At 39.9% G+C, this 59,591-nt stretch overlaps 2 protein-coding genes across 5 annotated transcripts; one reads left to right on the forward strand and one right to left on the reverse strand.

The window, feature by feature from the left end:
• Nucleotides 1–1,997: 1,997 nt before the first annotated feature.
• DNM1L (dynamin 1 like) lies at nucleotides 1,998–38,602 on the forward strand. 4 transcript variants are annotated; one of them, XM_058805771.1, is made up of 20 exons: nucleotides 1,998–2,216; nucleotides 13,293–13,440; nucleotides 18,320–18,358; nucleotides 19,532–19,578; nucleotides 20,651–20,722; nucleotides 21,528–21,614; nucleotides 22,227–22,389; nucleotides 23,700–23,820; nucleotides 24,430–24,561; nucleotides 24,829–25,035; nucleotides 25,235–25,355; nucleotides 26,199–26,354; nucleotides 26,471–26,560; nucleotides 27,431–27,523; nucleotides 29,316–29,372; nucleotides 30,596–30,673; nucleotides 32,848–33,015; nucleotides 33,650–33,759; nucleotides 34,915–35,074; nucleotides 36,144–38,602. In XM_058805771.1, the coding sequence occupies exons 1-20, from the start codon at nucleotides 2,115–2,117 to the stop codon at nucleotides 36,198–36,200; spliced, it is 2,208 nt and encodes a 735-aa protein (XP_058661754.1). In that variant the 5' UTR covers nucleotides 1,998–2,114; the 3' UTR covers nucleotides 36,201–38,602. The 4 variants fall into 4 exon arrangements, with proteins under 4 accessions (XP_058661754.1, XP_058661756.1, XP_058661755.1 ...); XM_058805773.1 differs by lacking the exon at nucleotides 30,596–30,673 and having other exon boundaries at nucleotides 36,144–38,554; XM_058805772.1 differs by lacking the exon at nucleotides 18,320–18,358 and having other exon boundaries at nucleotides 36,144–38,554.
• A 1,447-nt stretch (nucleotides 38,603–40,049) lies between these two features.
• YARS2 (tyrosyl-tRNA synthetase 2) lies at nucleotides 40,050–45,901 on the reverse strand. The gene is made up of 5 exons (XM_058805245.1): nucleotides 45,054–45,901; nucleotides 43,910–44,077; nucleotides 42,656–42,811; nucleotides 42,170–42,340; nucleotides 40,050–41,855 (listed from the first exon to the last, which is right to left on the reverse strand). The coding sequence occupies exons 1-5, from the start codon at nucleotides 45,899–45,901 to the stop codon at nucleotides 41,696–41,698; spliced, it is 1,503 nt and encodes a 500-aa protein (XP_058661228.1). The 3' UTR covers nucleotides 40,050–41,695.
• Nucleotides 45,902–59,591: the final 13,690 nt, after the last annotated feature.

Genomic DNA, 59,591 nt, shown 5'->3' on the forward strand with positions numbered 1-59,591 from the left:
GGAAGGAGAGGAGATCAGCCTTGACAGGGAACAGCTAATCTGTTAAAAAGATTATTTGCTGTGTCAGAGAAACACTTCCCTTTGTCCTGCAAGCTGGAGAGGTGGATGCCAAATGACTTTTTGGTATTAATGATCTCTGGGAGTCATCAGCGTGCTGAGAGCTAATGAGTGAAATCACTGGATAATGTTTGTGTGACAGGAAGCCCTGACCAATAATTCAGGACCTTCTTCCCAAAATTTTACACGCATTAGCTCTTTCTTTCTCTCTGTGCTGAATACACTGAATTTTGAAGTGTTCCAATTTGCTTAGCCATCTTTATGCTTTTATCACAAAAAATATTATCCCTGTGACGAACAGTGTTAAATTCCTCAGCCAAGAATGAGAAACTTTGTTGAAAAGATGTACAAATAAGAACACATATCCTTGTTCTTTCTGTTGACATTTGAGTGTTTCAAGACATGAAGACTGCAAAAGACTAATTTGTACAGAACAAGAATAAGAATTCTAATGCCATCCAAAACTTGAAGCTTTCAGAAGCCTTTTTACTCTGTTGCTTACAAGAAAGAACAAAGTCCAAATTAACTCAGTGCCAGCATATTCATAATTTATCTTTCAGAAAATCCACTCAAAGGAAAGACATTTGAAGATGAGACAGCTTATTTGTTGTGATCTCGCATCACAAGTCATGCTCTGGTTTCATTCTATCTCTTTTTATAACACAGCTGAGTATTAGATCTCACACAGTTTCCCACTTCCTAAGACACCTCAACCTAACCTATTATTACACATCTAGGTTACAGAATTTCACATGATTATCCAAGAGCCTCACAGCAAAACAAAACACATCCCCAAGAAAGCAAACAGAATAAATATAGCTGTTCCACATGTGTCTATTGCAATCCTCAATATGTGAACAGAAATGGAAGAATATTCCTTTCACTGTGCACTTCATAGGAGCAGATCTCCAGTTCTGTTCCTCCCCAGAAATGACCTCCATTATACCTTGTGAAAAAACGCCAATCACTTGTTGTTAAAAATTTAAAAGTTTAATAGTAATAAAATGGTTATAAAAATAGTAATATAATTAGAGTAATAAAAATTTAAACAATTAGGTTGGGACAATACAAGACAACAAAAACAAAGAGTTATAGACAGTCCAGGTGCCTCTTTCTGGGCAAAATAAGCCCGAAAGAGGACACAAGTTAACAGAGGATTAACCCTTAAAAGCAACAGCCCATTGCATATTCATACATCTCATACATGATGCATAAATTCAATTCAAACAAAGGATTCTGTCTGGTCAGTGTCAACTTCTTCCTCTGAATCCTGACAGTGTCTTCAGGGCTGAGCAAGGCAGGAAGAAGTTAGATTCTTCTGATAAGGGAGCAATAAATTCTTTTTCTCTGAAAGATTTAGGTGTCCTGCAGCTGCTATCTCAGTGCGAGTACCTCATTCCTCTCTTTAAAAAAATATCCCACATACATACTTTCTATTTAAAGTACAACAGTTCCATTTTAACTACAAAACAACAAATTACAAAACTACATTTACCATACTATTAAAATGTGAATACAGCACTACTAATCAGTACAACACACTACATATAGTAAATATATGCATAGAGCCATATAACATGCATTTTTCACATTAGGACGAATTTGTTCACAGAAGGAGTGATTGTGCATTGGAATGGGAGGTGCTGGAGCCACCGTCCCTGGGAGTGTTTGAGGCAGGACTGGAGGTGGCACTCAGTGCCTCGGTCTGGTTGACATGCGGGTGTTCCATCACAGGCTGGACCCAAATATCCCAGAGCTCTTTTCCAGCCTCGCTGATTCTGTGATTCTGTGTAATAAAACCCGGCAGATTTTGTGATACAAAACTGGCGCTGTCCGAGCAGGGCGCGGCCCCTCAGCCCCACGGCCTACAACTCCCATGGTGCCCTGCGGCGGCGCCGGTGCGCGCGGCGGGCGCGCAGGGGCTGCCGGGGGCCGGGCCGTGCGCGGGGGCCGGCGCCGATGGCGGCAGGCGCAGGGGGCGGCTGAGGGAGCCGCCGGTGCCCGTCGCGTCCATCGCCCGCCGACGCCTCGCCCGGCCCGTCCCTTCGCCCGCCGCTATGGAGGCGCTGATCCCCGTCATCAACAAGCTGCAGGACGTGTTCAACACGGTGGGGGCCGACATCATCCAGCTGCCGCAGATCGTGGTGGTGGGCACGCAGGTGAGGCGGGCCGGGCCCGGGGCGCGGGCGTTCCCCTCCCCGAGGGCGAGCTCGGGGTGTCCGTGGCGCTTCCGCCGCCGCCGAGCCGCGGCTGCCTCCGCCAAGGGCACGGGGGGACGCGGCGGGCGAGGGCGGGCGGGGCGCCCTCGGTGCCCGCGTTCCCCCCGCACGCCCTCGGCGGCTCCGCTGCCTCAGCCCCGGCTGCGCTGGGAGCGCCGCCCGCCCGCCGCCCTTGGGCGCCGCTCCGGAGCGCTTGGAGCGGCCCGGGAGCTCCGCGGGGCTGCGGGCGGGGCCGGTGCCCCCGAGCCACCGAGGGGATGCGGGCGGTGTCGGGGAGCCGGGGAGCGGCGGCCGCCCCGGTGCGTCAGCGTGACCGCCATCGCACCCGGTGCCTGGCTCCCTTCTTGGGCAGCGAGGCCGAGCAGAAGGGATGTGCTAGCGGGACGGCATCGTGCGGCCGTGAATGGTTGTCCTTTCCTTCTTGTGCCGTTCGGACGCTTTGTCTGAGCCGGAGACGGCGGTGGAGGTGAGAGGCGAGGCCGGCGGCTGTTGGCTGCAACAGTTGCAACACGTGCGTGTGAGCTGGTAATGCTGCTGGGCTCCCAGATAGCTCAGGGCCGCTCCTATCTCTTCAGATGGGATGCTGCTCTACAGCAGAACTTTTGGCAGCTGAAGATGCCTGACCAGAGCTGCATCGGTCACAAGGGAGTAGCAGATGAAGCTAAGATTTGAAGCTAATGGATCTCTCATTTTGTTTCTGTGAAATTTAAATGTGTGTTGAATGGGCTGTGCTCCTTGGCAGTAGCTTGCTCACCAAAGACTTCAATACCAAGCACTCTCTACTCAGGATTTTTATTGATTAGTTAAAACACCAGCTGTATGTGTAAATGCAACGGCATTTTTCTATGTAAGGTTAAAAAAGTATTTTTTCCAGTTTCACTTCATGAAGTGGCATTTTTTAAAACTACTTTTCAACAACTCTGTCCCAGTTATCTTTTCCCAGGTGTAAATACTTTCCATAAGTAAATACTGAGAGTTAAAGCAGTATTGACATGTTTGCCTTCATTAGTCTCCCCATCAGTATCAATATCTATTCAGTGCTGTATCCGTGATATTTATGAGCACCCTTGAATTAGCATGAAGTTTCCTATCATGCCAAAACAAAGTCCTCTATGGTCTCCAGAAAAATATCTGTCAAAATATCTAGCAAGCTGTATTTTGGGGTGTTTTTGTTTTAGTCAGGGTTGTTGGAAGAAAAAAATGTCTTTACTGACATCATAATTCCATAGATGGTTGTTTTATGCAATTAGTTTAGTTGAAATAAAATATTATTAGTCTGTCAATTTGGAGTTAGCTTATTGGAGACAACATTTCTAGAAATGTGGCATTAGAGCTGATATTTTTGTTGCTGGCAGCTTTTTCCCTTTTTTTCACATGTGCCTTTTAGACAGTGTTGTTTCTTTGTGAAGTGCTGTGTGGCCTTTAAGTTTGTTCACACAGCTGATGTATCTGTAGCCCACTGGCATATGCTGTCTTTGCTTTTTTGTCTTTGAATAATATTCACGATAAACAGTCTTGAATTTTTAACCTTCATTTTTCTGTAGGAGACAAATGCTGCCATTTCAGGTTTCTGTAATTCTCTGTTAATTGAGTTATGCTTTTTTGCTTTCAATTTGCCACTTGCTTTTTTAAATGACCTTTTTACATATTCAGCAAGGAGAGGAAAAATGCTTTTTGAAGTAGTTTTCTGTTTATTTTTCTGTCTCTTCTCTACCCTTTTGTTTATTTGTGCTTATGTCTTTCTCTGCTTCTCATTCTGTGCATTAAGTTAATTCTTTATTTTCTAGAGTATTTAGGACTAGAAGCTGTTTATAAGCCTAAATTCTATTTCCCATGTTCCCTTTCCCCCACCTCTGTTGTTTGGGATTCATTTCCTACCTCCCTTGTGCCCTGAGCAATTGAAATATTTTAATTTTTCCCCTTTCTAGATACATTTTGGTGCTAATTGTGAATTGTTTCTCAGTAAATTTTGCACATCTAGATGGCCTCCTGCACTTGTAGTGGTTTTCCTGCCATTCAGTCATATGAGAATTCCTTCTCATTCTCCCTATAAATATTGTGTAAGTTATTTCTGTATCCTAGTACAGGGTCATTTAAGAAAACTGGGGACTGTGCTGGTAGAACTCAGAGGACACCTTCAGACTGTCAATTTTTCTTCACTGTTTCAGGGTTTTTCTGCCATTTCCAGAGAGGTGTTCTATTTTTTCCCCAATTCACTATTCCAGTTCCATTTTTAGAACTGTATGACTGAATTGGAAAAAAAAAATAAAAAGCGTCCAGGTTAGGGATATGATATAAAAATATGAGTTCATAATGTAATACTCAGTGTTCTGGTTTATACAGATGCTTTATGCTCTATATTTTAAGGGATAGCAAGGTGGTATTGAAGATCCTCAACTAAACACATTAAAACTACAGTAAAGGAGGCAAGGGGATGAAAAGTGATTTGGTTAATTATGGCCTTTTGTGTGGATAGGTGGTATCACAAAAATTAAATGCCTACACTACCAAAGTGATCATAAGATTTAGAAGAAATTGAAGAAAACCAGCCAGACAACAAAATACCTGCCTAGAAATAGGTAAAAATGAATTGTCTTTATTTTTTGTGCCCTTAATTTCTGGAATATGTTTGGAGATTTTAGTAGTCATCAACCTAATTTTATACAAACTTTAGTGTCAGCTTTGTAGCAAAATTCTTCTAATACTGACATTATAAAACACCTTGTGGGCTTTATTTGCACTTGGTAGTTTGAAGTGGAGATATTGTAGTGAAATTGATGTAGCAAGTGATGGAATTGACAAGTGAGATTTTGGAGTGACCTTTCATATGTACATTTATGGAGTACTTTTGCTCAGTGTCATTTTGTGACTAAATGGGGAGGTGTAGTTTACAGTATTTATTAATTAATAAATCCATTCTCTTGGATTTTCCCCTGAGATTGCCTCACAGATAAGCATTGCAGTTATTCCTTTTGTTTTTACTGTTTGGTGTAAGTGTGCTTGATGCTGATGCTAAACCACTTTTTACTGCAAGTTGGAAGGTTTCTTGATGTGAGGTCACAGCTTGAGCACGTGGACATGTATAAATTTATGTTCTGGTAAGATAAATAGTTGGAAAAATGCTAATTTGGCTGTCAAGAATTTGACAGCAGTGGGAAGGTGATGTACAGCCCTGGCTAGTGGGATGAGGAGATGAATCCAGCAGATGCTATCAAAGCATCCTGTCTGAGAGAGACTGGCACCTTTGGCTGGAGCTTGAGGTGTTCTGCAGAGTTTCTGTGCCTTTCCCTGGCAGGGGAGCAGAAATCCAAACCGCTCAGCTCATTCAGTGTAGCCTCATTCAGTGTTGGCAAAAAGCCAGGTTAGGGTGAAGGAAACTCCAGTTTGTACCAAGCAAGGAGGAAAGCCCCATGCCAGGCACAGCTGTGTCTCCCTCCCTCCTCTCTTGCTGGGCTGGTTTGGTTGTTGTGGGGTTTTGTTCTTGTTGTTTTGTCCAAGGATCTTTTAAGCAATTCAAGCAGATGCAAAACCCCATTTGTATCTACATTGGAATAGAGGATATAACCAGAGCATTGCTTCCATGCTGGCTGGGGACAGTTTGTTTTTTTCTCCCACATGTTTTGCAAACTTCCTGATTTCATTTGTTTTTTTTTTTTCTTTGTTTTCACATCTGACATTTACAGTCTCTGGTTTTGGGTGTAACTGTTTTCCTTTTTTTGCCATCCTTTGCTTCTGTCAAGTCATGCCCTGACTGTTGTGTTTGTTTCAGACAGGCAGCAAAGTGAGGCTGACGTTAATTAGCTATTTGCATTTACCAGGCATAATAGAAATGTTACTGCTGATGTGATATAGTGCAAACAACATTTAGTGTTGTGCTGCTTCTATTCTCTGATGGGCTTCTTGTGCTTCTGAGCAGCTGAACTTTTTGGGTGCTGAAGGTTTCTGTGATTGGAAGGATGGCATTTCACTGTTTTTATCTGTAGACTTCATGTGAATTAAAACAAAATTATAGATCTAATAACTTGATCCTGCATTTTATGATCCTTAATATGAGAACATTATTAAACACCATGTAGAGGATATTAATTTCATTGTTTGCAAATGCCTGGTTATTTTGGAAGAGTGGAGAGTCTGCACAGAATTCACAGTTGTAGAAGGATGTGGATAAAGAAGTCTTGTGCTTCTCTTTTCTTGTTTGTGTGCTTTGTTTTGTTTTGATGCTTTACTGCAAGGGCCCTGTTCTGTTCATCTTGTGATTGGCAATTGTTTTTCTTGGAAAACTCATGTTTTAATTAGACCAGGTGAATCTTGTGTGTTGTCCAGGGGGCACAGTGCAAAGAAAACATATTTTCAGGAAGATGGAGGGGAAGCAAATTAAAACAGCACAGGCATTTGATTTTCACAATCTGGAGAGAAAATGCCTGTGTAGTTGTTGGAAAATATTTGTTTGTATAGTAGCCAGAAGGTTGACTAACTTAGAGATTTGGGGTTTGGGTTTGTTTTAATAATACTGTTGTTTAGAACTTTTAAAATTTGAATATGCAAGTTGGTTTTATTTTGATTTACTTTACCGCTAGTCATGAATATAGCAGTATCCACAGTACTGTGTGAGGTCAGGGTATCTGGCTTGCAAATGTGAATCTTGTGAAATACCTCAGTTCCATGATGGAACTGAGAGCCTGGAACTTCTTTCTACTTAGATGAGGCTTTTTTTTTTTTTCCTGAATTAATTATTGGAGGGCTTTGGGAATTGATGTGCTGAGGAAGAAAACATCTGCTAATCATTGCTGTATTTGCTGTTTGGCACTTGTCTGCAGTTAGATATGGTGTAAATGCAGGATTTCTGAAGAGTTCGGGCTGAGCTGTGCCAGTTCTGCCGTTCCTTACTGCTGGTGCATGAGCTGCTTTATGTGGAGTAGTTCCTGTGGCTTTGCATCTCTCCATGACTTACTCAGAGCTCTTTATTCAAGTAAATGGGGGATGCCCTGCAGGAACAAGAGTCTTGTAGTCTGGACAAGATCTTGCATGTATTTTGCAACAATGAGCGGTGCATTATGCTGGTTTTACTGCTTCCTCAAGTTGGGATCAGCCTCTTGTTTCTTCTGCATCTTTTAGAAGTGTTATTTTGTTTCAAACAATGTCTTAAAATAGTCCATTTGGCCTGCTTATAGCTTTAGCATTCTTTTTTGATTAGTAAATAAATTTTTAAATTTGTTAGCTGGTTAGAGCCAGCCTAGCTTGGGGCATTCCTAGTTTGAATAGGAAAATTTTGTTATCTGTTCCAGCTAAAGCAGTTCCTTTGTGGAACTGCTGTGAAACTACATGTGTACTCACCTTGTATTCCAGAATAATTTGTATTTGCAAAATAAGGAAAGAAAAAGAAATACTGTTGTTCTTTAGTTATAGCAGGCTGAACTCTTCCAAAATGGCTACTGCAAATAACTTTTTAAAGCACCAGTGTGTGGATGACATCCCAGCACAAGTGCTTTTATTAGCTTTTATTTCCCAATGATAGAGTGAAAATTTAGGAAATTCTGTGTGTACAGATTGCCAAGGGCAGGATTTACCAGCAGGAATTTTGTACTTGTATGGCAGAAACTGCAGCATTGCCACCATTCCATCCCAGATGCATTGCTTTCCTTAATAGAGAGCTCCTCAGGATTTAGTATGTCTCATTGAGAAGTTTCTCTTTCTTCACAGCTCCTTACTTGAATGTTTGTATTGTGTCACTCCCAAAGTCAGGGAATTCTGACATGACTATCTCTATTTTCTTGTGCTCTCCTATAAAAAGTCTGTGTTGTGTTGCAGGAGTTCTTTGCATTTTTTTCCCTATTGCATGAAATAGTAAAAAAACTTATCCATTTGCCCTGTTCTAAAGCAATGAGCTAAATTTTACACTCCTTTCAACTAATTTTTTGTTTGAAAGTTTTTCAATAGTTTATTGGACAAGGCTTTTTCCCCACAGATGTGGAAGACAAAGACTTTATGAAGTCTAGAGATAGACAAAGGAAGGCAGGAGATGCTTGTCAGATGACTTGAAGTTTGTTGCAGCTGATTCAAGTCCATGATCATTTTAATAGTACTTGAAATGTACAACAGTCACCAATCCAAGCATGTGACTGTAAGAAATTTGATAGTTCTTGTGCATCAGTGAGACTCCAGGTGAGCCTTGTGTTAATTTGCCTGCTTGCTTCATGGGCTTCAGAAGAGTAAGAGCAGACTTTGCTTATTTACTGAGCTAATTGGTGAGACCCTGTGAGCTAAAGGACAGTGAATCACAAGGGACCTGGCATTCCTTTAAGGACAGCCCCATGGAGCACAAAGCAATAGTCCTTCCACTTGCTTGGGAGAATGAGTGGAGGTTTAAGGAGAGCAGAATTGAGGGAACTCATGACTCAGCCTCAGCACAGCACACTCGTGCAGGAGGTGGAAACAAGGACAAGCTTGCTCAGGGATATAAAAATCCTGCCTGCATGGGCAGAGATGGTATTGAGAAAGCCACTGTTAGTGGTAAGGGCATCAAAGGCAGCACTGGATCAGGAGTTAAGGAAAAAGAGAAATAGGGAATTAAAGGCTTCCTGCTGTCTGTGACAGGTGATCCAGGGACAGTGAATATGGACAATGCTGAGGTGCTGGATCCTTTCTTTGCCCTTCTAGGGTCTTCTAGGCCTTTGTCCCTGTAGGCAGGGTTTAAAAATGGAGAATAACTCAGTGCTGCAAGAGGATTGGGTCAGGGTTCTTTTTTTGATATGGAGAAAACATCTTTGCATTCTGTTTGGTGTAAGGAACAAGACTCCTAAAATAGCAGCACTAATGAGGATTTGGAAATAGAGTAAGAAAGCCAATGAAGTAAATGGGATGGGGTGAATTTGAATGGTTGTTCAGAGTGTTGCTTCAGCATTTTCCAGATGGAGTCTCTTCCATCTGACTTGTCAACAGCCCTAAAGTGTTTTTGGAAGTAACATCTCCGGCTGTTAATGAAGCTGGACAATTATAAAATCATGCACTTGCTGTGTGTTCTCAATTCCTAAAACTGTGGTTTGTAATGCAGCAGATTGTAACCCACATTTTCTTTTAAGAATTAGTGTAATGGATGGGAGCAAATGCCTTTTGATACTTCAGTGTGCACTGTTGAACCATGCAGGGACAAGTAAAGAAGAAATGAAGGATAAGGAAGCAAAGCAACCCCATGAGGACTGTTAAAAGTAGAGGTGCTAGTATTTGGAGTGGATCACAATTCTTACAGCTCACAGCTTTTTAGTTTGGGAGGGTAAGTGCACAATTGTTTCCCAGTGACTGCCCTTCATCCTTGATTGTCATCATCATCTTCAAGTTAATCTAAACCATAGATGAACATGGAGAGGTGTTTGTAACAGGTGTTACAGAGGCAGTGAGAGTGCTGGTAAGGTTTCAGCACACTGACAGTACATAGAATGTAAAATACTGAAGTCCTGTGTGCATCATCTCTATTTCTCTTAGTAATTTGGGGGCAAATGGTTTTACCATCCACCAGACACAGGTGTTTCTCTGTGAAATTAATGGTGGATGGCAGAGCACAGTGTAATACACTCAGCCATGGTAGTTTGACACAAAGGTTAGAGGAGGGACACAAGATGTTCCTGTGTTTTCCCCCCCTCCTTTTTGTCTGAGCAGCTTCTATTAAGTTCCTCTAGATATCACAGCTAGTAGATATTTCAGGTTAGGATCAGATATTGGTGTCCAGAGGGAAAATCTGCCTGATCACCTATGAAAAGCTAGAGTTTGTTAATGCTTTTTTTGACCCATCATGAAATGAATTTGTGGATTTCAGTTCACGCTTAAAATTACGATGAGCATTTTAATGGGATGACAAAACAAGTGTGGTACTTCTGCAGACTCATGCCTTAAATTCCTTTGGTTATCAGTGTTAGTGTCTGTCTACATCTGTTGTATGAAGGACTGGCTGAAGTGACTTTGTATTCTTAGCAGACCCACATCCCTTGCTTCCCCCTCACAGGCAGAACAAGATCAGCTTTGTGTTTGCTGCTTTCTGCACCGTGTTCCCAGACAGTTCTTGGTAATGGATGCTGAGGAGTCCAGATTAAGAAGTGCGTCATTAGATAATTGTATTCCAGCAGCAGATTGCTGTAGTTGGGAGTGTAATGCAATTTGCAAGAATTTCCTGATGCAGGGAGCACTGCAATGTTTCATTTAGTGTGTTTGCAGAGGATCCAGATTGTTCCTTCCCCATCCAGAGGTAACTGGCAGTGGTGTAAGGCACAGTGGTTTGCTGCTACACAGAGATTGGTGTACCCATTTTAGCTTCCTGCATTCCCCCTCCTTTGGAAAGGCTGAAGAGCAACAGTGTGCAGCAGCTTGTCCCATGGATTTTGGTTTCCTTTCATGGAAAGGAGGTTGTTGATAAGGATTCCTGCTATTTGTTACTATCCCTTATGTGCTTGGATTATATGTTCATGAGAAGCCACTTCATCTAAGTCTGATCTCCAGCCTTGTGAGACTGAGCCATCATTTTTCCCATGCCTAAAGAAATCTTGCTCAAGAGACCACAGAATCCTCAAGATTGGAAGAGACCTTCAAGATCATCTAGTCCAACCATCAACCCAGAATAATCACCCCTAAGCCATGTCCCCAAGTGCCACATCCACACATCCAGATGCCTCTTAAAATTTGAAATATTTTTAATAAATGAAGCACTGGTCTTTGTTTTTTGTTTTGTTTTTATTTTTTTTCCAATGCAGAAGATGAGCCTCTATCATCTCTCATGTTTTTGGTTAGGCATTTCACTTGTTTTAAGTAAGTTTGTTGGGAAGTGTTTTGTTATTTGTCTCTGTGAAGTTTGTTTTTTCACAGTCTATAATATCAGTAGTTCCTCAGAAGTGGGCCAGAACAGGAACTTTGTTAGGGAGGCTTGCAGACCTAGTTCATGCTTTGGTCAGGTTGTACTCAAGTTTTTTGGTAAGAGTTCAGTGCCCAATGGTCTGTTATAAGGTGCTTGCAGGGAAGGTGCCCAAAGCTGATTTGGAGAAGGACAGTTGAAGAAAATTATTAATAACTTTCATGGGAGTCTTTTGAAGGAAAAACAAATCTTAATAAGGCTGCATTTCTGCTTGACCCTGCTCTTTTTCCAAGTATTTCTAAACCATTGATCATTGATCTCACTGCTGTCAAATGTGATTTAGGTTTACTTTGAATAATACACATAATCTGCATTGGTGTGTTATTTACCTATTGAGACAAATGATATTTTTTGATAAAACATCTTTTTTTCTGGGCCATAAAGCCTATACAATAAAGTGGTACAATAAAAGAAGGCTTCATTTGTTGCTGTTCAAACTTTATAGGGGTTTGGCCTTGTATTTTAATATTTATTTTGTCTTTTTGCATACAAGCTCTATTTCAGTAGGTTTTAAAGCTCTCATATAATATATTTGTGTCTTGTTTTACTGCACTAGTAGAAATGTACTGTCTGATAGTAACATGTTGCTTGATCTCTAATCTATTTTTCAGTTTTAGAAAAGTCACTTAATGTCACTAAATTTGTGAGATTTAAGGATATTCATCAGTTTTTTTATCATGTTATGCTAGATTACATACTCAAAATTTGCTTGAAGTCTCAGATCTGTTACTTCAGAACTGGTAGGCTGAGTGGAGGTTCTGTAGCAGTTACATAATGCACATTCCAGCTGTCAGAAGCAGCTGTTGGTTTCCTTTTTTGGTTTTGTTTTCTTATTTGTTTGTTTTTTGACAAGAGAATTGTTTGGAAGTTGCATTAAGACAGAAATATTTCCTAGATGGTGGCAATGGCTGTGAGAGCAGGTTTTCTCATGGCATCACTATGTAGACTTAGAGATGCAGAAAACTGGAAGAGTTCAATGCAGTGTTATTAAAAAGACAAAATCTTCTCAATCAGATTATTATGTTGACATGTCTGTGTCTATTTTTTATTATTAATTTTAACATGGTTTTTGTCTGGAATCACTTTTGAGACCCAGGTTTTCACAGCTGCTGTTGGACCAATTGTGAATCTTACACAAAAATCTTGCAGGAGAACCTTTTAAGTGTAGTCTCTCAAAGAATGTTTGTAATTACACAGCCTTTTAAAAGGCTGTAAAAAACAACTGTATTCTTTGAGAGCCTATATTTAAAATGTTCTAACTGTAAAAAATGTTTTAACTGTAAAAAACCAACTTTTTACCGTTTGTTGTTATGTAAATACTTAAATATATATATATAGAGAGAGAGTGCGGGATGCCATGAAACAATGTTTGTTTCTATGTTTAGGGTATAAAACAACGTCTGTACTTACCAAGCTGATACAATATATGATTTAAAAAAACCAAAACAAAACAAAAAAACCCACAAAAACCAAACCAAACCCCAAAAACCAACAAAAAAACCCCCCAAACAAACCCCCCCCATCCCACCAAACCTCAAACTGAAAGGATATAACATTGTAGCAGCCTGTGTACTCAGGTATACATAGTTAATATATGTTTGTGTAGTGGCTGCTGCTGGCATCAATACAGCCAGCCCTTGTCAATTCTAACAAATACTACCTGAAGGTTAAATTCCTCAGTTTACACAGCAGTTTTACTTCAAGATGTTAGAACATGACATAGTACTAGACATCAAATTTCTTTCTGAGCATTGTAAAGAAAAGCTTTTTTTTTTTTTCCAGAAATGTTTCTGGAGAGTTTGATAATTGTGGTAGAAAATGTTAAATAGGAGATTAATTTTTTTGAAACCTACTGTGAGTTTAGTTTGACTTTAAGAGATAAAAGCCATGGGACAAACCATGTAGGTGGAAATGTGTTGTGAGTATCCCAAGCAGGTTTAGGCAGTTCCTGGCCTGTAGCAGAGCTGTGTCCCTCAGTGCCTGTGCAGTGGCACCGCTCTGTCTGCAGGGAGTCTGTCACACGCTCCTCTGTGGCAGAGAACGAGACAGATGAAAGCAAACTAAAACATCACAGCATTTTCATGTCTCAGAAAGTAATGTAGCTGTATTCCACCTTTCAGAGCAGTGGAAAAAGTTCTGTGTTGGAAAGTCTTGTGGGGAGGGACCTGCTCCCACGAGGGACTGGAGTTGTCACCCGGAGACCCCTCATCCTGCAGCTGGTGCACGTTTCCCCAGAGGATGGCCGCAAAGGAGCTGGAGATGAAAATGGTGAGTGTGATCCAACAATGTGTTTTGCCTTTTTATTAAACTCTTTCCTGTCCTTTGCAACAAAAAATCAGTTGCTCTAATCTCAAAACTCTAGGATGCTTTTTAAAATTTGTTTGGAAGAAAACACAGCTGTTGTCACATCTGTTTTTTCCATTTAGTAAATGTCACAAAGTCAAAATCTTTTGGATATTCAAAATACCTTTAATGTTTTAAGCTTTCCTGTTCTTGGGAATTTCTTTTGACAAAAATGGCATTTCACTTGTAAAGATAATTGTCTGGAGTGTAGAGAATGTGATTTTCTTATGTGTGTTTTTCATCCCCTCCCCTTTTGCAGTTTAGGTATAAGGTATTTCATTGAGGGGGTGATGAGTATGAGAGGTTTTAGAAGGAGGGTAGGAAATAGGTAAGTTCTGGAGAAATGAAAACAAACTTGTAGTAGATGCAAACAGAATTGAACTGACAAGTTCTGTAGCTTACACATGCCACCCTACTGGCTTGCACTGAGAGACTTCAAGTGCATCACAGGGCATTTTAAATGTTCTGTGGTTTTTACTTTGAAGCTTGTCTTCTGCACTGCTTCTATTTTATCCTTCAGCAGATCAAGAAAGTGATCTCAGTTGTCCCTTGGGAGTTTCAATGCTCATTTTATACCAACTAATGCTCCTGATTAGGAGCAGCAGGGGTATATCCACCTTCTGATTTTAAGATAGATGTTAGCTTTTTTTCATGTAGACAATAACAACTGCACAGGCTTTTGTTGGCATGATAAACTTGGGACTATAAATACTAATTCTCATTGTGTTCAAATTTTTCTTAATTTGTTTCTACCAATAGTAAGTCAAGGTATCAGATGTTCTTTACAGCATTTATTTTTCTGTAACATTGATGGCCTTTGATTTCTGTAACTGTCCACAGTATTGTGGTGTTTGAAAGGTTTAAGCTCCAATCTTAATCACTGTCACAAGCAGAGAACACAGAGTTCATTACAATTAGTATGCAAACCATGTGAGAAATTTTAGGGACAATTCAGGCTGGAAATTATTTCAGGAGACCTCTAGCCCTCAAAATAGGGCCAACTCTGAAGTCCAGACCAGGTTTCTCTGGTCTTTATCTGCTTTATCTGAAAACCTTGAAGGATGGAGAATTGAATCACTGTGCAACTTTTAGAAATGGCACATTTGAGATCTTTAAATGCAATTTGACATTGCTTGTACTGTGCAGCGTATAGTTGGTATTTCTAGAACTTCTCAGAATGCTTGCATTTTGAGTTGTGGGGTAAAATATTTTCTTGCTTTTCTTTGCTACTTTACAGGTGTAAAAGGAGGCTTTGTAATTGGAGTATTCTGAGTCAGGGCAGAGCCATTTTGTTTTAGGTTGCATTTCATTTGGGAATTTGGATTTTAAATTAAAAATTAATAGGGATGTTGAGCTAAATTATTATTTATGATGCCTGGTTAGATTTTTTTGGGGAAAACAATCAATATGTAAGATGTTAATGTTATAATCTCATCTTGTTCTTCTGAGAGAGATGTGGGCTTGTTTGGTAAGAACAGGCATTTGATAAGAAGAGACATTATGATTTACCAATTGAGTTTGAAATGTCTTCTCTCCAGAATTCAGGCAAACTGTGGTTTGAATGGTGGTGTCACTGATCTGGTCTAGCTTATGTTCAGTTTGTGGTGTTACATCTGAGAAGATGGGATCAAGTAGCTTGGGAAGAAAAAAGATGACAACCTCTTATCCTGGCTGTGCTGTACAGCATTGTAATAAGTGCCATTAGAGGTCTATTTTTAGAGGGTAATTTTATCTGTAATGAGGTGGATATTGAGGTAGGGTTGAAGATGGATTTGGGATTTCCCAGAGGGAAATAGTCTTGCAGAAAAGGATTTTATCCACATGAGGGATTTCTTTACAAGATGAACATTGGACAAGAGAGATCAGTCTTGGCATGCTGCTCTCTGAATGCTGGCATTGAACTCTCTGTGCACACAGATAGTTTTGTACAACTCTCTCTTCTCTTTTGACTTCTGTTTTGTGGTTGTCACCTGTGTCCATCATAATGCTTGCTCTACTGGTATTGTATATTAACACAGCCATTTCAAAATAGCTGCTACTCTGTGGTTCTTACAAGCTTTAGTTTTATAGTTTTACCTCTGTTGGAGTGTTGGCATCCAGAAAGCTTTCCAGTTTTTAACACAAAGCACTTTTGACTGCTCTGCTGTTCACTTAGGGAGGGACAAGCAATACCCTTTGTACTGTGTGCAATAAATCAAGAAAGTCAGAAAATACCAAAGATAAATTTTCCATGAAATGGGAAGTTCTCTATTTTTTATAACAGGCTGATCTGTATATTCTACAGAGAATGTGTGTAATTTGATGGGAAGGAAATGTTCTCCTCATGCTTTTGCTGTTTATTGTTGGCCTCTAGTGATTCAGCACATATGGTGTGTTTGATGTGATGATACCACACTGTGGTGTTCTCTGATCAAATTGCAAGAGAAGCAGCACTTATCAGAGAACTGGGCCTGGTCTTGGTAATTATTAAATTGGCCTTGCAGTGAAGACCTTTAATGGTAGTTCAGAAATGGAAACTGAGAGAGAACAGTGGCCAAGTAGTAAATGCTTAAAGGTTCCTTTTTTTCATTTGTTCCAAGATAGGAAACTGAACATTGTTCAAATTCTGAGCAGACAGAATGAATACAGGGCACAGGAATAATTAATACAGATCCATTGCTTGATAAATCAACATTGTTTTGTTAGCCTTTTGCTCTCTACTTCAGATAAGACTCTTACCCCTCATGTGGCCTGCTTCACTGGGCTTGGCTTTGTAGAAGGACTAGAGAGAGGAAGAGCTTTCCCTCAAAAGTGTTTGCAGTCTAGGTGGTGTAAAGGATGGGAAAAATGGTACAACAGGTAGTATTTGGGAAGTTCTCATTGCCATGCTGCTGGAAATCCTCTATGGATTTCCATAGTGGAAGAGGTGGCCTTTTATGACTCCCAGCAGCTTCTCCCATTGGAAGTGAGTAACATTTCTATTGCTTTAGAGAGGAGGTACAAAGATTACTGACTTCAATTATTCATGTATTTACTGAGCTTCTTAAAGGAGTGTTCTAGAGTAGGACATAACAAGTACAATTTGGTGGAGGGCAGTCCTGAGAAAATTCAAGTAATGTATTTGCTTTTCTTGGGAATTAATTAAGGTTTGCAGGTCTTGCTACATGATATGGAAAACCAGAAAAATATAGACTTGCTTTATTCACAAGATGTGGTGGGGTTTTTTTGGAAAAGCAGGATCTGTTTGTTCTTAATGGCTGCTGTTTTAGTAATTTCTTACAGTGTGTAATACTGGATTTCATCATGACCAAAGTGTTGTTTTGTCACACCTTTATCTAGCATTTAATCTTTAGTGTAATCAGGTGGTTGATTATTCTGAAGGTATTGCCTGAAAAGCTTCCAAAAGTAACATAACTGAGGGAAGACTGATTTAGCAGTTAAATGAGTGATAAAAAAACATTATTTGTGAAACCAGAAAAGTGGGTTGCTAAATGTAGGCTAGCTAAAGCACTTTCTCCTTGCCTTGAGCATGGTTACCTTTAGAGAAATGCAAATCCTTCCTCCTTTCCTAAAAGCTCCTTTCCATTAAATTGGATTTATTGGGAAACTTTTCCATAGGTGTTAGCAAGTTAAAATGCAGGGTATCTTGCTGTATATTTTTCTTCCTGGCTTAAGGCCTCTCTTTACTCCCTTAGATTTAATTTTCAAGAGGAGATGAGCAATACAATACTGAACATGTTGTAGTTTCTTCCTCTATGTGCATTTTACTTTATTTCCTCTGAACAGTAAATAAAACCTGTTAAATAACCTGGAATGTAGAAACCCTTTAATTTTGCACTTACTTTGGAGGCTGGTATGTTGCCTATTTACCAACCAATACAAACAAAAACTTTTTCCTGATGATGTTTTCTCCATAGCTCTTGTGCCTTCTTGTTCTTGTGCAGAACAGTAGGGATCAAAGTTTGGTTTTAAAAAATTTTCCTTAACAGATCCAGTCCATAAAAATCATATTTCTGTTGATGATACACACACCTTTGACTGAGCAAAACATCAACTCTCCAGATAATCTTTTCAAACAGATGAGTTGATTATTGTTGTACTATCTGAATTTTCTCCCAAACCAAAAATATCTTTACCATTTTGTTGTGCTGCTTGTACTTTCAGGGTGTTGTCCAGACAGCACAGGAAAATAGAGTTTTAAATTCATCAGCCCCTCAGTAAGAAGTTGGATTTTTTTTGTAATGATGTTTCCATAACTACTTTGAAAAATTAGAAGTTGAGAAGGATAATGTATATGTTGTCTCTTCTTAAATCTGTCTCAGAACTGATGTTATTCTTTAATTGAGTCTTAAAAATATTGATGCACAGCATCAGATTTCCTTCCTATACAGTACCACTACTTCCAATGACATTATAAATGTTTCTTTACTCTTTCTGGTTCTTCCTATGAGTAAATTATGCGAAACATAATTTGCCAGAGAAGTTCAGCTCTGTGGAGCCCAGTGGTGCTGTTTTCTGTGCTCAGATAAGAAAATACATTGGGCTGTTAGAATTAAGTGTATGGCAATAATAATCATCATTAAGTCAGCTTTGTTGTATAGAATATCTGATTTATAGGCATCATTTCTGTGTGTTTAAGGTCTTATTTCTGTGCATATTGCTAATATGTTACACACTCTCATCAATACTAGAATAGCATGCACATCTGTCTGCATGCATTTGTGCTCTTTGTAATTGAATCTGGTACTGAAACTGAATAAAATGCTATATTAAATATGAATAAAAATGTTAAACACCTTTCAATGCTGTTTCTCTTTAACTGCAGACCCTGCTACATGGAAAAATTCAAGACACCTTGCTAAAGGTTGCCTTTATCCACTTGCTTTTTCTCCCTACACCCGAAGTGCATGCTTATATACACTAATCACATACATTTCATGCCACATGATTGATTGTTGGTTGATTACACTTTTCCTTTTACACTTCAGCTACTCTGGTGATTATTTTGCTGTCTTGTGATCTGATTGATTTTCAGTTTTCTGACCTTGTTGCATTAGAATGAGATAATTTTTGCTTTTCTTCTGTGCTGTTGCTGCTTCATAGAACTTCCTGCACTTTTAATTCCCAAATCCTTAAAAAAAAAACTTTGATCAACTTTCTTAAATTTCAACTTAAGTGAAAAAAATGTTTGGAAAGATTACTTGATTGTAGGTAAACCATGTGTTTGCCAAAGGGCCAGAGTTCTTGTAGACAGTTCTTGTAGAGCAGATTGCTGTGTCAGGGAGCTCAGAGGAAATAACTCCAAGAATTGGAAATGGAACTTGCCTCTAATATTTGGAAACCTAATAGTAAAAATGTGAATATCTTGCAGCGTGACTCAAATTGCTGCCTGTGCTACAAAGCAGGATTTGAACAAAACCTCCTTTGCTGTTTCTGGGACTGCTCTTGCATAGTCCCCAAGTAATTCTGGGCCTCAGTGGTGACTGACAAGAGTGAAGATGTTTGGTGCCTGACAGATTTGGGAAGAGACATGTTCTCCTAAGGCTTCTTTGTTATGCAGAATTCTTATGTATTTTCTGTTTGCTTGCTTTTAGTTCTACAGGTTTTTCTAACTTTTTCTTTCAGCTGTAATTTGATCTCACTTGCATGGTTTAGAAAAAAAGATGCTAAATGCTAGCCTTTTCTTTCCCAGGTTTTTAAGCTATTGCTAATAATTCTTTTGTTTTCTGTTACAAGCTGATATTTAGTGAACAAGACCATTTCTGAAAGATTGCAGGATAGGTGATTAGCTCAGTCATAGGTAGGAAGGTGGACCTTGTGTGAGACAAATTAGACATAGTAGTGAGGTGCAATGCTTCAGTAGACAGAATCATAAATCTGTTTATACTGAGCTATTTAACACCTAATTGTAGAAAGCTAACTAATTTTTATTTGGCTGCTTGAAAAAAAAAAATCTCATAGTTTTCAATGACCAGGCCTTGGAAAAAATGTTAGTGAAAAATCTATTTTTTCTCATGTATCCATTTTTTGTTTTCAGAGGTAGATGCTGCAGAATGGGGTAAATTTCTTCATACCAAAAACAAGGTATGTTTACTCTCTTGATGAAATAGCAGTGTCATAAATATTTTAACAGATATATACTTAATTCTGTTATTTCTTCCCTTGACTTTCCTGAAAATATGATGTTTATTGGTAGTACTATACCTGCTGTACTATATGGCAGAATATTGAGGATTTTGTGTTGCTTTTTATGAGTAGAAAACTTATGAAAACAAAAAATGTTAAAATATCTGTTATGTGAGTCGTTGATTCTGCTGACTTCTCATAGTCCTTTTTGGGTTATTTTGTTGTTTATTCTATTTTGTGCATTGCCAAAATTAGAATGGATGTCACAGGACAAGGACAAGGTGTAAGCAGAAGTCATTTCAGTCCATTGAAGAATTGGCTACTTCAGAGGTTTGTTAGAAAGCTGTGAGAAAGAAAAAAAAAGCCTCATGTGCATCAGGGTGAAGGAGCACAAACTGAGATGACCCAGCACCTCAGGAAGAGTCAAAGCTTAATTCTTGCTTGAAGACAGTCATATTTTTGTTGGCAGATAAATGATACAAGTGTTTATTATTTTAAAGTGATTTTCTCACATTCTAGGCAATGCTAGAAATTGAAGTGATGTTTATTGAGGGAATCAGTGGAAGGATAGCTCTGTGCTAACCTTTTTAGGCTGGTGGCAGGAGAAGAGTTTTTACAAGAGTGGAAAAATTTGAATATGAAACTGCCCTTTGTCCTCTTCAGGATGAGAAGGGGTTTAGGCTACATGTTGCTTATTAACTTCAAAGGATTACAACCAGACACAGAATGGATTTAAGTATTTGGAATTCTCTGTAGGTGGACACAAATTAACAACTTGTGGCTGACATTGGTCATAAGTGCTAATAACTGCCATCTCACAGAATTAGTTGACAGATTAAATACCAATTTCTGTAAATTTTAGCACTGATCATTCCTGTTTACATCAATTTAAGGACTACAAGTAATTCTTACATATTTTTAAAATATTCTGTATACTTGGGGACTTTTTCACCATCCCTTGGAGACCATTGTTTTGCATTTAAGTAAGTGAATGCTGTATTTGATTTTTAAACTTTTTTTCTCCCTTCAGATCTATACAGATTTTGACGAAATTCGTCAGGAAATAGAAAATGAAACAGAGAGGATTTCAGGAAACAATAAGGTAAATCCTGTCCTGTCCATCTGTTGTCTTGCTATTGATTTTCTTGCTGCTTAAACCTTTCTTGAAGAGTTTCAACACCCAGGAGTGAAAAGCACTGAACTGTTCTAATGAAGAACATGGGAATACTTCTTGCTATCTTGAGATTTTTTTCACTGTGTTCATGAGAACAATTACTTCAGCTCAAAGACAGAGAATTGTTGCTTTACTTCAAGATTCTGTAATAAAAGTGCAAAAAATAAACTTTCAGTTAAACTTGCTTTAGTTTTTCTACATACCTGCCTTTATGTAATTATAAAACTGGCAGCTGACAAAGACAAAAGAATTGGCTGACAGATGGTTGGCCTTTTTTCCTTGCTGTGTGTTTTAAGGTATGTGATGAAACTACAGCCTTTGTTTCAACACCTAGGAGTGAAAAGCACTAAACTGTTCTAATGAAGAACATGGAAATACTTCTTGCTATCTTGAGATTTTTTTCACTGTGTTCATGAGAACAGTTACTTCAACTGAAAGACAGAGAATTGTTGCTTTACTTCAAGATTCTGTAATAAAAGTGTAAAAAATAAACTTTCAGTTAAACTTGCTTTAGATTTTCTACATACCTGCCTTTATGTAATTATAAAACTGGCAGCTGACAGAGACAAAAGAATTGGCTGACAGATGGTTGGCCTTTTTTCCTTGCTGTGTGTTTTAAGGTATGTGGTGAAAGAAAGTCTTTGTAGTATGAAACTACAGCCTTTGGATTTTCATGTGATGAATTTAAATAATCCAGGCCAGTAATTATTACTTCTTATTAATGTATTTCTAGGGGATCAGCCCTGAACCCATTCATCTCAAGATTTTTTCAGCTAATGTTGTAAATCTGACTCTTGTGGACTTACCTGGAATGACAAAGGTAAGGTGCAGCATGCTCCTTTTCTGACTCAGTGTGTATTTTTGAACAAGGTGTGCCTGTTCACTCTTTGCCATTGTTCTGCATTGCTAGTTAAACTGCTTTCCTGGGGTTAAGTAGTGTTATGTAAATGTGACATGTCACTGTCTTCTGGGGTAAGTTTTGGGTTTCTGCTGCACTTTGCTGATGTCAGAGATAGATTTGCTTATGTTTTTCCTCTTTCTACATATAAGTGATGGTAGGTGTGTGGGCTGCATGTTCCTTTCCATAGAGGAAGTAGGAACTGCCAGTCTCAGAGCTGTACCTGCAGATAGATAAGTATTTGGCAACTTGGAAGGTCTCTACAACATTGCTTCTCCAGGAGTGGCTCTGTGTATTTTGTGTAAGAGGCTGTATAAAGTGAGGATATCCTAAGAGAAATGTTCAGATCCTTCTTGTTCAGGTTATATATGCAATAATTTTCTGAGGCATGAAGATGACAAAGATGGCTTCCTTCCCTGCCCATGCACACATCCCCACCCCACTCTGCCAGTTGTGCGCGTGGTTCTTGGACACCAAAACTCATGCAGGCACAAAGACACAATTTTAACAGTTCCATCTTGTTTTTTTCTCTAGGTGCCTGTTGGTGATCAGCCTAAAGACATTGAACTTCAAATAAGAGAGCTCATCCTGCAGTTCATCAGCAACCCCAATTCCATTATCCTGGCAGTCACAGCTGCCAACACAGACATGGCCACTTCTGAAGCCCTGAAAATAGCTCGGGAGGTGGATCCAGATGGTAAGCACCAAGGCTAGCTGGATGCTGTAATTCAACTGCTTTTTGAAACTCAATCCTAAAACAAAACTGAGGTTGTTCAAGCAAAATATAGTAAGAAAAGTAAATGTCACCACATTTCTTAGAAAATATAAGTTTAATATTTGCTTAAAGACTTCTTGCTGCAGTCTCTGTAGCTCAAGAGAATGCTGGGATGAGTCAATAACTGATAGATTTCTGGCTTGCCAGCAGGCCAAGTAACTATTCTAATAGTCATGGAGTCACTTCTATTTCCACAGCAGCAAAATAATGTTAAGAATGCTGGGGGTTTTCAGAGTTTTACTATTTCACAGTGGTCTTTTAGGGCAGCTTCATGCTTTGTTGTCCAACATTGTTTCCTTTGGTAGAGAAAATATGCCACCCCCAGCTAAGTAATTGACTGTCTAGCTGTTAGTTTAGTGACTTTTAGTAAGGGTAAGATGAATTCTGTCCCCTGTATTTATGTCACTGAGAACTCACTGATTTAATGGAATAAGAAGATTATAATTTTATATTTACCTAAGGACTTTGAAACAGATCTACTGGCTGCCTGCTTCTTGCTTTTGCAAAGTGCTGTCAGTACCATTGACTAACAAATGGCATTGTGTGATTTGAAAGAACATGGATTAATACACTTGGAAAATAAACACACAGAAAATTAGGCTAAAATTTAGTGTTGGTTTTAGTGTTGGTACCCTCAAACTTTTCTTTCCATAAAATGTAGCATTTCTTCATTGTTTTCAAACTTCAAGTCTGCTTTGACTTGTCTGCCACATAACCTTGAGGGAAAACCTCTTCTGGCAGTCAGCTCAGTTAAACTGTCCTGGTTCAAGATACCCCTTTTATTTTACTCCTGTAAAAATGATCGACAGCGTCTTTTGGATCACTTCCCAAAATTCTGAAACTTAAAGGTCTGGAGTGGCAGATCATGTTGCAGGTTCTTCAGGAGTAATGCTATATAGTAAGAACCTACAGTACTAAAGTAACTACACTCAGATGAAGGTTTCAAGACCCAAGAACTTCCTGATTTTACTGAGATGCTGGTTTAATTTTTTAGACTCAAAAAGTGTGTTATATTTTAAAGAAAAGGTTCTTGGCACATCTTTTTTTCAGACCAGGAGCTCAGGAAATATTGAGGTGCCAGACAAATCCTGTGTGTGTTAGCTTACTGGTTTAGATGGGCAGTATTTCCCTATTGAATGAATTTAGGTCACTAATTCTCCATTTGCTGAATTATGAGTTTTAGTTACTCTGATGAAATCAGAACTTCCCTGTGAGTGTTTTCCTTTTGGTAGGTCGAAGAACCCTTGCTGTTATCACAAAGCTGGATCTCATGGATGCTGGCACTGATGCTATGGATGTGCTCATGGGAAGAGTGATTCCAGTCAAACTTGGCATCATTGGAGTAGTGAATAGGTCTGTTTGGGCACATTGATGCTATTTTTAAAACTCTGTTAATATGAAGTAATGCTTCTGCTTTTTTAGCCATGAATATAGTTTTAAAAATAAGGTGATGATGTTGAAATAAACTTCTGAATAAGCAAGTGAGAAACTTGTGCTCACTTCTCAAAGCCTTTGTTCTTCCACTCAACCAACTGCTAATGCAGACAGGAGCAGAGACACTTCTAGAAGAACTGTGGTGTCACCACTTCTGCTGTTGTCCTTCAGCTTGAGAGGTGCTTCTGGTCAGCTGTTCACATTAGCCCTGATCCAGCACAGGTCCTGTGTATTTTAGTCCTAAATGCATATGACTGTAGCTCTGCTGTATTTTTTTACCTTACTTAGGTCAGATCTCATGTAGTTTTGGTAAGAGCATTGTTTAGTCTGTATATAGGTGCTACCAATACAGATTTGTTGGCTATGCTGTGTGGAGAAACAAATAAAAACCTTTAAAGTCTAAGGAAGGTGAGATATGTGTGTAAAGCAAAACCCAGTTGTTAAATGTTCTGTCCAGAAAAGCAGAAGTGTAAATTACTTTTACTTTACATCCAGTAACTAGTGTGTAACTCTGCCTTTTACCTTCAGGAGTCAGTTGGATATTAACAATAAGAAGAGTGTGGCTGATTCTATTCGTGATGAGTATGGGTTTCTCCAAAAGAAATATCCTTCCCTTGCCAATCGAAATGGAACCAAGTATCTTGCTAGAACACTGAACAGGTATTCCTTGAAGACATAAACTTATGGGTTACACATATGTGCACACCTTTCTTTTTACCCTTAGTGTCTCTTTTGGTGCTGTACAGTAATGCATTAAAGAAAACTCTGGTTGCAAACTCTGGTTCTCTCGGTTTTTGAATTTACTGTAATTTTCCCAAGTAAATGTTTTCCTTTGGTGGTTATTTTGTGTCTCTTCTGTGTTTTGATGGAGATGATAAAGCTGAAACTTTTCCTCCCTTCTAATAAGGGACTGTTTTCTATTTTCAGATTGCTGATGCATCATATCAGGGATTGCTTGCCAGAACTGAAAACCAGAATCAATGTTTTAGCTGCCCAGTACCAATCTCTACTGAACAGCTATGGGGAACCTGTCGAAGACAAAAGTGCTACTTTATTGCAGCTGATCACCAAATTTGCCACAGAATATTGTAATACTATTGAAGGAACAGCAAAATACATAGAGACTTCAGAGCTGTAAGTACAAATGTTTTCCTGGAATATTGACTGAGTGGTTTGCTTGACTCGTGATTCTTACTGGCTCTCACTGGCAGTATTACTACACTGGACCATAACATACTCAAAAAAGTTTGAATACAAGCAACTGTAAAAACAGTTTTCAGTGAGAGCTTCCTTCTTCTTATTTGCTACTTCAGTTGTTCTTTTCTTCTTTCAGATGTGGTGGAGCCAGAATCTGTTATATTTTTCATGAGACTTTTGGAAGAACTTTAGAATCTGTTGACCCTCTGGGTGGCCTTAACACAATTGACATTCTGACTGCCATTAGAAATGCCACTGTGAGTGTTCTTCTGTATTTCTGAGTGTTGTGGCTGTATGCTAGATAGGAAGCTAAGGTTTAATTCTGTATGAGAAGCACAACTTTGAGATGGTTCAGTGTTTTCCTGACAGATTTGGTTTCTTGCTAACATGGCAATTGGTGTTGCTGAGAATTGACAGAGTAAGGCCACTTTTAAATTTTGCAGTGTATAATAAAATGTTCACTCCTTCAAGCTTGACTTTGGATGTCAGACATGTCAGTCTGCTTTTGTACTGTGTCTGTTGTGTGTGGACAGACAGGCAGGTTTCTGCATGGTCTTGGAGCATGAGGTACTCCATTGCAATGATCTGTGTGTATATTCTTATCCTCCTGTAAATGTAAAATGTAAAAACAGGATTTAGTAACAGGAAATATGTCATATTTCAGGTAAAAAATGTTATATGTGTAGCTAAGCATTGGTCTGTGTGGTCATAAATGAAATTACTCCAAACACTGAAATCCACTTATCTTATTGGTATGGCATTAGATGCCCAAGACTGTCCAGTACATAATGTCAATTTCTCTCTCTGAAATTAGAAAGAAAATGTCTTTGCCTTTATAATAGATTGCATCAAAATGCGGATCCTCAAATGTGAAAAAGCATTGTTCAGATTTGTAAACGTAAAGTGACACGAGTAGGTAGAAGGTTAATACATTTTGTCTTAAAGATAGGAACTTACAGCTTTTATTTTTACATATACTTGAGATTTGTTCTGAGTGTCACTGTGACCTGATTTATTCTGGGCCTCATTAAATACTACTTCTTAGAAATGCATCATGTTTTATACACAATTTAGCAGCTTTTCCCCTCCTTTTGAACCAGGGTCCCCGTCCTGCCTTGTTTGTTCCTGAGGTTTCCTTTGAGTTGCTGGTAAAAAGGCAAATCAAACGTTTGGAAGAGCCGAGCTTGCGCTGTGTGGAGCTGGTTCATGAGGAAATGCAGAGGATTATCCAGCACTGTAGTAATTACAGTACACAGGTAAAAATGCATGCTCTACAGCTGGGATTGTAATCATGGCGTGTGTGTGTGGGTGTGTGATTACTTGCTTAAAAACTTCTGGAAGTCTCACCAGTAAAATTTGGGTTTGTTTTTAGGAATTACTGAGGTTTCCTAAATTGCACGATGCCATAGTTGAAGTAGTAACCTGTCTTTTGCGTAGGAGACTTCCTGTCACAAATGAAATGGTAAGTTTCCATCTACTGTAATTTTGCTGGTAAAAGTGCATTGATGTTTCTTGGAACCCAAGTTTTTAAAGGGATCTTAACTTATTTGTTAAATTGATAGTTATTTAATATGTACACATTTTGATGCGTACACATTTAATATGTATTCACTCTTCTATATTATAGATACATATAAAACAAAGGTATGGGGTTAGGGTTAAGCATGTAGTCCCCTATGTTTCAATTTCCCAAGAAGAATTCTACAAAATTTCAATTTAGCATCAACTAGTCTTCCTCATATAGGTTATTTCCCTCCCTTGTAACAGAAGCTGAGTTTATTGTAGAGTTTGGGATGCAGTGATAAAAATTAAATTGTAATCCATATTCTGTGTTTCAGAGGCTTATAATGCCCTTTAGCTAGGGAAAACTAAAATTTCAACTTGTACCATTAAGTAAATGCTTTAATATTAAAATCTGATTTGGACTGCCTGTTGGACAGTAAAGAGTGTTTCAGTATTTGACTCTGCATTTGATGTAAAAAGCAAAAATTGCTTTTTATACTCACTGTCCCTCACAGTGAACCATCTCCCCCTGGTTCACGTATTGTAGGTGGTTTGTGGCTGAGTGGTCTTTTGCTATGGGCAAATCAAGATAAACAATTAGTAAAACCATGCCTATTGCCCCTTTTTTATCTTCAGAGTATGGCAATGAACATGAACACAAGGCTTAGTGATTTTTCCTTTTACCAAACAGCCAACAAAGTGGGCAAAAGACAAAAAAATAACACAGTAACAGTAAAATGCTGTGCTTGCCAGCATTGTAGGTCATTGCTCTGCACTGGCATTAGGTTTACTGCCTGAATTTTTGATTTGGGAATATTTTGCATTGCAGGTTCATAATCTGGTGGCCATTGAGTTAGCTTATATCAATACCAAACATCCAGACTTTGCTGATGCCTGTGGGTTAATGAATAACAACATAGAGGTAAGAAAGTATGTTCTCTTAAAAAGTTTCTTGCCTCTTTAAGTGAAGGTGAAATTCATAAAATAACAATAAAATGTGCTTCTTTCCTTGAAGCACATTTCTGCATTTTGAGGCATGAGAAATGTGATGACTTATGAATATGGTGTATACTGTAGTGATCTGTGGATTGGTTAATTGCTATTGCATATTACATTTAGGATCACTGGTTGATACTTTACTGAAAGGATTCTGTCTGTTTTTCAGTCTGGAAAATAAGATGGGCATCTAATTGAGTATTGCCTATGAAATGAAATTTTTTAAGGCGAAATTTAAATATGCAATTGTGAAATGGTATTCATGTTGAAGTAACTGCATTTTGTCTTTTGACATGATGTATCAATAATGTTCCTCTCATTTGTGAAAATATAATACAAGTATTGTTTCTTCTGATCAGGTTGTAATTTCTGCTTGCTTTTGGTTTTGTTCTTGATTCTCTGTGTTACCACACTTCAGCCTCCCTGAGACATTCTCTCCCTCAGTCTCCTGTCAGTAACCTTGTGTTTTTCAAGTCCAAATCTGATAATACTTGTTGCTGCCATCATCCCGTGGAAGCTCAACAACCAATCTGCTCTGTTAGATTGCAAAAACACCAGATTGGTTCTTCCAATCTCATTAATAAGAGCTCATTAATATGCTTGTGTTTATCCAACACATCATTTTCATTCATCACAGAATCATGGAATGGCTTGGCTTGGAAGGTAATCTCATTCCAACCCTCCTGCCATGTGCAGGGACACATTCCTCTAGACCAGGTTGCTCAGAGCTCCTTCCAACCTGGCCTTGGACACTTCCAAGGATGGGACAGCCACAGCTTCTCTGGGCAACCTGTGCCAGTGCCTCACCACCCTCACAGTAAAAAAATTTTTTCCAGTGGAATATGTAATTTAAACCTATTCTCTTTCAGTTTGAGGCATTCCCCCTTGTCTTGTCACTACGTGCTCTTGCAGTGTTTCTTTTTTAAATGCTTACATTAAAATTTCTACTCTATGCAATTTCTTCTATAATCTATAAAATTTCTTCCTTCTATACATATATTTTGTAGGTATGCATTTGAATTTAACTTGGTAGACTGCTCTTTAATCTAGTTCAAAAACAATGTGTATGGAAACTGCTGTGAGTACAGAAATTAGGACTTTGTGAAGCTGAATATACAAAATTGTATCATCCTGTGTTACTTAAAGTAGTTCTTTCCCAATGTTTTCCTAAACAGGACATTGACATTTTTGAAGAACCAAACCATGTAATCCCAAGCCTTATTTGGTGGACAATCAATTGTTAATTTCAAGCAAATTCAGACATTTCTTTGTTCTAATTGCTTCAAATTCTATTTTGCTATGAAGCAAATTCTGCTGCCTCCTTCATTTTGGGCTTATCATGTGCTGGCCACAGAATCAAATCCTTTAGATGACTTGGAGGATTTACAGCTTAATGAGGGCTGTAGGGTATCTGTGATGAGCCAAATTGTGGAGCTTTGATACTGTTTTTTAAAGGCTCAGGCTTTGATCTTTGATTAGGGAGCGTGGTGCAAAAAAACTTAGCAAAACTTCTTATATTGAGAATTTAGTTTTGACCAGGTAATCAAAGCATCCAAATAATCAAGGGTTTCATAGACCACAGTATTAGCATGGCCCTGGATGAGATGAAATTACTCATATTTGTGTCTGAAATGGAAGTAATCTGTAAAATGTGGCTCTTGCCTGTGTGTTGATCCAGAGTAATACATAACTGAGGTCTTGCTGGATTGTTTTTAAAGGAGCAAAGGCGGAACAGGTTAACCCGGGAGCTGCCTTCTGCTGTGCCACGAGACAAGGTAGGTAAATGTTTGATTTTATTTTTTACATAAAGCTGAATGCATTCTCCTAGATCCAATCTAAGTATTGGAAATTTTCATATGCTGTTCTGGTAACAGTCTTGGGAGCTTCTAGGTATTGAGTTTTTTCTTTTCAATTTCATAAGATAAAAGTGGAATATAATTTTCTTTTATTTTTTCTTCTATAATTTTCTTAAAGATGCAATATTTGGGAGGTTTTAAATCTGGTATTTCAGAAGACTTGTCTATAAATGTAATAATACACTTATTACTTGAATTTTGTCATCTCAGGTCAGGAGTAAAATGCCTGCAGATGTTGAAGATGGACTCAGAACTTTCATGCTTAAATTTGTAGCTGAGACACACTGATTTCAAAAGATAAACAAGTGATTTAAAATGTCCAGTACCAACACAGTGACCTGTGGTTGGTTTTTGTTAAGTCACTCTTAAAACTGCAGTTTATTGCAGTCTTACTTTCTTTGGGAGCAGTTGTAGGAGTTGACATTTTCAGTTGTTCATGTATTCTGTCTCTGGAGCTTGCTTAACTTTATAAGGTTTTGGGATTAGTGCAGTGACAGGAGTGGAAGAACCAACCAAATGTCATGGAAAACAGTCTGGCTGTAGAAAAGAACAGTCTGACAACAAGCTGGAATTTTAGACAGTTATTTAATACTATGTGAATTATTAAGAATTCAAAGACAGAGACCATAGTTTAGAATCCTCGTGAGGTTGTAACAGGAGTTTCTACAGCTGATAGAAATCTGTTCACTAAGTTCATTACCTTAAAAAGTGAGACAGAGTCCCAGAGTAGATCTAATACTGTTGCCTTTAATCAGTCTAAGACAACTGATGGATGAACTGGAAATTTAAGGTAGCTGTCTAGAGATTGCTTTCAATGCTCTTTGATCCTTCATTTTGTTGATTTCATAGTTAAATCATCAGTGTAGGAGCTTAAATGAAACTGAAGGTCAGATAATCCAAAATAACCGTTTTGGAGATGCTTTTATTTTTCTTTTTTTTTTTTTTTTCTCTTTTCTTTCTTCTTTTTTTCTTCTTTTTTTTTTCTGCTTCTATTTCTGTTTTTCTTGCAAATTCAAAATATTTCTTTTCTGCATTTTGAAAGATGCTAGTAGGTAAAAGTGTTTACAATTTGCTAGGTAAATTTGGTGGTCTTCAGTTGAATTTTTTTTTTCCCCTCTCCCTGCATTTTTTACCTTCCTTAGTCTACTAAAGCTCCAGGTGCATTGGCACCTGCTTCCCAGGAGACTGTTACTGCTGCTTCTGCTGAGGCTGATGGCAAGGTCTGTCTTGATTTCTCCTCTAAGCACTGCATGCACGTTTCTGTTGTGGAGCACCCCAGGTGTAAGGAAAGCAGTTTGTCATTGGTATTGTCACCAACAGTGTGTCCTACCCAGTCTGGATGTCCTTCCCAGTGTGGATTACTTGGCACTACTGGTTTTATGTGCAGTGGCATGTCAAGACATGCCATGAGGTGGCCAAGTCGCTGCTTTCTCTTTGAACTCTTGTTTTGCAATATGTTGAGGTGCAAATATGCACCTAATTTACCTCAAACTGTCCATAGATTGTTGGGTGCAACAGTACTGTAATTAAAAGTCTTCAGCATGGCTGTTAAACTGCATGTTTTTAATGTGTTGACAGTTAAAGGAGGAGGACAGAAGATAATCTAAAATGTGAGTTTCCTGCTTCCTGCAGGGAATCTTTACAGGCTTTGTTCAAACTGAACCTCCTTTGTGTTGTGTCACATAATTGTTGAATCCCTGGTTTACTTATATTTGTGAAATGTGCTCTGCAGTGTATTTTACATGTTAGGTGTGCTGTCTCATGTGTTAAAATAACAGCTCATTATTCCTCTGAAGGCTTTTCTGCTAATTGCTCTTGCTAGGAGTCAGAAAAGATGGGCAGTCACAAGTTTGTGTATTAGGAGTACCAGGGGAACTCAGGCTTTCTGCTTTATTGCACATTCAGATGTAAATGCAAAGCTTCCATTTCTGTCCTGAGCAAAGTGGTTGAAGTCAAATCTAGTAAATAGTAGAATTTTAACTATTATTTTTATCAGTGTTTTAGAAGCTTTGATATACTGCAAAATTTAAAAAGAAACCAAGAGCCACTGTGCAGATAGTTTTGTGACTTAGGAAGTATCAGGGAGCTGCCAGATTTGGTTTGCATTTCCCATAAACCCTGTCCTCTGTGGGGTGATACATTTCACACTCTCTTGTGTGGCTTTGTTTCTGAAACTGCTTTGGAGGTAGAGCAGGCTCCACAGTAACACAGAATGAGAGTGGCATTTTTGTCATTTTGAACAGCTGTCTTGCAATCAGAAATCATGCAGTGGAGCTTTCCTTAACAACAACTTTCTCTTATTAGCAGAGTTTGATTTGGATTCCTAGTGTGTTGTACAATGCCCCTGAGCAATTTAAATAAAATTTTTGATGTGCACAGCTTAGCTGAGTTTCTTCCTATATGCTGCTGCTGATATATTCTACTTGCTATGCTTTGTTTCTCACTTTTTTTTTTAGATTTAAGATCAACCTGTGGTGTTTCATTGTAAACACAATAGATAAATTTAGCTTTTTTCCTCCTATACCTGAAGCAAGACAAGTACAAAGCCTTGAATGACCTTTTTCAAACAGGACTAGATTTCAAAGCACAGAGTAAATAGAAGAGATATTAGGCTTGTGGGAAGGTAAAATAAAATAAAAATTGCCCCTATTCAACATAAAAATAAACTTTGGGTTTTTAATACTAATTAATAGATGGTGGATACCATCCACTAATATTTCTTTTGTTCAGTGATTTCTAATGTTTGACATCTTTTTCTCAGAAGATTCATGAGTTCTTCTTTGTCTGGAACTCCCCAGAATCTCTGATCTTCTTCTCTTCTCTCTCTGAACTTTGAGAGGATGAAGATTTTTGGTTTGATTTGTTATAAAAAAGCCTTCCATAAATATGATCATAGCTGTGCTACCTCAGAACAGAAATGTGCATCTTTTTTAGGTGTTACTGTAACAAGCTTAAGTTTGTATTTAAATAAAACCCGAAGTATTTAAATTCAAGTATTGCAAGAGCTGTGGTGATCTTCAGAATATATTTTCAGAACGATCCTGATAGTATAGGATGTGTAGTCAAAGCCAAATGACTTAGAAAGACCACTCCATATTTTAGAAGTGATTTGTAGACCCTTAAAATGCTGTGGAACTTCTCCAAGTGAGACGTTTTCATACCCTTTATTAGGGACAGTATGAGTTTTAAAAGCTTTCATTTTACTGGTACCTTTTGTGAGCTGTAACCAGCGAAGGGACAATAAATGTGGGGAATGGGAAGAACAGAATGAAGGAATATACCTATGAAAATCTTACTTTTAGTGAGTTTTACCTGTAGTGATTTGATCAGATGCTTCTCTATAATGGCCAAGTTCTAATGCTGCCATGTTTTTTTCAATGTGCTGTTTGTGCAGAATCCTGCTGTAGGAGCAGATGCACCTCCGGAGTCTGGAACAGGCAACTGGAGAGGAATGCTGAAACCCTCCAAAGCAGAAGAGGTAGCAGCAGAGGAAAAATCCAAGCCAGCTGCAGCCCTACCTGCTAGTCCTCAAAAAGGACATGCTGTAAACCTATTAGATGTGGTGAGTCTTGGAAGACAAATTCCTTTTCTTTGTAGTTCAGTCTCAGGAAAGAAAACATCTCAATTCCAGCTCTTGTAACGTTGCTGCTAATATGTGGTCTCTTTGTAAATAATTCCCACTATTGCAGCAAGGAGCTCCAGCCAGTCTCTTCTGCTTTGCTCCTTGCCTGATTCCAATCTCCCTGCAACCTCCCTGCCTGCTCCAGTTTCAGGCTGAGATTGGGATAACTGGCTTCCTTTCACAAATTCCTGTGCAGGTGAACTCCTTGGCTAGATAGCTGTTGGTACAGAAACAAATCTTAGCTCAACTCAAATTCCTGCTCTTCTTGTGCTGAATTTTAGTGTTTATATTGGAGAAGAAAAACCATTAAAGACAAAACCCACTTAAGTTAAAAACAGATGGAGATATTTGGAGATGTTTAGAAAAAATGTAGTGGTTCCCTGTGACCTTTGTTTCACATATGTGGATTTTCATACGTCTCTAATTTTATTTCTGAAGAATTACAGGTTTGTTGCGAGACAGATTACATCTGTCAAACTCAGGCTAAAAGAGCAATAGTTAGAGCTCTAAGTTTTATATGCAAATGCAAATGAGCAGAGTTGGTTAAGCTGAGGGTTTTATTTTTCTCACACAGCCTGTACCTGTTGCACGCAAACTTTCTGCCCGTGAGCAACGAGATTGTGAAGTGATCGAACGACTTATTAAATCTTACTTCCTTATTGTCAGGAAGAACATTCAGGACAGGTAAACCTAAACTTCCTTGAAATATGTAAGCCTTGAAATATGAAATATGCAAGTATTGTGATATTTCAAGAATCATATATATGATCATGTTACTTTTATCATGTTCTTATGTTTGTAAGAAGAGAGAAAATAAATTCATTTTTTAGAAGGGACAGCAACAGTAAAATTTGACCCTTCACAGAATGAAGCAGTTTGAAGAAGCACTTGTTTCCTCTAATGGTTTCAAGTTCTGTGTAGTATTAAGTAAAAGGTTTAATTATTTAGGAGATGCCTCCTTTTCTGGAGGATGCTTCAATTCAGATGGAAGATTTGCAGCAAATAACTGGAATCAACTCTAGGTCCTGTGTACCCTGACAGAATTTAGCTTTGCCATCCTCTTAATTCAAATGGGAAGGTCAAATAGGAGCTAGTGTGTGTGGCTCAGTTTTCTAGCACTTAGCTATAAGGGTGGTAATGGCATGAAAAAGTTCTTTCTGCTGTGGAAAAGTCATACTTTTTCTTTAGTAAGGAATTCTATACAACTTATTTTGCTTATGTCTTTGTGGAAAGATCTAACTTCATATATGATTTTTATGTATATGGGAAGTCTGGAGGAAGTACAGGAATCTGGAAATCAGATTTTAGAGCAGGTTAGTGAGGCTCATAGGTGTTTTAGTCTATCCAGTAAACTAATACCTTCAATATAATTTTTAGTATTTCATGGCAGGGGAGTGCTTTGTTTACCTTAACTTTACTGCACAGTTTGTACTATGTAACATCAGAGATGTGAATTATTTCTTTGCCGTTTTCTCTTCCCATTTACACATAAAATTTGGTGTTAATACTTAAATGTGTGTCATCTCCTGCACAGTAGAGATAGCTTGCTTTGTAATGAACAAAATTATTTATTCTTGTTTTGTGTTTTACACTGTTCATGTTTTTTACAATGCAGCTTTTCTATTTGGAAGAAATTATGTTTATATGAATTAGTTCTACTCTAATATTGTACATGATGCTGCTTTTACTTGAGACAGTTTTTATTTATAGTAGTGATAGATTCCTGGTAGTTTGAGCCAATGCTATGTGTAGCTGCTTGCCCTCATTGTGCATTCTTCCTCTGGAACAGACCTGGTTTTGAACAATTATTTTAAAGAAACAATCTTGATGTGCTTGCAGTGTGCCAAAGGCAGTGATGCATTTTCTGGTGAACCATGTGAAGGACACTCTCCAGAGTGAGCTGGTGGGCCAGCTGTACAAATCCCTGTTGTTGGATGACCTTCTCACAGAGTCTGAGGACATGGCACAGCGTAGGAAAGAGGCAGCTGACATGCTCAAGGTAATGAGGACATCAGGAGCTCCTGGGAGCAGTTCACCTAATCAATGGGAGGCTTCTTGAAGACTTATCTTTCTTTTTTCTTTACTGCTTTTTAAGACTGTACCAGTGTATTGCTTTTCTCTGCTAGAGGAATTAAAACCAATACATGACCAGAAAGGATTACATATGAGCTTTTAAATCTGCAGTTTAGCAGGCTAGATAGAAAGTAGGTGCAGTTTCTCTTTTATGGCAGGCTTTTAAAACTGTGTATGGTGAAGAAGTCTGCCCTTCTTGAGAATTTAATGAGTTGCCACTTGTTTTGTGTCTTGGTTTGGAAAGACAGGAGTCTGCTGAGGAAGGCCGGAGCCTCCCCTGAAATGGAGAATGTAACCCCCTCCCCCTCCAAATTGCTATAAACTTTAAATTAAGGGGCTCTCTGGCAAAAAATATTGGAGCAGGAATAACAGTTCTTCATTAGAGAAGAAAATAAAAAGATAAAATAAGCAATGCAGTACACTAGAACAACACTGACAGAGTCAGAACACAACCTGACACGCTGTGGGTCAGGGTGTTGGTAGCAGTCCAGTTGGAAATGTGGCTGCAGCCCTCCTGGAGTGTCAGGTGTGGTTCTGTTGGAGCAGGGATCCTGTAGAAGGCTGTAGTCTTCCCCTGCAGATCCAGTGGAAGAGGCAGCTGTTTCTCTGGGAAATCCAATGGAGAAGCCGTGCTGGTGTTACAGAATCTCCAGATTACATCTGAGTAGCAATGCTTGGCTCCTCCCTCTGGGTGGGGCATCTCACTATGTGTTGCTGTAGTTCTTATCAGTCATGCAGTGACATTCAATAGCCTGTTACCAGCAGGGAGAAGTGGTTGTTGAAGAGATAAGGAAAACTGCCCACTTAACAGAAGACAGCTGCTATACAGATGGCAAATAGAATACAGTTTGCTTGGCAATCCAGGACATTTTGTAATGACACTGATTAGCTTTGGTTTGTTTTGTAGCTTTGCACTTCCCAGACTGCTGCTGTTTTGTCCCTGGGGAATCTGTGCATGATAACTAACTGTGGCTTTTGTGTGTCCCTGTGTGCAGGCCCTGCAGAGAGCCAGCCAGATCATTGCAGAGATCCGAGAGACACATCTTTGGTGAAGACTGTATCAGCCACACTATTTATATGCATTGGAGGTTACATTGGCTTGACAATTGCTAGGCATGGTATACGGAGTAGAATTTTTATTTATGAACTCTTCTTATCTGTGTACTGCAACTGTGTAAATCTGCTCATGTAAAGACAGTTGGTTTGATTTGCAAACAGAAAAACATGCTGTATTTTGCAAAAGAAGTCGTATTTAATCCATATAATAAATGGCTCTAAATGTTTCCTTACCAGGTTTCTGGTGCAAATTAAAGCAGACCAAGTCTTCTGTCTCAGTGACAGTCTCATTTGAACTTGGGGAAAAACATTCAAGTTCCAGTGCCTGACTTGCTGAACAGGTTGCCTGTGGTTAAGACAGCCAGTGTAGTCTTGTGGCATAGTTCTAAGCTGCTTTTCCAGTAGAAGTTTCAATACTGTGAAGACAAGAGAGCACTGAGTATTTTCTTTCATGAATATATTGCATGCACTGTGGCAGATGGAGGTCTCCATTTTATAGCGCAGTAGAGATGTTGAGCGTATTACTATGTATGTGTGTTCCCTTTTTTTTTTTTTCTCTTTGTCCCCAAATTTTTCAATGGCAGAAAAAACTTCAGACTTGATTTCATGGAGTATCATGTAGGAAGAATTAGCCTGGAGCTTGTGAACAAGAACAGCCTACTAAAAAGTGGCTGCAGAGTTATTAACATGCACTGGAGCTTGTGTATGAATGTTGGAGTTTATAATCAGGCACAAGGACACCTTCCCCTTCCTCCCCCCTGGGACCAAGCCCCTGGACCACCTGATAGTAAATTTGCTCTGGCAGAACTGAAAAATAAAACTGGATTTCAAAACTGTCATGGGATAGTAAGCGTTTCTTTTAAAAACAGATCAAGTTGGCCAGGGAGAAGGGGATGCCCACAAATTCTGCAAATTTTGGAATGTATGACAGTATGAAAGAAAGTCTGTGGAATTGGAATATTTATATCAGAGATTACAGTTGCTTTGGAGGAAATTTTATTGTGCTGTAAGTAGCTTTTTTTTTTTGAGGACAATCATAAAATTATTAAATTTTAGGTTGGAAATTAAGTTGATGAGGTTTCTTTTTTTGTTTTGATTATAATTCATACAGATGACTATTGATCACACTAGCCTTGAAAAAGTAAACATTTTAATTTTTATGAATAAAAATTTATTTAAACTCCAGCCAGCATACTTGCATGTACTTTTCAAGCAGATTCACTCTTTTTGTATAAAGTGAAAATGTTTACTATAGTGTTGCTAATACTTTTTCTTTAACACAACTTGCATGAAAAATAGGACACTGCTGTTAACCTCCATGGCTTGATTTTATGGTATTGGGCCATGATAGTGAGGTTTTCATTACCCATATGCAGTTCCTTCCCCCTGAAATCAGTTAGCAAAAAAGGAATTCCTATGGTAAGCTGCTAAAGATTGAAAATTTAAAAACTCAGTTTACAAGAAGCTTTGTTTAAAAATGTATTTTTCTCATGGTAATATTCAGTTTGGCATCAATATGAGCACAAGGAGTTAAGTCTGACAGATGCAACTTTTGGATCCTTCATGTATGATCTGAGGTAATTCATGCAGAACACAGAAATACATATGGTGTATTTTTAAACAGCCTAAGAAGTCATGGTGTATGCATTACATGTAATGAATACAAAGGAGGTACTTTTATCTTGCATTGTATCCAGGGATGATAGTTCTCAGATTTAAGAAATATGACTGAAGTGCAAACCACTTTTTAAATCGATTTGGTGATCAGTGAAAGCTTTTTAAGTTTTATCAAAAGCATTACATTTCTGTTTGACAACTCTCTTCCTTTTGCTTTCAACATCCAAGAAGTTTTCAACAAGGTAGTGCCGTCCATAAAATTGATCTGCTACCTAAGCTTTAACTCTCAAGTTCAGTCAACAGTCTCTTTGTGAAGAAATACTCTGATTTGTAAAGTTTTGAAATGCTGCATAAAGCAAATGAATTTCATTTAATGAAGAAATTCTTGCAAGAGATACCTGGCTCTGTAATGTCATGTGGAATTTCCAGTGTCAATTTGGTTTCTGAAATGTTATGACTTTTTTTGTTTAAGTTTCACCAAAAGGTTCAATTTGGTAATGTTTGAGTGCCAAGAAATGAACTTGATTTGTAATCCTTAATGCAAGACTTTGAAGGTCCATGATGTAACAATCCTGTTATTTAATAAACAGATAATACACAAAATTAATTACTCCAGAAATAGTTTTGGACTGACTTGTAGTTGTGGTGACAGGACTTACATAAACTTGTAAGTTAACCTATACGTGTACAACCTTAGTTATGATTTCTCTTGTTCTCACTCAATTCTGCATTGTTAAATAGTTCCATAACTCATAATGTAGAAAAGCTGTTCATGCATACTGATAGATTTGAAACAAGCTGTGTTCTGGAACTGAACTAAAATACTTCAATGCCACTATTACTACCAGCACTAAAACAAAAGCTGTGGAAAAAAACCTAATGAGGGCAGCAACTGAAAAATTCCCAGATTAGACTGATGGTTTACAACTGTCTTCTAATCACCTTATTTAATATAAACTTGAAAAAATTTTGTCACTAGTGCACAAGTTTTAGCTAACTTGCTCTCAAGTGGTGGAGAATCATGGAGGGGAAAACCCCCTGTAGCCAAGTTCAGGTTAGTAAATGTCTGACACTGATACCTGAGCTGTTGTGGTCCTGCTGTAACTAAAACACAGTGTCCTCCTGATGTGAGCAGTTTGTATTCTGTAGTCAGGTTCAAATTTTACTTAGTGAAACAGATGGGTAGAAGGGGTGGTGGTGTCTCTGTGCTTCAGACCTTACTCTGAAGTAAATGGAGCAGACCTTGTGTAAAACCTGCCTTTGTTCATTGCTGTGTGGATTAATGACAGATGCCAGATTGGATATGGCAAACTCAGATCCCTGCTTTATGGACCAGGGCAGGGGAAAGAAACAACTTGCCACTTGGTTGCGCCCCTGTTGGGAACTTAAATGGAATTATCATGGGTAATTTTTTTTCTGCAGTTTTCTCCTTCAGCTGTGAGAACAATGGGTAGCTGGTGTTTCCTGAGGTCACTGAGGATCTCCACTGCATCTGCTTTTTGTTGCTAATTAAACACTGCTTTGAGGTGAGAGGCAGAGGATTGATTCCTCTAAGTTTAATACCACTTGGATATGGTTTTGTGCTCAATGACACTCTTTAAACTAGTGAAGGTGCTTTCATGCTCCCATAGTTTGGAGTTTACCTGCTGCATGCCCTTTCACCCTTTACCTCTTAACTGGTAGGTGCCACACTAAGGTTAAATTCAAGTCTTCCAGGTTGTGCTGCACAAATGTTTTTGGTGCAATTTTTTTAGTTTGCTGGTTTTAGGTTTTTTTAAATATCTTGCCAAAATAATTTTCTTTTTGCACTTTTAAATCGTGCATGTGTAGCCATGTTAAATACTTTAATATAATTACTCCTTGTTCACATTTGAACAAGTTTGGACAATTTCTTTCTGATTGTCTCAATGTACCTGTATGTAAGAATTAAGACCAGGCTAAGAAAGAATAGTTGATTTTTCCTTGATCCTCGACCCAAGTGTTCAAATGCTCAGTTGTGATGGCCCTGTATGGTCATGGCAAGTATCCAGCTGTTTCTCTGGGAAAAGTCAGGGGTTTGGAGTGCTAGGACTTGGTCAAAGGCAAGCACGGACTGAATTTCTTGGGGTTTATGAATCTTATTAGAAACCTTGCATGAAAAGAACTTTATTCCTTTTTTGTTTCATGTTGCTAAAAAATAAATTTACTGATTTATTAGAGGTGGATATATATGTCTGTCTGCACAATTTGGTGATGACAGAAAACAGGCAGGAAAGAGATGAGACATGAAACACTGCTTATTCCTGGAAGTTTTTCCTGTTACCAGAAACTCACATGGGCTCTGTTGTATTTCTCTGGAGGTGAATGTGGGTTTGTACTGGAGCATTTTGGTTCCAGGTGCATGTATTCTGATTTGCTGCAATACTTCTGTCATTGAAGGAACAAGGAGCTGTGTTAGGTGGATGAATTCTCCCCTTCCCTTCTCCCTTTTCTTCTATGTGCTTTCTTTGAGGTAGAAATGACTCAATTACTTTTCTTTGTTATGGAATAGAGATTAGGCTAGAGAGGTTTCATTATGAGACAGATGAGTAGGATCTGGAAACTGAAATTAACACTAGGAACATGCTGAGCTTTTGAAAGTGCCATTACTTCAGTTACATTGCCAGAAGAAACTGTCATCTATAACAAGCAAGCCACTATATTTTATTACTGCTGAAATCTTGAGTCATGGTGCAAATGAAATCAGCATGGAATTTATCAAGTAAAAAGAAACATAAAAAAAGATACCTAAAACAATAACAAACTCCCTACCCAACTCTAGAATATATATAACCACATTCCAGAAGCTAAGATTAAGGCTTTCCCCCTTGTGGCTGCTGTCACTGCAAATTTGTATTGAAGATTTCATGGACCAGGAAATTATTCTCCATGGCCTCAGTGTGAGGCCTGATCCTTGAAAGCAACACTGCAAAGCACTTCAGCTTCCCTCATGTGTTTCCTGGTCCTGGTTCCTTGTGGTGCTGTTCACCCTCAACTCCTGGGTAGCTAATATTAAAAAAAAGCCTTTCATGTGCATGCTCCAAATCTTCTGGTATAATGTGCTATCTTCCTGACTGCAGAGCCCACAGAACTAGGGCCAGGATATTCCTTCAGCAAGGAATGCTGGATAGCATGGATGTCATTCATAGGACCAAAGAAGTGGAACAACTCTCACTCCCCTTTTAAGCCACACTATGCACAGAGAAAGCCTAAAGGATTAATTAGGTTGATTTAAGCTTTGAAAGGCTCTGTACATTCAGATTTCAAAAGTGAATTTGCTGTGTATTCCCACAGGAAGGCTGGAAAACTTTGGTGCAATGTGTCCCCATACATAACCAAGAACCAAGTTACATTAGTGCCTAATCATTTATTATGAATCTTTATTATGACTTTTCTGCAGCTTCCTTCAAAGCAATCCTGTTCAGGGGAACATGACCACAGGTTGGTTGTCTTTGCCCCCAGCAAGGATTCTTTCACTGGCTGTAAGAAGGAGTGGGTTTGAGTTTGCTTTGGCTCATTTTCCTGTGGGTTATCCTGTGGAATAACTGGCCACTGTTCCTCTACAACACAGGGGGCTGTTACAGGAGGGGAAGCACATCTCCATCGCTGGACTTTGAAATGAATCTTTTCATTTTCTTCTTATGCAGATCCTTATGGATGGTGCTTTGAATAAGGCAGAGTATCCACAATCTCTTCAGTGGTATAACTCAGCTCCTTTATTTGAACTCTGGTGCATTTTGAAAAAAGTGTTGGGCAGTCTGTGAGCTGTGTAGTAATGCACAGTACAGAAATATCTTCAAGTACCTCTTCAAGCAGCAGAGTCAGAGACCTGTCCTTTTAGGGAGATACTCTGTTGTCACAACTGCAGCCATTTTATAATGTAGTAATTTTTCTTTCCAACTCTAAGTAATGACACTCCATTCTTCAGAATATGCTGTCCCAGAATAAGAACAGTCTCAGGATTAGTCACACGATTCCCATTTATTGAAACTCCTCCGTCTGTAATTTTCCGGTACCTTAAAAACAAAACAGAAACAACTGTTACTTGCAAGAGAAAGGTATTAAGAAATTAAAGTTCATTTGGGGTTTTTTTGTTTGTTTGTTTGGTTTTTTGTTGTTGTTGTTTTGGTTTTGTTTTTTTTTTGTTTTGTTTTTTTGTGGGTTTTTTTTGGTTGATGTTGGATGCATAATTGAAAACATTTTAATTCTTCTGCACTTCACTTCCAGTCCAGGTCAACAGTGACTGAAATGAACCTTAGCCTCTACTATACTTTCTGAGAAGGATAAATACTGTTTTAAGAATTAGCCACAAGCACAGGTGAGAACTCACCCACTAGGTCCATCTGGAATGGCATTTGCTTTGCGACACAAGTCAAGAACAGTCATGCCAGGTTCAAGCAGCAGTTCAGCAGAAGTTGCTTGTCTGAAAAGTTCCTGTAGCTCTTGGTCAGACATTTCTTCCAGTGCCTCCACACTGCTGTGGTAAAGGGCCTTAGTGCACCTGTGAGAACAAAGAGCATTCAAAATACAGAGCTAGTCTTCTCTTCACACTAAGTGCTACCCATCAGATTCCCCTCCCCAGTTTCTTTTGGAAGTCCACAAACTAACAGAAATACTTTAAATACACCCCCACTTTTTAATTGTACCCTACTGCCTTGCAAGTTTTTTTAGTATTTTCAGTGTATTTTTAAGTCTACAAGATTATTACATTTTTAACATCTAAGCAACAACTTAATACACTAAAATAGTTCCTGAAAAGCTATGGAGAATTCCCACAGAAATCTGAAACAAAACTGCTTGATAAATCAAACTTTACCTCTTAGCAGATTCCAGTCCCTCTCTACCATGGACAAGCTTAGTTACTTCAGCAGCCAGTCGTTTCTGAGGGCCCCATTTCTCAGGTTCTTTAGCATGCATTTCCATGATGTGGGCAATCTCCTCAAGAGGAAGGAAGGTGAATAGTTTCAGGTATCTATGAGCAGGGAAAAAATACTTTGTCTGTATAGCCATCATTAGAGATTTCCTGCCTTTGTCATTCAAACTTCAGTAACTGCATGAAAATGATTCTCAGTCAATTTAAGAAACACATATTAGGATGCTCTGTGCTTTCAATCAAATCTTTAAAACTCACATTTTACTTAATATTCTGCCTAAGGTCAACTCTTCAGGCATAAGATAGTGTGAGATGCTTTTATGAAGCTTGAACTCCAGTCAACAATTTTGTTTTCTCTTGAAACTTGTATAGGATTTATTGGAATCATGTGTCAACTAACAAGGTTTTGTATCTATCCTAGAAGATCTACAATATGCTAATGCAAAATCCCACTGCCAGTCTGTGGCCATCATGGGACAGAAACATACTTGTATTGGCAAGTATCTCAGCAGGAAGATTATTTAGGATAATCAAGAATTTAAAGATGTACCCTAAGCCTTTACAACAAAGTCCATTTTAATGAGCTGTCAGTCCCATGCAGTGTATTAAAGGTACCTTTACTGGTAAAAAGTCTGAATGGCTGAAATATTTTAGTCTTAAGTACCCACATACCCTTCTTTTCAGTCTGAAAGGTGTTGGGGATCAGAACATGGATTTGAATTATCAGAGGATAAACCTTTCAGAGAGGTAAGTTATAAGGCAGGTCCCAATATGAAAGGGAAGCAGCTCAGATTTAACAGTGCTATTGATGTTAAAAGTAAAACAGATTTAGAAAAGAACACAGCAACTTATTAAAATCAATGTAGTAATGTAATGTACTGAAAAAAACTGATGCTACAGAACTAAAACTAACATGCCATATAAGAGAGTCAACCCACTGTCAGAACAAAATGCATTATTGCTTCACTCCTCTGTTATCCCCCTTCTAATTTTCTAGTGCATATTTCAGCATATGGAAGTTCCACTATCCTGTCTATTTAGGAACCAGTCATGCCTGTTTATTTCATGAACAGCTATAATTAACACATACTTCAACATGGAGCTTGTGTTGCACATAATTAAATGAAGCATTTACAGTGAACAGTTAGAATCAGGTTTTATAAACAATGACAAAGAGCAAGATGGAGGAAAACTTACTTTTCAACCACATTATCTTGCTGTCTGACAAAAAACTGATAGAGCTCAAAAGGAGAAGTCTTCTCCCTGTTCAGCCAAACTGCATTTCCAGCAGTCTTTCCCAGTTTATCACCAGTAGTACTGGTAATAAGAGGTACAGTAATTCCAAACACCTCTGCTCCTGTCATCCTGAGAAAGAAGAGTCACTGCATGTTAAAATAAATTGTACATTGGTAAAGCTGGCTAGAATACAAGCATTCTGCAAGATTCTATCCTTAGTATAAAGCTAGGGATGATGGGCAAAAATATGCCAGAACACTGTTGTGTGAAGAGGGCTTTAGGGATAAACACAGCACCATAACTTTTTAAGTTCTTTTGTATTTATCAAAGACATTTATGTCCTTTAAATAGTTTATATCGTATATACTGCGACTGTCTCATAATCATATTTGGTGTGATTACACCAGGATGTGTGTCCTGGCAGACTTGTCTCGATTTTGTCCCATGCTTCAGGTGATTGATTTTGGTTCTTGGATTCACTAATACAAGAACCTGTTATTTTTCCTAAAAATTCATATAAACCTGGTCAAAATGGTGCAATTAATGGTCAGGCCAATTAATTACTCCTCTCAAATCACAGGGATTTGTGTGTGACCAAACCTCTCGTTGCTTTAGAGACTGTGAGCACCAAGTTGCCCAGCATTCTGTCATGGAATCACAGAATTGGCGAGGCTGGGCAAGACCTCTGAGACTGTCGGGTCCAACCTGTGACTGAACATCACCTAGAGCATGGCACTAAGTGCCAGGGGCATCTTTCCTTATACACACCCCCGGGGACAGCGACTGCACCCCTCCCTGGGCAGTGCATTCATGTCATGTCACCTGGAGCATGGCACCAAGTGCCAGGTGCATCTTTCCTTACACACCTCCATGCACAGCGACTCCACCCTTCCCTAGGCAGCCCATTCCACTTGCTCGAGGACCTCAGTGTCCTCCTGAATGAATGACCCAGGACTGGCACAGCACTCGAGCTGCGGCCTCACCCCGCCCAGCACAGGGTGCCAATGACACAACGACAATGATCCCCGGTCCCGCTGGCGCCGCTGTCACAGCCTGCCCGATGCCCACACCCTGCCCATCCCCTCCCGGCCGCGCTCCTCCGTACTTGGTGACGAGCTCGTATCCGGACATGATGTTTCCCATCTGGTCGTGGCCGCCCAGCTGGACGCGGCAGCCGTGGTGCCGGTGCAGGTGCAGGAAGTCGTAGGCCTGCAGCGCGGGGTACAGGAACTCGGCCAGGCTCATGCCCTCGGCGCTGCGCAGCCGCGCCTGGCAGCTCTGCCGGCTCAGCAGCGTGCCCATGCGGAGCCGCCCGCCGGCGCCGCCCAGGAAGCGGAGCAGCGGCTCCCGGCCGAGCCAGCGGGCGTTGTCCAGCAGGGCGGCGCGGCCGAGCCGCCCGGCGCCGGGCTCCCAGAACAGCTCCCGGTGGTTCCCGAACAGCCGCTCCAGCCCCGCGCGCAGCGCCCGCGCCTGTGCGCGCACCCGCCCCGCCGGCAGCGGCTCCCGGGCGCGCTCCCGCCCGCTGGGGTCCCCGAGCCGCGCCGTGGCCCCGCCCACCACGGCGATGACGTCGTGGCCGGCGCGCTGGAAGTGCAGCAGCGCCATGACGGGCAGCAGGTGCCCCACGTGCAGCGAGTCCGCCGTGGGGTCGAAGCCGCAGTAGGCGGCCAGCGGCGGCCGGCCCGGCTCCAGCAGCGCCGGCAGCTGCTCCTCCGCGCTCTGCGCCGGGAACACCTCCTGGAACAGCCCGCGCTCGCACTGCGCCGCCAGCAGCCCCGCCGCGCCCCGCGCCCGCCGCGCCTGCTCGTGGGCCCGGCGGCGGAGCGGCGGCGGCGGCGGCAGCGGGGCCCGGCGCAGGCCCCACGGCCCCGCCGCCCGCCCGCAGCGCCGGCACAGCGCGGGCGCCGCCATCGCGCGCGGGGCACGCCGGGAACGCCAGGAGGGCGGGGCCATGCGCCGGGACCGCCCCGGAACCGCGAACCGGCGGGGACGGGCGGGGGAGCGGCTCGGGAGGGCCCGGGGGTGTGTGGGGCACCGGGAACGGCGGGGCCGCGGTCAGCTTTGCGCCGGCTGGCGGCTCTTCTCCGCCACATTAAACATGCGACAAAACCGGCGTGCGCTGGCTCCTGCTCCGTTGCATTCTCCCAGCCCGGAATACCGGGAGTTCAGGCGCTGTCAGGCGGTGGGAATCGGCCTGGCAGAGCGGGGACCGCGTGCCTGAGTTGGTCACACCGGGGCTTCAGACTTTACACCCTAGAATTAGTTATATTACCAGAATTTATTATCTATATACCTAGAAGTTTTTAGCTGTGTTACATATTTGCTTGGGAAGAGGCGGCTCAAGCCCCAGATAGAGGTGTGCAGCTGTGGGTGATAAAAGGAAGGCTGAGGAAACATGGGCCCTCTGCAGGGGAATGGAGCACCTGGGATAGGGAGAATGCTGAGGTGTGCAATGGGTTTTTTGCCTCAGTCTGCACTGACAGGTGTTCCATGCACCCCAGCAGAGTTGCAGAAGGAAAGGTAAGGGTGAGGAGAATGAACCACCTCCTGCAGGAGAAGATGAGGTTTGAGCCTGTCTAGGGAAGCTGGGTGTAGCCATGATATTTTCTGAAAAATCCTTTCCTTAGGATTTTTCCTCCCGAGAAGCTGAGAAACCTCAGGAACAAAATGTAAACAATGATTATCTGCTGCTGTGGAATGCAACAGGTGCGTCTGTGATTGGTCTCATGTGGTTGTTTCTAATTAATGGCCAATCACAGTGAGCTGGCTTGGACTCTGAGACACAAGCTTTTGTTATCATTCTTGCTTTTCTATTCTTAGCTAGCCTTCTGATGAAATCCTTCTATTCTTTTAGTATAGTTTTAATATAATATATATAATAAAATAATAAATCAGCCTTCTGAAACATGGAGTCAGATCCTTGTCTCTTCCCTCATCCTAAGACCTGTGTGAACACTGTCACGCCTGGGGGTGCACAGGTCCATAGGACACGATGAGATGCTTTCACAGGACCTGAGGGGATTGTTGGATGAAATGTCTGAGCCATTCTCCATCATGTTTGAGGAGCTGTGGTGGTCTGGTGGGGTTCCCACTGACTGGAAAAGGGGCTCAGTTGGTCATTAGTTACCTTTGAGACAATGGCAAGCACTTTGTAGACGTTGTCAAAATCTTTGCCATTCTGTGTTCGAAGCAATTTGTAGAGGTGATAATACAACGGGAAGATCAATAAATGGAAATACTGTGCAGACTTAGAAAAGTGTAGATTATTAATGCACCAAATAATACAAGAGTAATTCTGACACCCTAGATCCCAAAAGCCAGCCGTTGTCTTGTAATGCACCACTTTCACACTCAGCTGAAATTCCTGTTCTCTAGCATTCTCTATTCCTGTTTAAGTGCTGGCAAAAACAATGACTACAACAAGTTCTTGCTTGCTGTAGGTTCAGGTAAAGGCCCAGCTGGAGGGGATGGTTTGATTCCTTTGTGCTGGAAGGGGCCAGTGGCTTCACATAATCCCTTTTCCTCCCCTTGCTGGCTCACAGCAACCCCCTGCCATGCTCCAGGAAAGCTGCCTGGGGAAATTCAGCCTGGGGCTGCTGGCTGGGGGCAGCTGCACCTGAGCCAGCAGTGGGCCCAGGTAGCCGGGAAGCCCAGTGACACCCTGGCCTGTGTCAGCAAGCGTGGGGCCAGCAGGAGCAGGGCACTGATTGTCCCTCTGCTCAGCCTCGCTGCTGAGGCCACACCCCAAGCCCTGTGCCCAGTTCTGGGCCCTTGATGACACGGAAGACGCTGAGGTGCTGGAGCATGTCCAGGGAAGGGCGATGGAACTGGTGAAGGACCAGGAATTTACTTCTTTGTAATCTCTGAGATGCTGTGTTGTGTTACGCACAGTGAGCCAGTTAATTCTGTTACAGAGCTGATTTTTGCCATTTTGTTCTTTATTCATGTTTCCTGTATTTCTGCTTTCATTTCACAGGGACAGCCTGTGGCTGCCGGGATGGTGAACCAGCCTAAAGCTCCACAACATCAGCACAAGCTTTAGAATCCACCTCCTCCAGCTCCTGTCCAGTAAATTCCCTGTGCTGGGATAATCACCTGGTGATGGCAGATGCTCTGGCTGTGCCCACTGCCTTCCAGAGCACATCTCATACCAATACACCTCTTTTCTTATTATTGCTTATGCTGTACTCTGAGGGTTTTTTTCTTTATGAGGGGTGGGAAAAGCATTTGCTCTCAATGTACATCTGAGGGGTGGCCTGGCTCTGTGGTGTCTGTAGGCAAGAGGACAGTTGGTATTTTCTGCAGTCCTTAATCCCTCTGCAACTTTTATCTCTCAAATTAGTTAGAGCATTTGAACCAATAGTTTTCCTTTTCCTTTGATGTGGTTTGTCACCCTCCCTCACATTTATTTTATTTAATTTGATATTATTTTTCAGTATATCTATTTTTTTTAATGTTATCTTTTTCAGCTGAAAATTAACTTGTTCCCTATTTTCTCACCTCTCTCCACTCCGGGGTGTTTTTGGTGCTTGTGTGTTCCTATCTTCTCTGTTTCTCTGCTGTAATTGGTTGTTTAATTTTGTTTCTTTTTCATGGACCTCTTTATATGTCCTCTGATAGGTGCATATCTGTTTTTAATTGGTCTTTGTGCCATATTGATCTTGTTTTCGATTTAATATCCATCCTTCAAACACCAGACCAATTAATATGGAATATGCTTTCATATTTTTCCATGCTAAATAATTTTTTGACTTTACAATGACCCAGGGGTTTGAGACTATGGTGCTGATAGCTGCTTTTGTCCTTGATTTTAGACTTCATCAAATTCAATTTCAATACTGGGTTTTTCTAAGACAACCCCAAACCCAGAATCAACTATAAAAATCCTCTTTATTTTCAAAATACTGTTGTGACAATGTTACTATTTGTGTCTTCTTAGCTTTCAGCAATTATTCTTTTTTTACACAGCTTTTTTAGACATGACAGTATCCCAAATCTAAAATCTCTCAATTCTCCACAATCAGTCATGCACAGAGTTAATTTTCAAATAAGATAAAAGTCTTGGGAAGAAAGTTCTGCCTCTCCCATGAAATTTAAGTAATTACACAATGTGTATAGGCACAGGGGATCTTTTCCCCAAAGCTTATGTGTTGGTGTCACTCACCAACAAAGTATTTGCTTGTGACATAACTGAGGAAAATTTTGTGTCTATTTTGCCACCCTGGCATAATGTAATGGTCAAATTATTCATTCTGAGAACCATTCACTTAAAAGATTAAGGCAAAGCCAAGGATCTCTCTTGGCTGTATAATGGGATACCAGTAATGTCACCAGGGAAAGTAGGAAGTGTTCAGGACTAAATCCCATTAGGAGACAGGCTAAGCCTAAGTAGAAGACATGTGGATGCAGTTAGAGATGATTAAGGTGTTTAGTCTTTCCATTATAAATTATCAACCTTTAGGTGTGATTGTCTTCCTATAAATCATAAAGCAATTTATTTTAGCCTTGTAAGCAAATTATTTTTTCAGGCATTTTGAAAGCATTTTCACACAAGGAAATCCAGAACTGATAGTAAAGGCTTAGCTTCCATTATGATAAATAGAATAGCCATGAAAGGATCATTATTTCATGGCAATGTACTTGGAAAAATAACACAGATTAGAACAAGAATTAACAAGACATAATAATGAGAATAAGAATGGTTTTTATTCTAATTCAGTTGTTCCGAATGAATCCTTTATTCTGGCTGACTGGATGATGCTGATGGAAAAGAGAAAACCCTTCTGCTTTCAGAATGTAAAAGTAAACATGCAAGCTGGAACTCCCCTGCTTGCCAGTGCAGGTGTATGAACTTCCTGGTGGTTTGAAGGAAATCCCTTGGACAGTTCAGGGAACTGCTATGTGAAATTAAATATAAAATGCTGGTATGAAAGGCCTGGGGGGAGCACCCACACAGTTCTCTGGGCTGTGGCTGATGTCACTTCCAGTGGCAGGCAGCCCTCCACTTGTATTTTCCTCCTTGTTCTTCACTGAGCCCATGGCTCCTTTGCCCTTCACTGAGATTCTCAGGTAGATGCAGATATAATCAAAGCCAGCCCTTAGAGTATTGTGGGATGTCATTCCCAAAGAAGGGGAACATTTCCTAGAAACCACAACTCTCTCTATGTCAATTGAATATCAAATCACCTGGGGTCTTGGAAACTATTAAAAGCATTTCCCAGTCAGGTTATTTACCTGGAATAATTTTGAAGTCACTCATTAGTGGCACCGTTGTCCTTTGTGTCCCCCAGGAAGAGTGCCAGGCTGGCACATCATGGGTGAGGTGTTCACTGAAGTTTCCATTCATGCCTGAATTTTCACCCACTATTTGATTCCTATTCTTCTTTCAGAGAAGATCCTCATTCCATTGCCAATTATCATTATTAAATGTAACTCAGTTTAAAACTTTGCTTCGATTTGTGCCAGCATTTATTCCCTTATATAACAGAAGGAATTCCTGATCCGCTCTCCTGCCGGTAAAGCCAAGTTATACGTGCATCAGCCACGAGGTGGCAATACAAGAGCTTGATATGCTGAATTTTGGTGCGATTCGTGCCGGGTAAGCTTTGGGGTAGTAGCTAAGTAAATATATTTCCAGTGTTTCTGCAGAGTTTGGCTTTCTTTGCCGGTACCCCACATCTGCATAATTGACTTCATGCAACAGCTAAGGGAGACTAAGCTGATTTTCTGGATCAATGATTGAAGCCTTTTATGTGGCTAATAATTGATATCTTTATTTAAGTGGCTCAGTAGTGGATGAGAGATGTTATGTGAGGAACTCAGCTGTGGTTAAAAGCAAAATCTCTTAAGAAAGGGGATGCACTGGTAACCTACAGCTGTCCTACTGGGAGTTTTCTCCTGGCTTTAACTTCTGACCTTCCTGAAAGCCAAGGAAACCTGAACACCTCACATGTGTGGAATTCCAGATGTAATTGCTTTACAATATTAACATCTGCCTTTTTCATCCAGGCTTTTTGATTCACTTCTCGTCATGGCTGATGCTTGTTTTTCTGCCTTATAGGAGAGCATTCAACACTGGTGTCTGGTGGAAATAGTTAATTCCCAGTATTTTTCATCCTTTCTTGTCATTTTCAGGCATTAGGGAAACTGATAATATCTCTGTACTTTCAAGGACTAGTTTTCTACCCACTTTAATGGAGAAAGTATTTTAAGACATTTTTTATTTTGACATTAGCTCTTTCAGTAGCAGTCAGTGCTACAGCTTTTCAGAAGGTGGAGTTCTCTGTTTTCTCATTCAGATGGATGAAAAAGCTTCTAGACAAGACATGTATTGTGGACTTGGCAGATGTCTCATGTCACTATATTCATCACAGTGTTTATTTGAATCTAGAGAAATTATGGATGTGCATTTTGTTATTTCACATGAAAGTGCTAACAGCCTGCTACTGTCTTTTCCTGACATGGAAACAGTTTTCCTCTCAATACTTTATGGGAAATCTCACTTTCAATCAGACAATGCACTGTGAAGTCTGTTAGCAAATATGTCTTTCAAGCACATGCAAGTTTGTGGTTTAGGAAATAAATAGCAATGTAAGGAGAGGAGCATAGTAGGAAGCCTTGAAAGATTAAATAACTTTTGAGAAGGGAGCTTCCTTAAGAAAGATTTGAGATGAGATTCTGCCTGTGAGTTGGGTGTTCGGTGTGTCAGAAGTGCTGTGGGCAGGGATGCTGGGACTGAATTTTTGTTATTGTTTGAATAACACAAAGCTCTGCTGCACGGGCAGTGATGGCCCCTCTCAGTTCGGGCACTTTGCTAGACCAAGGGCACTGCCCCTCGTGTGCCCTTGTGCCCTCAGAATTCAAGATTCACAACTATTAAAGCTTGAAGGAATTGGCCGATTTGCCCTCTGCAGCATGCTGACCATGGGATTTAACAGAATTTAACAGAAATTGCAGAAATGGAGACCTGTGTTTGGCAGGAGCAGATCCACCACAGCCCAGGTGCCTTTCAAAAGGATCTCTAACCCTGTCTGTTAACATCAGGCAGTCTGCTTAGGCAGCTGATAAATAGACTTTGTCTTCAAAGCTGATAGCAACAGATTTCCCCTGAGAAAACATGCACAATCCTCAAAGCCTCTTCTCTTGTTTGTATGCAGTCTCAGCTTTCTTGCTCAGATACTGCACAGCCTCAGGCCATGCTTCTGGCAGGTTACATAAAGAAAAGCTTTGAGAAGCTGGCTGGTGATTGAAGAAATGAAAGTGAGCTCTGGGACATGATGCTTGAGGAACTGGATGGCTACTGCTTTTCCCTTGCAGCTTTCTGCAATTGTAATCACCAGCCTGGGGGCAAGATGCTGGACACAGATCCCAATGGGAGCCATTTTTCAGGGATAACAAGTAGCTGGTTGGACCAGCAGAAGGATAACTCAGTGTTGAGCTGATAGGATAATATTTCTGTCCACCTAAATTGTTCTGCAGCGTCAAATGACAAAGGTAATTTCACACTTCTGTTAATCCTTGGGCTTTGGAGGTTACCTTGACAGCTATGAGTGTACAGAATAGCATGTGCCTGTGGGAGGGGGGAATTTGAAAGGGAAAAGAGGAGCAGAATGTGACCACTAGGCTGATAGTACAGTGCTAAAGGAAGAGGCCTCACACCATAACTTTTCTTCCAGAAAAACAAATTATGCCAGTGCTGTGTCTTCTCTCATCATGTAGTTTCTTTTTTCACGTTTATCTTGAAATGGATACTGAACATTTGTTGTATTGCTCATTTCTGATTCTGATTTAAGGTGTTTAGTATATATTTAAACCTAACAGAAGGAATCTGCTGACCACTTAAACAAGACATAAACAAGACATGAAATTATGTTCCCTGACATAGACAATGTCAGTGCTCATTCTGGGTTGGTGGTTGTTTTACATACATAGATACATACATATATATATATATATATATATATATATATATATATATATATATATATATATATATATATATATATATGTTAGTGATGCTCACAGATGATTAATTTTATGAGTTTGTGGTCTGAAAGCTAATAATTTATATTCCTGCTCTGTTCCTGGAAGGGTGAAGCTTGCTCTTTCTTGCCAGGAACCATTAGTCAATGCACTTGGTTCAGGCTGTTCATGTGTTGTGTATTGTTATGTGATAAGGGGGAATTACAGAGTGGGATTCTGCCTGAAGTCTTCAAGGCCTGTGGGAGTTCCCCCAACATGCCACAGACTTCTTCAGATACGTGATAAGGCAAGCTGCAAATACTGATAAAAGATAGAGAAAAATGTTTGTTTTTCACAATAGAGGGGGATTACCAACTGGAATCCTTTACAGATCGACGTTAAGATCAGTGCTGTTTGAAATACCTATAAACAATGTGGGCAAGTTACTGAATGGTTGCTGAGGAGAGGATGATATCAGCTCCCAAAGACATTTCAGGGTACTCCAACCTAATCATGTTTAGAGATTTGCTGTGTATTGAGGTGCTGTCATATCTGGTCTGGCTTCTCAGGCATCATGGATTTGTCAGGCTGCATGGAATTCAGGAGGAGGAGAAACCTTAAAATTAATATTTCTGCTAGATTTGTAAGAAAAAAAAATCTTTTTTTCTAAAGCAGGTTTCATTAAGAGAAAAAACATTTGTTCCTTCTGTTACCAGAAATGCTTTGTTACAAGACCCATTTGCAAACAGGGAGAGTAACTTTGGCCTGTGCCCAGATGCATTTGTAGTTTAAATACAGAGTAAAGCAGTAGTTGCTACAAACAGCCATTGAATATGAAGAATCAAGTCCTGCCCTGGAGCATCCCCACCTTATCCAAGTTACAGCTCAGCCCAGGACACCTATCCTGGCTGCTTTATAGGGGCAGCCCTGCCTGGCTCCTGTTGAACCCCCTGGTCTTGGCTCATTTAGCATATTATATATGATATGATATGATATGATATGATATGATATATAATATATAATATAATATAATATAATATAATATAATATAATATAATATAATATAATATAATATAATATAATATAATCAGCCTTCTGATATAACCTGGAGTCAAATTCTCCTCTCTCACCTCGTCCTAGGGACCTCACAACACCACACTCCATGGTGGTTCAGTCCATGCCAGGAGTGAACTGGATGCAGTGTTTGTCAAAGAACATTAGATCAGCCTAATGCTCATTCTCATTATCAGCTGAAAGTGTGTCTGTGGTCCCACATGTCCCCAGAGATGTTAAGTGGTGGGGTTTGCTCCATTATTTACCTTCCCTTTGCCACCCCTGTGCAGCAGCTGCAGGCTGGGAGATGTCCATGGAAATTGAAGCTGCTCAGTCATGATTTGGGTGATGGAGACTCAGAGATTTCCTCAGCCTGTTGAAATGGATCTGGCAATGGCCAGTCTTCCTTAATTCTGTGGGACTCCAGTGACCTGAAAACCAGGCAAACAATGGCCCTGTATATCCCTGTCTACAATTGCTTAATTGTCTTTGCAAATAAGGAGAGTGAGGGTTCCTCAGTGCTATGTGTATCTTAGCATTATGGCTAACTGTGGGATATTGTTAGCTGTTGGCATTGCTTAATGTTAATGTTAAACAAGAAAAACTGTTTCAGAGCCCAGGATAACTCCTGGCTGCCAAACAGAAGGGAAGAAGTCCAGGTGCAGCTGTGTAAGCACTTTAAATTTCTGTGTGTGTGTGAACCTGAAATAACCTTGAGGAATTCATTACTCAGTCTTTATCATGAGCACACAAACAAACATATTTTCTATAAATAGCACTTGCATTAACAGTGGTGGGTAAAGGAGCCTTTTGTGTGTGTGGCCTTGGTATTGTGTTTATGTACAACCAGTGGATCATTATTAACATTTATTAGGGTTAACCATGATTACTATAGAACCTATATTATAAACCTATATTATATACTACTATATAACCTATGATTGTATAGCAGCTTATACCTCTACACACATATATGGGATTAATTTTAAAGTGTATATAAGAATAATGTGTGTGTATATATACATATATCTATGTGTGTATATATGTATATATTTTTTTTATATATATGTATTATATATATATACACATATACATGAATACAGCCCTGTAGTCCTGTTAAAGCTCACAAAAACTCATGTGAAAAAGAAAGAGCAAAGAGCAGGGAAGTCACCCTGGCTGTTGGAGACTTTACCAGCTGGCTAAAACCAGTGCAGCTGGCTCTTGCTCTCTGTTTTCCACTGAATTAGTTTTTTGCCTGCTGACATTTGTTTGGTCAAATGCATTTGAATAAGGAGGAAGAGCAGAGGTAACTTCAGAAGCAAAATTTTAAAATAAACCAAACCAAAAGACCCAGAAGTGTGGTCCCTACACTCAGCACAGGCAGCTTTGGCAGCTTCTCTGATGGAACTTTTAATGCTACAGAAAGCTCAGTAATCCAGAGCAACTGCTGATTACCTCCAAAATATGTTGAGATATTTACTAGGGACTGAGAAACATTTTAAGTCTTCCTTTTTACCTTTTGTGATTTAGCGCATTTGGTTCTTTGGAGCTTTCCACCCCATATCTCCTGTCCCAAGGTGCCCTCCACAAGGTGTTGCTTCAGCTTGAGCTGGTGACGATTCCTGGGAACCAACAAATTCAGAGCTGGAGAATGGGAAGAGTCAAGCCAAAACCCCCTCAAACCCAACATTTCAACCCAAAGGGAAATCCTCCTGTTCACTGTACTCCCTTGCCTGAATGCCTCCATAAAACAGCATTTTTGTCTCGGGGGTGGATAGAGAGGCAGAATCACAGAATACATTGAGAAATGTTCATGATAAAATAGATTTAAATGCAGCCATTCAAAGGTAAGTGGTAAATCCTGAAATGCAACCAGAATTATTGGACTATCAATCAGTTACAAAAACTTCAGTGAGACACCAGCTCAAGAAAATGTGCAGCAGCTACAGGGACAAAGTGCTTAGAAAGGTGGGGAGTCATTAGCCATGAGCTGTACCTGTTCCCCATGTGCTACCTGATACAGATGTTTTATCACAGTGACTTTTCTACTTCATTTCTTTTATTTGAAGCAGATAACTCACTGTATTTCACAGGCACCAGGTTTTTTCATAAGACAGCAATTTAACAGTTGAAAGCCTTTTTGCACATTTATACTCCACTCACCCTTTCCTGTTTACGTAGAGGTTTCCATGTCAGCATTTTCAGATTATTTATTATTTTTGTTGCCTGCCTGGTACATTATGGTGTGGTCCTTTAGTGCTTACCTAAAGAACTATGGCCATGTCCTGGGTTGACTATATGAAGCTTTTATCTCCCAAATTTTCCCTGAACTAGGACAAATCACTCTGTGCAAATATTCTTCTCATAATGGTTGGGTTATACCATAAATTAATTTAGCTTTGGGATGTATAATTTCCACAGTGTTTATAACGTTTCCTTTGTGCTCAGCAGCTTGATTTCTGTTTGGTTGTTTAATATTACCTGATCTTTTGCACTGTGATGGGTGATTAATCTTTAGCTGTCATATTATTGAGCAGTTCCTACACAGTATGAATTCAAAAGTCTGCACTTCCCATTCTCTCTCAGTAGCCTGGGCACATATTAAATTTCATTTCTAATTACATATGTTAGGTTGAATTATGGGCTATTACTCAAAATAAATTGTTCTTTGATGTCAGTTCAGCAGATGAATGGCCAATTGTAATTATACCAAGTTAAAACAGAACTCAGTGCTACTGTGCCTAGTCCAAAATAATTCTGTGCTGCTTTTAAATAGAATCAAATCAGCAATTTTCCATTGTTTATCAGCTCAATGCAGCCATTATGAAAGAATTTTTTCCTTTGTAGATTTGAGCTAAAAATGCAAGTGGCCTGTAAATGGCATTGACAGAGGCAGAGGAAAGGTGATCCTTTCCAGTGTGCCATCTCCAATTTCCATTTCCCTACAAAGGAACCAGCCACTGGTGATTCACTGCACCTTTGCTTTGGTTCAGTTCATTTTTATGAATGTGCTGAGCTCCCAATAAATGTGCCTGTTTGTCACAGGAAGGCACCATCCAGTGTCTCAGCTGCCCTGTGGAGCAGCATCACACAGAGCTGTGCACAATTTGGGGTAGGGACAGAGAGGCAGGACACACATTCTGCTGTCTGTTATCCACCCCATGGATGTTCCTGGGGTTGTTTTGATGTTAAACACTGATCCTTTGCCATGCTGGAATGCACAGACACGTTCTGCTGGAGCATGTCAAGCCTCTGCATTTAACAGAAACACAGGGCTTTTTAATGAGAGGACTAAACACACTCCTGGTGTCAGACCTTAACTTCCAGGGGTTTGGTTATTTAATCTGTGGCTGGCACGAATTTTGTGCTGGGTGGAATTTGTTATCAGCTGTGTTTACAGGCTGCTCCAAGGCTTTGTGGAGCTGTAAGGCTCTTTAGCATTTGTGGTTCTGCTCTTGGGCTGCCTGTTTTACAAGAGTGTGTGTGCATTAACTCTATTTTTGTTTTAATTATTGGCAGTAAATACACTTCAGGAGTGAAATATGTTTTGTCAGGAGAAATCTGGAAGTGCTTTCTCAGGAGAAAAATAATTAGAAAGATTAATGCAATCCACTCTGTATAAGACTTCAAACTCATTTGCTTGGAGATGTGAAGCAGATGCTTTGCTCACAAAACTATATTAAATTAGCCCTGTGGGGTGTCCCATTACTGTTTCTCAAGTACAGCAAAAAAGTCAAATTAAATCTATATCAGTTTTCAGTATTGAAGATACAGTTAGCTTGTAAGTGTGTACAGTGCCTCATGCAAACAGTCTTTTTACTGCCTGCTTGGTTTCACACAGGCCTTGAGAGAGTGAAAACTGGAATTTTCATTTTATTGTATTAAAACCAGGGATCTCATTGTCTGAGCTGCGTAGGAATGTGATTTTTACAGGATGCGAGAATCAGCCCTGGAAGCCCTTACCTGCCAGCCAGCTCCTCGCAATAAATGGAGCCCAGTTTTGGGAATAATTGAGGGGAGCCGACAGAGCTGATGGGTTGCCCTACCTGAGAAGGGCTTGCTCTTTTTGTGGAGAGGTGTTCAGGACAGGCTGTATGTGCATTTACTGCATTGTAAGAAGCCTAATGCTGCTCTTTCTGGGCTTCCATAGTGCTTGTGCTGGGCCTTGAGGAGCTAAAGTGTGCTGGGGCTCAGAGCCAGCAGCACTTTGTCACTGTCACATTTTCTGAAAAATCCCTTCGCCAGGATTTCTTCTCCTGGGGAGCTGAGAAGCCTCAGAGAAAAATGAAAACAACAATTATCTGATTTACTTCCCTATGTTTTGCTGCTTTGGAATGTGGTTTGGAGATTGTTTATTCAACAGGTGGTTGTTTGATTGGTTTCACGTGAATTGTTTTGCCCTAATGACTGATCACATCCAGCTGTGTTGGGACTCTGGAAAGGTTAATGAGATTTTCATTAATAAACCTTCTGTAAGTGTCCTTTCTCTATTCTTTAGTATAGCATAATATAATATAATATAATATAATATAATATAATATAATATAATATAATATAATATAATATAATATAATATAATATAATATAATATAATATAATATAATATAATATAATATAATATAATATAATCTGCCTTCTAAGAACATGGAGTCAGATCCATCTTTCCTCCCCACTAAGGGGGACCCCAAAAATACCACATCAGTTTCTCAGCTGGTTCATGGCAGGGCAGAACTTCACCTTCTATCAAGTTAGCTCTGGCAGTGACAGTGACACTTCCCTGACACAAATCACACCCATGGCTCTCACTCAATGCCTGCTTGTGCCTATCTGGCTGAAATTTTGGTTGTGGTTTCAAGAGACTTCCTTGCAGGATGTTATAGCCCAGATGTTTCAAGCAGAAGAGGCAGAGGCTAGCCCTTAGTGGAAATAACTTTTTGATTAAGTCGAAGAGAGATAAATCATTTATTTGGCTCCATATAAAACCAGTTTTAGAAGCACAGGTCATGTTTCCTCCTGTAACCCAGATAGGAAATAGATTTCACAGCATAAAAAATCTTGTTCAGGTAATGCTGTAAGTGTGCCTTGAACTTGTTGTGACCCCACTGTCACTGCTAATGTGGGCTGAACTGCTGAAGAGATGCATAAAAATGAATAAAATGGGAAATTTAAGGTCTGTGAATTTCCTCCCTTTGAGATTAGTGGGTCCATTAGTCATTTCAGTTACAATAGGTTTGTTATCTCTGCAAATAATTTTTTACTACTGAAATCATAGCCTTCCTTCTGCTGGAATTAAGGTAGAAATTTGCAAAGAACAGAGGTAACTTTGGGGCTAAGATAAGAGAAGTTGTTTTTCAAGAAAGCACTTGAGAGGAATTAATGCTCCTTAATGTGTTTCTTGATCATTGCTCGAGCCAAGATCTCATATATTTTCTCAGGCTGATGGGCCAGCAGTATAAAACTTCTGCATTTTATTATCTTGTTCTTTATGCTCCAATTTATTACTTCCCCTTTGTCTGGCTAACCCCAAAGATATATGATACAGGTAAAGCTACTTGGTGAAAATACAGAAATGCAGCTCAGTCTGAGGCACAGAGGGAACAACTACAGAGGGAGACTTTTAATGGAATGT

The sequence above is a fragment of the Ammospiza caudacuta genome, chromosome 5, assembly GCF_027887145.1.
Source record: "Ammospiza caudacuta isolate bAmmCau1 chromosome 5, bAmmCau1.pri, whole genome shotgun sequence".
NCBI classification, from domain to species: domain Eukaryota; kingdom Metazoa; phylum Chordata; class Aves; order Passeriformes; family Passerellidae; genus Ammospiza; species Ammospiza caudacuta.

Excerpts from the sequence above, each read along its gene's own strand:
- DNM1L (XM_058805771.1), top strand. The coding sequence starts at position 2,115 with ATGGAGGCGCTGATCCCCGTCATCAACAAGCTGCAGGACGTGTTCAAC. Across the intron at positions 2,217-13,292 it reads TCGTGGTGGTGGGCACGCAG|AGCAGTGGAAAAAGTTCTGT; the intron begins GTGAGGCGGGCC and ends TCCACCTTTCAG. Across the intron at positions 23,821-24,429 it reads ATCATTGGAGTAGTGAATAG|GAGTCAGTTGGATATTAACA; the intron begins GTCTGTTTGGGC and ends TTTTACCTTCAG.
- YARS2 (XM_058805245.1), bottom strand. The coding sequence starts at position 45,901 with ATGGCCCCGCCCTCCTGGCGTTCCCGGCGTGCCCCGCGCGCGATGGCG. Across the intron at positions 42,341-42,655 it reads GGACTGGAATCTGCTAAGAG|GTGCACTAAGGCCCTTTACC; the intron begins GTAAAGTTTGAT and ends TTGTTCTCACAG. Across the intron at positions 41,856-42,169 it reads ATTCCAGATGGACCTAGTGG|GTACCGGAAAATTACAGACG; the intron begins GTGAGTTCTCAC and ends TTTGTTTTTAAG.